General features: G+C 47.5%; 4 protein-coding genes across 5 annotated transcripts; all 4 read left to right on the top strand.

The window, feature by feature from the left end:
- The first annotated feature begins 916 nt into the window (after positions 1-916).
- Positions 917-3,399, top strand: LOC132778533 (zinc finger protein ZFP2-like). The gene has a single exon (XM_067464936.1). The coding sequence runs from the start codon at positions 1,217-1,219 to the stop codon at positions 2,360-2,362; it is 1,146 nt and encodes a 381-aa protein (XP_067321037.1). The 5' UTR covers positions 917-1,216; the 3' UTR covers positions 2,363-3,399.
- Positions 3,400-12,844: 9,445 nt separating this feature from the next.
- Positions 12,845-27,839, top strand: LOC132766383 (zinc finger protein ZFP2-like). The gene is made up of 3 exons (XM_067464944.1): positions 12,845-12,920; positions 17,090-17,292; positions 25,065-27,839. The coding sequence occupies exon 3, from the start codon at positions 25,355-25,357 to the stop codon at positions 26,414-26,416; it is 1,062 nt and encodes a 353-aa protein (XP_067321045.1). The 5' UTR covers positions 12,845-12,920; positions 17,090-17,292; positions 25,065-25,354; the 3' UTR covers positions 26,417-27,839.
- Positions 27,840-30,928: 3,089 nt separating this feature from the next.
- Positions 30,929-43,104, top strand: LOC137096233 (zinc finger protein ZFP2-like). 2 transcript variants are annotated; one of them, XM_067464969.1, is made up of 2 exons: positions 30,929-31,006; positions 37,658-43,104. In XM_067464969.1, exon 2 carries the CDS (start codon positions 37,947-37,949, stop codon positions 38,922-38,924), a length of 978 nt encoding a protein of 325 aa, XP_067321070.1. In that variant the 5' UTR covers positions 30,929-31,006; positions 37,658-37,946; the 3' UTR covers positions 38,925-43,104. The 2 variants fall into 2 exon arrangements, with proteins under 2 accessions (XP_067321070.1, XP_067321069.1); XM_067464968.1 differs by having other exon boundaries at positions 30,929-31,162.
- Positions 43,105-53,832: 10,728 nt separating this feature from the next.
- On the top strand, positions 53,833-68,073 carry LOC137096229 (zinc finger protein 665-like). The gene is made up of 2 exons (XM_067464934.1): positions 53,833-53,898; positions 61,400-68,073. The coding sequence occupies exon 2, from the start codon at positions 61,695-61,697 to the stop codon at positions 62,838-62,840; it is 1,146 nt and encodes a 381-aa protein (XP_067321035.1). The 5' UTR covers positions 53,833-53,898; positions 61,400-61,694; the 3' UTR covers positions 62,841-68,073.
- Positions 68,074-70,272: the final 2,199 nt, after the last annotated feature.

Here is a 70,272-nt window from a genome sequence, read left to right as displayed (position 1 = left end):
CACCCCCCTGGTGTGTCAGTTCCACTGGCTGCCGATCCAATTCCGAGCACAATTCAAAGTGTTGGTTTTGACCTCCAAAACCCTATACGGTTCCGGCCCAGTGTATCTGTCCGAACAGATCTCCCTTTACGTCCCACCTCGGAGTTTAAGATCCTCTGGGGAGGCCCTGCTCTCGACCCCGCCTTTATCACAAGTGAGACTGGCGGGGACGAGGAGCAGGGCCTTCTCGGTGGTGGCCCCCCGCCTATGGAACTCACTCCCCGGGGAGATTAGATCGGCGACTTCCCTCCTATCATTTAGGAAAAAAGTGAAGACCTGGATATGGGATCAGGCATTTGGACACTCTGGCAGCTAAAGGAAGGACCTGGAGGATGGACAAGAACTGACTGAATAGAACGGATCTACGGAATCTTGGAACGCTGAACTTGAGATTGTTTTCTGATGGTGCTATGTTTTGATGGCATTGATGTTTTTAATCGGTTTTTTAATCGGTTAACTGTTTAAATTTTGTTTTATTTCTTTGTATACTGATAAAGGCATCTAATTGTGCCTCCCTTGTAAGGCGCCTTGAGTCCCCCTCCGGGGGTGAGAAAGGCGGGGTAAAAGTAACGGAAAGAAATAAAATAAATAAATAGAGTTTGTAGTTGAGAGAGGCCCAGGACCCCCCTGGCTGAGAATGAGAAAGCCCCCCCCCCCCCCGAACACCTTGCAGTGTAAGAAATCGCACACGGAGAATCTTGGGGCCCCGTCCCCTTTGTACCTGAGGAAGGATTGTTCGTTGTTGGGCAAGTGTTAAAGTATTTGTCACCTGGCACTGGGCAGCTTCCCTCTTCCTCTTGGTTTGCTACAGCAATAGACTCTTTGTGTTCCATGAGATCTTTCTCTGTTCAATTCCTGAAGAGATTTCACTCTCATTTCTCTGGCAGGTAACTTCGGAACAAGTTCTGCAAAGAACGCCTTGTGAGATCTTTGCCTGAGGAGTGCTGTCAGTTCAAAGTGACTTCAAGATACACAGCAATGACAACAAGAAAAAATAAGTATTAGAAAAATATATTTGAAGCTACATTCCTGTGCAGTTAAGGGAGGAAATAAGATTTTGCTGTAAAAAGAGAGGCTTGGGAAACCAAGCAGAAGGCTACAGCAATACAAAAACTGCTGTTCAGGAGGTTATATCTGTGAACCCCTGGCATCATATTTGAATTATAAATGTGAAAGAATGGCAAGCACTCTACCTCCCTATCCTAGATCAGACACAGGGGAGAAGTTACATCAGTGTATGGAGTGTGGAAAACAATTTGATAGGAAAAGTAATCTTACTGTACATGAACGGACCCACACAGGGGAGAAGCCATATAAATGCATGGAATGTGTAAAATGCTTCAGTGAGAGTGGCAGTCTACGTTCCCATCAAAGGACCCACACAGGGGAGAAGCCATATCAATGTATGGAATGTGGAGAAAGCTTCAGTCAGAGTAGCCATCTATGTTCCCATCAAAGGATCCACACAGGGGAGAAGCCACATATATGCATGGAATGTGGAGAAAGCTTCAGTCAGAGTGGCCATCTACGTTCCCATCAAAGAATCCACACAGGGGAGAAGCCATATAAATGCATGGAATGTGGAGAAAGCTTCAGTCAGAGTGGCCATCTACAGTCCCATCAAAGGATCCACACAGGGGAGAAGCCATATCAATGCGTGGAATGTGGAAAGAGCTTCAGTGAGAGTGGCCATCTACGTTCCCATCAAAGGACACACACAGGGGAGAAGCCATATAAATGTATGGAATGTGGAAAGAGCTTCAGTGAGAGTAGCACTCTACGTTCCCATCAAAGGATCCACACAGGGAAGAAGCCATATAAATGTATGGAATGTGGAAAGAGCTTCAGTGACAGTAGCACTCTACGTTCCCATCAAAGGATCCACACAGGGGAGAAGCCATATAAATGTATAGAATGTGGAAAGAGCTTCAGTGACAGTAGCACTCTACGTTCCCATCAAAGGATCCACACAGGGGAGAAGCCATATAAATGTATAGAATGTGGAAAGAGCTTCAGTGACAGTAGCAATCTACGGTCCCATCAAAGGATCCACACAGGGGAGAAGCCACATATATGCATGGAATGTGGAGAAAGCTTCAGTCAGAGTGGCCATCTACGTTCCCATCAAAGGATCCACACAGGGGAGAAGCCATATAAATGTATAGAATGTGGAAAGAGCTTCAGTGACAGTAGCAATCCACGGTCCCATCAAAGGATCCACACAGGGGAGAAGCCATATAAATGTATGGAATGTGGAGAAAGCTTCAGTCAGAGTGGCAATCTACGTTCCCACCAAATGACTCACCCAGTACAGAAGCCATAGAAGTACATAGAATGTGGAGAAAGTTTCAGTCAGAGTAACTGTCTCGATTCCTTCCAAATCTATCTACATTGCTTTCAAAGGCGCCACATAGTAGAGAAGCCGTATAAATGCACGGGATGTGGGAAGAGCTTTAGAGGATGTTCAGCATACAATAAACATCCCAGAACTCATGCGCCGCTAGAGGAGACCTGCCTTTCAGTTTCTGAGCTCTCTTTCAAAAAATATTGGAAGGAAAGAGGAAGGCCGGCACCTGGCTCTCTCTCTCTCTTTCTCTCTCTCTCTCTCTCTACCATGGACTAGTTTGTGTGGCCTTGGTCGGGGGCTACTGGGAGCAGGTTTCACTCAGAAGGGGATTTTTCTCCGTATTGCAGCAAGCTCCGAAGGGGTTCCCCTCGCCTCCTCCATAAGAAACCCATCCCAGGCTTCTAGGATCATCTGTGAAGGTTTGCTGAAAGGAGCAGCAGCTGAGATCTCTGGAGAAAAGGGTTCTGAAAAAGAAGAGCTCTTTTGTAGCAGAGAAGCTCATCTCTTCATACCCTCGTCTCACGTCTTGGCTCTGTTGCCCCTCGGTTAGAATTTTGGGCTCCAGCCATGTACCTGTCACCCTTTTCTGGACTTCGTTGTATTCGGAATAGTTGATTATAGATTCTGGACTGTCTTCTGGTTGAGAACTCACAGCATGTTGCGAATGAGAACTTATTGCTTAATGTTTGTTATAGATGTTTTTCTTGATTGAATAATTGATGTTTATATAGATTTTGCCCATGGTGTTGAGACAATAATAATCTTATTGTATGTAATATATGCATTGTGTAATTCAGTGTTATAATTGATTGAGTGATTGAACAACTTAAGACATTGATCCATAGATACTGGTTGTTTTGTACTGTTTAATGGCCAAGGGTCCATGAGGAGACACAGCACATCTCCCTAACTGCAGAGAATGGAAGACAAAGAATGTAGGACTTTTAAATAAAAGTACCAAAATTATAATTTGTGTAAAGAACATTAAAGACCAAATTTGTAATTTGTATCAACATGCTTTGTTTTTGGTTTTTGTCTTTGGATAAAAATTGTCTTTTTTTAAAAAATAAGGTGTGCTACATCAGTTTAAAAAGCCAGTGTGATTTTAGGCTGTCCCAATGGGAGCGTGAGGGTTTTAGTGGACGTTTTCGTGGACTCTCTTCTAGACGTGGATCAGGCCTCCCCTGGAATCACCCTGCGTTCTGTTCTGGGCAGCACCATTCCAGCAAGATTTTGGGACGCTAGAATCTCTCCAGAGAAGGGCGATAGGGAATGGCTGAGGGAGCTGGGGATGTTTAGTTTGGAGGAGGAAAAAGGCCGAGAGGACAGGAGAGCCAATATTTGGAAGGATGTCCCATTGAGGAGAAAAGGGCCAGTTGTTCCTGCTGCTCTGGAGACTAAGATATGACACAACTGATTCACGTTGCAGGAAAGAACCTTCCACCTAAACTGTAGGAAGCATTTCCTGGTGGGAAGAGCTGTTCTGCCATGGAAGCATTGTCCCATCTCAGGAGCCCCCCTTCCCAAGGCCTGGCCTTCCACCTCCTGGGGACTCCGTGTCCCAAAATCCCTGATCTTGGACCAAGGCAGCTGAGGCTTTTGGGTGTTGGAGTCCAAGAAATCCTGAAGGAATCCAGTTTGGGAATCCCTGCTGAAGATTCAGAAAGAAACAAGGACAATGTGCATTGAATATCTGCCACCACTTTAAAATGTACTTGTCACTTCTGATCAGTTATATATTAACTAAGCATGTCTGTTTTCATTGGGATCTTTCAGATGCCGGAAGTAAATTCGGGTGTTTTTGACATCCAAACGGGTTCCAAGTGCTATAACTCCCATCATTCCCTAGTCCATGGCCAGTTGGCCAACTGTCAGAGGTTGTGGTGGTGCCCCCTTCTGCCAGGAAGAAGGAAGTTGGACCAGATGGTCCTTGGGGTTTTCCTCCAACTGTAGGAATCTATGAAAATGAGGAATTGGTTGACAATTGGTTTCTTCTTTTGGTTAATATGAGAGAAGAACGTTGCAAAATTACCATAAATGGGTAGATGTATGAATATGCCTGGAAGTTGGGGGGACGGATCCCGTTACCTTATGTCATTCCCTAAACAATTCAAGGAGGTTGCTCTTTTGTTTTTAATGTATTTCCTAAATTCTTTTTTTAAATTCCTAAAATTCAGCGTATCATCTAAACATTCTGAAATTTGGTATGCTAACAGCGGAGGATGTGTTGTGCCACTGTTTCATCAGGATAGCTCAAAAACGAGGGAGAGAGAAGCCCCTCAAGTTCCCCCCACATTCTGCCGTTTTCCCCCCTATTGCGCATGCACATCGGCCATTAACGAATCACTTCTGAAGGTTTGGAAAGTTTTGAATTTTTTTATGGAAACATTCGGAAGTGACTTTAGAATCGAAGCGCCAGGGCCCCCTACTTTCGAACATAGTTTAGACCCCCCCCCTTTTTTTTTTTGGATTGCACATGCATAACAGTGTCCAAAATGTAATAAAGATTCCCATGTTGTTACATTATTAGTCCAAAGTTATGTCTTTGGACTCCAGCTCCCATAACGTTTTCCCCACAGAAAGACCTAAGGCAGTGTTTCTGACCCTGGGGGTCGGGACCCCTGGAGAGGGTCGTGAGAGGGTTTCAGAGTGGCCACCAAAGACCATTAGAAAACACGTATTTCTGATGGTCTTTGGAATCCCTTTGGCATAGTTGTTTGGGTTCACAGTACTCTCTGGATCTAGGTGAACTACATCTCCCCTAAATCATGGTCAATTCATCCAAAATCCCTCCAGTCTCTGTGTGGCAAGTTTGGCACAATTCTATTATTGGTGGGGTTCACAATGCTCTTTGATTGTAGGTGAACTATAACTCCCAAATGTCAAGCCCTATTTTCCCCAAACTCCACCAGTGTTCACATTTAGGCATATGGCATATTTGTGCCAAAGTTGGTCCAGATCTATCATTGTTTGAGTCCACAGTGCTCTCTGGATGTAGGTGAACTACAACTCCCAAACTCAAGGTCAATGCCCACCAAACCCTTCCAGTATTTTCCGTTGTTCATGGGGGTTCTGTGTGCCAAGTTTGGTTCAATTCCATCATTAGTGAAGTTAAGGATGCTTTGATTGTACGTGAACTATAAATCCCAGCAACTACAACTCCCAAATGACAAAATCAGTCCACTCCCCTCCCCAAACCCCTCCATTTGGATGTATTGGGTGTTTGTGCCCCATTTGGTCCAATGAATGAAAATATATCCGCATATGAGATATTTACATGACGATTCATAACAGTAGCAAAATGACAGTTATGGAAGTAGCAACGAAAACAATGTGATGGTTGGGGGTCACCACCACATGAGGAACTGAATTAAGGGGTGGCGGGCGGCATTACGAAGGTTGAGAAACACCGACTTAAGAAGGGCTTTCTTTCTAGGCTAAAGCCAGCACTTTGAATTGTGCTCAGTCGCAGACTGGCAAGCAATCTCGCTGCCGCCCGTCGGACTCTTTGGAGCTTCTGAACAGTCTTCAAAGGCAGCCCAACATGGAGTGCATTGCAGGAATCTATTTGGGATGTGACAAGAGCGTGGAGGACTGTGGCCAAGTCCAACTTCCCAAGGTACAGGTGCAACTGGCACACAAGTTTTAATGGTGCAAAAGCTGCCCTGCCACAAAGTTGCACTTCCAGAGGGAGCGCAGCCCCGTCCCGCACAAGCTGTGACCCTGTGCCCTGCTTGGCCTTACGGCTGACCAGAAGGACCTCTGTCTTGTTTGGATCCAGTCTCAATTGGTTCGCCCTCATCCAGTCCGGCACAGCTGCCTCAGAGGGGTGAGGTCTAGGAGAAAGTAGGTAAGTGGGGCTGATATATATATCTGTGGGAAGCCGGGCAGGAAGCAGCCAGGCTTTGGACCTGCAAGGCCATTCCGTGCGAATGAAGGTGGTCAATGGAAACCTCCACGCTTGCCTCCAACAGGCAGGGAGTTCTTCCTCTCTCCCTCCACAGGGATGTATGTCTGTCGACCCCACTGGCCCAGTTTGCAAGAGGCCTCCCTCCCTCCCAACCCCTGAGGATGCCTTTGGGCAGAGAGAGGTGGAGGGGAAGTGTCAGGAGAGAGTGCTTCTGGAACCTGGCCAGGCAGCAGCCCGGAAAAACATTCACAGCAACAACCCAGGGAGTGATGCATGTTGTGCCTGTGTTTGTGTGTGTGAGAGAGAGAGAGAGAGAGGAGCAGACTTTCCCCAAGACAGCCTGCCCGGGCCCTGGCCCTCCCCTTGGTCCTCCTCCCCGGCTAGGCCCCCCAGCACGGTCCTCCCTCCCTCCCTCCCTGCCGGACTAAAGACTTGTAAGTAAATATGGTCTGGGCTTATCTTGTGTTTGTTTACTAAACTCAGGCTTTATACCGGGAGGGCTCTGGAACGCGAGACCATGAGTCTTGCTTTGTGTGTACTTATCGCTGCTTAGAGTGAACCCCTTTTCTGTATTTGAGGCTGTTTAATAATTTTAAACCCAAAAGTAATTTTCCCCCACAAACGGATAATATAACCATCAGGGCATTTGAAAAGGTGGTTGAAAGAGACATAGACAGATTGTCCTGGACCAAAATTTACACCCATTCCAACATGACATCCATCGAAATGAATACCATAAAAAGATTGGCCATCATGAAAGGATACATCTGGAAGAAGGCAGATAAAGGAGGAGCAATAGTTCCATTATACGAAACGGATTACGTAAAAGAGGTAGAGAGACACCCAGGAGACACTTCTTTCTATAAACCTTTACTTAAGGATCCACAGACAAAATATGTTTTTTTAGTCGCCCTTGAAGGGCTGAGAATTGCGGTATATAAGCGCAGTAAATAAAAATAAATAAATAAATAGAACAGTATGTACAGAAGGACTCACTTTAGGACACACCTCAAATCAGCAATTTGCATTTCTGTGTAAAACTGTAGGATCTGTATAGCAATATTACATAACCACTCACAAGTCGTTTTTGCTTTGAAATGGATATATTGCTTGTATCTCTGCAGCAAAGAAAGACACTACTGACTTTTCCCCACCACCCCTTCCTTTTATACACCTTTCCTGCCCATCTCCCCCCTCTTCTCAGTTTCCTTATTAGAACTTGTTGCTTCACAAGTTCCCATACAAGGTTTCCAGCGCCCTCTGCCGGCTTCAAATGTCACAGAGAGAGAATTGATTCAGTCAGGATGTCACGGAGGGAATTTGTGATGTCTTCATGCTGTCAGAAATTGACTCCTGACATGCAAAACAAGAATTCCAGTGTTTTATGTTCTACCTAAATACACCAAGGAGACATGCCTCCCCCAGGGAGACCAATTGTATCCGACTCTTCCTCCATCCTGGAACCCCTAGAGCAGTTTTTGGGTTATTATTTACAACCATTTGTACCCCTCGTGCAGTCTTATATTAAAGATACTAAACATTTCATAAAGATCATAGAGGACCTTACCATACCACCACAATCCATCTTAATGACTCTGGATATAACATCATTATATACCAACATACCATTAGATCGAACTAGAACAATAATTACTAAACATACGTGAGCCCCAAACACCAGCTTCTCATATTTTAATGGATTTGTTAGACATTGTCCTGGAATACAATTTTTTCAGATTTAAAACCCAATACTATCTACAGATTTTTGGTGCCGCAATGGGAAGTCCTTTGGCCGCTTCAGTAGGAATTTTTTTTATTTCAAATTTGGAAGAAACCCACATCCTAAATAACACAAAACCATTTTTTTACCAGATATTCTATACGATGGCAGGTTTATCGATGATATTTTTTTTAATTTGAAAATCAAAAGAATCTGCAATCTTCTTTAGTACTTGGCTTAACACAATACATGATAACATCAAATTCACTGCTAACCATAGCCATACAAATATAAACTTTCCAGATGTCATAGTATATAAGAAAGGCAATAAGAAGACCCACGGAGAAAATTCCATCATGCATTGCAACACCTACCACCATAATCCTGCAAGTTGCTTCTGGACGCTTTTGGAATGAGAGAATTAGCTGTCTACAAAGATGTTGCCCAGGGGACGCCCAGATGTCTTGCAATCCTGTGGGGAGCCTTCTCTCATGTCCCCCCAAGTGGCCAGCTACTGATCAAAGGACATTTAAGAGAATGCCAAGTTTGCAAACTTTGTGCTCGTGCTGGTTTGTGTACAGAGATGCGGTTCCTCAAACAGTCTGGGCTTGAACCATTTTGGGCTTTATAGGTAATCACCAGCACTTTGCATGTAATCCAGAAGCGGACCAGCAGCCAGTGGAGCTGCCGTAACATGGGAGGGATTCTCCCCCTTTACGGCGGTCCATTAATTATCTCTGAACCATCTAAAGCTTCCAAACTATCTTCAAAGGCAGCCCCACATAGAGAGAGTTGCAGTAGTCCAAGCAAGATGTGACTGGACTCATGAATCAGTCGAGATGGACACATTAAGTGAATGGATGAAGTATAGAACAGCATTGAAAGGAAACCGAATCAATAGAGAGGAAAATCATAGAGTGAGACTTTCATAGACTAGTGTTTGTTAGTTCTGTTCTTATTGTGCTAGGTGTGTGTCCGTGTTCGCTCTTTGTTAAGTAGTCCTTTAACAAAATACCAAAATTATAATTTGCGTAAAAGAAAAATGAAATACCAAAAATTGTCATTTGTATAAATATGCTTTGTTTTGTTTTTTGTCTATGAATAAACATTGCTTTTCTTATAAAGTGTGATGATACACCTGCTTAAAAAGCCTATGTGCTTCTAGGCTGTCCCAATGGGAGGGTGAGGTCTAGATTCGGGTAAGTTTCGCCCACTCTCTTCTATACTTGGATGAAACTTCTCCTGGAATGACCCTGCGTCCAGTTCCGGGCAGCACCATTCAAGCAAAGTTGAATTGAAGGTCAAGAGCTTGAACACTGTTACATTGATAGATAGAGATCTCTTGCTTTATATTTTATACTGTTTAATCCCCACCTTTGGCAAAGGGTCCATTAGGATACACAACACATCTCCCTCACGGCAGAGAATGGAAGACAAAGAATGGTGACAACGGTGATGAAGATTCACATCCATCAGTCGAGATGAACAAATTAACTAAATTGATGAAGTATTTAGAACAGCATTTAAAGGAAATAGAGATAAAAATCATATAGTGAGAGAGAGGCTTATAGACTAGAGTTTGTTGTCAGTTTTGTTCTTATTGTGCAAGGTGTATCTTTTTCTTCGCTTTATAGTTGTTAAGTAGTATCTTTAAAAATGTACCAAAATTATAATTTGTATAAACATACTCTGTTTTGTTTTTCTTTTTTGTCAATGAATAAATACTGTTTTTTTAAAGTGTGATACATAAGCTTTAAGAAGCCATTGTGATTCAAGGCTGTCCCAATGGGAGGGTGAGGTCTAGATCCGGGTAAGTTTGAGCCCACTCTCTTCTAGATTTGGATCAGACCTCCCCTGGAATCACCCTGTGTTCTGGTCTGGGCACACAATTCAAGCAAGATTTCAAGATGCTAGAATATCTCCAGAGAGCTGGGTATGTCCCAGTGGGAGCGTGAGGTCTAGATCCGGGTAAGTTTAGTCAGTTCTCATCTCCCCTGGAATGACCCTGCGTCCAGTTCCGGGCTGCACAACTCAAGCAAGATGTTGAGATGCTAGAATGTCTCCAGAGAAAGGCGATAGGGAATGGCTGAGGGAGCCGGGTATGTTTAGTTTGGGGGGGGGGGGGGAGGCCGAGGGAACAAGAGAGCCACTATTTGGAAGGATGTCCCATTGAGGAGAAAGGGGGAAGTTCTTCCTGCCTCTCTGGAGACTAAAATATAAAGCAACTGATTCACACTACAGGAAAGAAACTTCCACCTAAACATTAGGAAGCATTTCCTGGTGGGAAGAGCTGTTCAGCCCTGGAAGCATTGTCTCTTCTCAGGAGCCTCCCTTCCCAAGCCCTGGCCTTCCACTTCCTGGGGACTCCATGTCCCACAATCCCTCATCTTGGACCAGGGCAGCTGAAGTGTGTTGAAGTCCAAGAAATTTTGGAGGAATCGTTTGGGAATCTCTGCTCCAGAGAGTGGGAGGAATGGCTGTCTTGGACTACAACTCCCAATAAACGCTACAAAAAGTCCTGGAATGGGGGTTGGAGGACCCTGGGAGTTGTAGTCCAAGACAAAGAGGTCTCCCAAGTCCTTGCAATGAAAGGCTTTCTTCCTCATGGGATTGCATATGTTTGTGTTCATCCATGGAGACAAGGATTTAGAACGAAACAAGGAAAATGTGCATTGATTCTCTGCCACCGCTTCACCCTTTACTGGTCACTTCTGATGGCAGCAGTCGATCAAGTATATATTAACCCAATGTCTGAAATGTAATAAAGAGTCCTGTGTTTTTGCGTCATTAATCCAAAGTTACTTTTTTGGACTCCAGCTCCCATAATCCTTCCCCACAAGAAGACTTCAAAAGTCTTGGAGGGAGGCCAGGTAAAGGGAGATCCTGGTTGTTTATATATTTGGGGAATTTGGGTTCTTCTGGGTCTTGGGCCTCCTGAGGGGGGGGGGTGTCTTTTCCTGGGACCCCCACTTCCTCTCCTTTTGTATTGATTTCAGGAGAAACCACATATAGCCGATACGTAGTAATAACTAATTTGTTTGTACTCTGCCTCCATCTCCCTGAAGGGACTCGGGGTGGCTTACATATGGCACAATGTGCCTGGAACAACGCAAAGAATAAACATACAATGCAATGAAAGAGAAAACCACAAGCATATAAACAATTACTTATACTTAAAACAGCGCCTAATAACCTTAGGTACCTGGTGAGGTTCCACTAAATCAGATCGGCCAGGAAAGAGAACAAGTTATTCAGGTTTGAAGGCCAACAACAGAGGGTCATCACAATGTGGCCAAAATGGATACCACTCGAAGATGTACAAGCATAACTTCACAGAGAAAATCATGACTTTCAATACGCTTTCGCAGCTATTCAGACCTTCCATGCCTCCCTCCTGATGGGTTATGATATGAGCCAGCTAGGATGCGCGCCATGATTGGTGGAGGTTCCTTTGGCATCACAATGGGAAGGAGTGGTTCCCATGGCAGGAAGAACGGCCAAACAAGGGAAATGTGCATGGATTATCTGCCACCGCTTCAACATGTAGTGGTCACTTCTGATATCAGTGGTTGATCAGGTATATATTATCCTAATGTGCAAAGTGTAATAAAGTTTCCTGTGTTGTTACATTATTAGTCCAAAGTTCCTTATTTTGACTCCAGCTCCCATAATCCTTCCCCTCAGGAAGACCTCAGGAGTTTTGGAGGGAGGCCAGGTAAAGAGAGACCCCGGTTGTTTACAGATTTGAGGAATTTATGTTGTTTTGGGCCTCCTGAGGAGGGATGTCCATTTCCTGGGACTCCCACTTCCTCTCCTTTTGTATTGATTTCAGTAGAAACTACATATGGCCGGTACGTAGTAATAACTAATTTTTTGGTACTCTGCCTCCATCTCCCTGAAGGGAATTGGGGTGGCTTACGTACGGCACAATGTGCCTGGAACAACACAAAAAAAAAATAGACATACAAAACAATAAGAGAGAAAACCACAAACAAACAAAACCATTACTTATACTTAAAACAGCGCCCAATACTCTAAGGTACCTGGTGAGGTTCCACTAAGTCAGATCGGCCAGGACAGGGAACCAAGTTATTCGGGTTTGAAGGCCAACAACAGAGGTTCATCACAAACAACAGAGGTTCATCACAATGTGAAGAACTTCCTGACTGTGAGAGCCGTTCAGCAGCGGAACTCTCTGCCTTCCCCGGAGGGAGTGTGGTGGAGGCTCCTTCTTTGGAAGCTTTTAAGCAGAGGCTGGATGGCCATCTGTCAGGGGTGATTTGAATGCCATATTCCTGCTTCTTGGCAGAATGGGGTTGGGCTGGATGATGAGGGCCCAGGAGGTCTCTTCCAACTCTTTGATTCTATGATCCTATGATTTTGGCCAAAATGGAGGCCAGGCCCAAGCTACCACTCGAAGATGTCCAAGCGCACCTTCAGAGAGAAAAGCATGACCTTCAATACACTTTCACAGCTATTCAGACCTCCCACGCCTCTCTCCTGGCGGGTTATGATATGAGAGAGAGAGAGAGAGAGAGAGAGAGGAGGGCCCTCCTTCCCAGGGACCCCTCCCTCACTCCCTCCCCAGGCTGGGCCAGGAAGGAGAGGCCAGGCCCCTTCGGGAGGAGCTGCGGTCTAGATCTGCCTCCCAGCCTCCTTCCTTCCTGCAGCGCGGCTCCTTTAAGGCCAAGCCCCGCCCCTCTTTGGGCGCACGCCTCCTCCTCCCGCCATGACAGCGCCGGGCGGAAGTAGGGCTTCTGGGTGACGTCACGGCCAGGCCGTTGGAGACCGAGGGAAAAGGGGGGGGGAGGCCTCCGCGCGCGGGCGGAAGTGAGAGAGAGAGCGCGGCGCTTCTTCCGGTTGGGCCTAGCCAAGGAGGGAGAGGCAGCCACGTTTCTTCCCAGGTGGATGAGTGGGATCCTCCCGCGTGGGAGTGGAAGGGGAGGGGAGAAGGGCCTCCTCGGGAGTGTGGGAGGGAGGGAGGGAAGGAGGGAGGGAGGAGCAGGAGGCTCGAGGCCTGTGCTCAGGAGGAGGAGGAGGGTCCTGGTCCCGGTCCCTCGCCAGTGGGCTCTGGAAGAGGGAGCCGGTGGTCGGGAATAATCCCTCCTCGCCCACAAACACACCTCCAGGCAGGCAGGCAGGCAGGCAGGCGTGTGTCCGTCAAGGGAACTCCGGGCTGGGCACACACCCTCTGGAAAGAGGGCTCCTTCCCCTCCAGAGTCAGCTTGAGGGAAGGCAGAAGGGCCCTGCGAGGGAGGCTTGGGCTGGGAGTGTCATCATTCTCTCCCTCCCTCCCTCCCTTCCTTCTTCCCTTCCCTTTCTCTATTTCCTTCTTCCTCCCTCCCTTTCTTCTTTCTCTCCCTCCTTCCACACTTCATCCCTTCCTCCCTCCCTTTCTTTCCTTCTCCCCCCCCCGCCTCCTTTTCTTCTCTCCCTCCTTCCTTCCTTAATTCATCCCTTCCTCCTTCTCTTCCTTCCGCTCTTCCTTCCATGTTCCCTTCCTTCATCCCTTCTCTCCTTCCTTTCTCCCTTCCTTACTTCATCCATCCTTCATCCCTTCCTTCCTCTCTTCCTTCCGCTCTTCCTTCCTTGTTCCCTTCCTTCATCCCTTTCTTCCCTTCTCTCCCTCCCTTTCTTCCTTCTCTCCTTCCTTTCTCCCTTCCTTACTTCATCCATCCTTCCTCTCTTCCTTCCGCTCTTCCTTCCTTGTTCCCTTCCTTCATCCCTTTCTTCCCTTCTCTCCCTCCCTTTCTTCCTTCTCTCCTTCCTTTCTCCCTTCTTTACTTCATCCAACCTTCTTCCCTTCCTTCCTCTCTTCCTTCCTTGCTCCCTTCCTTCCTCTCTTTCTTCCCTTCTCTCCCTCCCTTTCTTCCTTCTCTCCTTCCTTTCTCCCTTCCTTACTTCATCCATTCTTGTTCCCTTCCTTCCTCTCTTCATTCCGCTCTTCCTTCCTTGTTCCCTTCCTTCCTTCCTCCCTTTCTTCCTTTCTTCCTTAATTACTTTTCCCTCCGGAGGGTGCTTTCGGGAAGCCAGGGGCCTGGGAGGGAGGGAGGCTGGCCCTGCTTGGGTCATTGGCAGCCTTGTCTCCCTCCCTTTTTCCCTTCTTTCCTTCCCACTTCCCTTTCTTTATCTCCTTCTTCCTCCCTTCCTTCTCTCCCTACTTCCTCCCTTCCTTCCTCTCTTCTTCCACTCTTCCTTCCTTGCTCCCTTCCTTCATCCCTTTCTTCCTTCTCTCCCTCCTTCCTTACTTCATTCCTCCCTTCATCCCTTCCTTCCTCTCTTCCTTCCTTGCTCCCTTCCTTCCTCTCTTTCTTCCCTTCTCTCCCTCCCTTTCTTCCTTCTCTCCTTCCTTTCTCCCTTCCTTACTTCATCCATCCTTCTTCCCTTCCTCCTTCTCTTCCTTCCGCTCTTCCTTCCTTGCTCCCTTCCTTCATCCCTTTCTTCCCTTCTCTCCCTCCCTTTCTTCCTTCTCTCCTTCCTTTCTCCCTTCCTTACTTCATCCATTCTTCTTCCCTTCCTTCCTCTCTTCATTCCGCTCTTCCTTCCTTGTTCCCTTCCTTCCTTCCTCCCTTTCTTCCTTTCTTCCTTAATTACTTTTCCCTCCGGAGGGTGCTTTCGGGAAGCCAGGGGCGAGGGAGGGATGGAGGGAGGGAGGCTGGCCCTGCTTGGGTCATTGGCAGCCTTGTCTCCCTCCCTTTCTCCCTTCTTTCCTTCCCCCTTCCCTTTCTTTATCTCCTTCTTCCTCCTTTCCTTCTCTCCCTCCTTCATCCCTTCATTCCTAGAATCATAGAACCAAAGAGTTGGAAGAGACCTCCTCGGCCATCCAGTCCAACCCCCTTCTGCCAAGAAGCAGGAATATTACATTCAAATCACCCCTGACAGATGGCCATCCAGCCTCTGCTTAAAAGCCTCCAAAGAAGGAGCCTCCACCACACTCCGGGGCAGAGAGTTCCACTGCTGAACGGCTCTCACAGTCAGGAAGTTCTTCCTCATGTTCAGATGGAATCTCCTCTCTTGTAGTTTGAAGCCATTGTTCCATTGCGTCCTAGTCTCCAAGGAAGCAGAAAACAAGCTTGCTCCCTCCTTCCTGTGGCTTCCTCTCACATATTTGTACATGGCCGTCATCATATCTCCTCTCAGCCTTCTCTTCTTCAGGCTAAACATGCCCAGCTCCTTAAGCCGCTCCTCATAGGGCTTGTTCTCCAGACCCTTGATCATTTGAGTCACCCTCTCTGGACACATTCCAGCTTGTCAATATCTCTCTTGAATTGTGGTGCCCAGAATTGGACACAATATTCCAGGTGTGGTCTAACCAAAGCGGAATAGCGCATGGGGAGCATGACTTCCCTAGATCTAGACACTAGGCTCCGATTGATGAAGGCCAAAATCCCATTGGCTTTTTTTGCCGGCGCATCACATTCCTGGCTCATGTTTAACTTGTTGTCCACGAGGACCCCAATATCATAGCTGGAAGGGAAATTTGCCAGCATTGGTTTTCATTTCCCCTGAATTTTGGCTTCTTGAGTCGTATAGTCATCATGGTTAGTAGCAAATGGTTAACAAGCCAGCTTCAGAAAACATGGTTTCTTCTGAAACTGATCAGAATTTGGGTTGTTGTAGGTTTTTTCAGGCTATATGGCCATGTTCGAGAGGCATTCTCTCCTGATGTTTCTCATGCATCTATGGCAAGCATCCTCAGAGGTAGTGAGGAGGCTCCCTGGATGTAGAGGAACTGTGGACTCAAACAACGATGGATCTGAACCAAACTTGGCACAAATACCCAATATGTCCAAATGTGAACACTGGTGCAGTTTGGGGAAAATAGAACTTGACATTTGAGAGTTGTAGTTGCTGGGATTTATAGTTCACCTACAATCAAAGAGCATTCTGAAGTCCACCAACGATGGAATTGAACTGAACTTGGCACACAGAACTCCCATGACCAACAGAGAACACTGGAAGGGTTTGGTGGGCATTGACCTTGAGTTTTGGAGTTGTAGTTCACCTACATCCAGGGAGCACTGTGGACTCAAACAATGATGGACCTGGACCAAACTTGGCACAAATACTCAATATGTCCAAATGTGAACACTGGTGGAGTTTGGGGAAAATAGAACTTGACATTTGGGAGTTGTAGTTGCTGGGATTTATAGTTCACCTACAATCAAAGATCATTCTGAAGTCCACCAACGATGGAATTGAACTGAACTTGGCACACAGAACTCCCATGACCAACAGAGAACACTGGAAGGGTTTGGTGGGCATTGACCTTGAGTTTTGGAGTTGTAGTTCACCTACATCCAGGGAACACTGTGGACTCAAACAATGATGGACCTGGACCAAACTTGGCACGAATACTCAATATGCCCAAATGTGAACACTGGTGGAGTTTGGGGAAAATAGAACTTGACATTTGGGAGTTGTAGTTGCTGGGATTTATAGTTCACCTACAATCAAAGATCATTCTGAAGTCCACCAACGATGGAATTGAACTGAACTTGGCACACAGAACTCCCATGGCCAACAGAGAACACTGGAAGGGTTTGGTGGGCATTGACCTTGAGTTTTGGAGTTGTAGTTCACCTACATCCAGGGAGCACTGTGGACTCAAACAATGATGGACCTGGACCAAACTTGGCACGAATACTCAATATGCCCAAATGTGAACACTGGTGGAGTTTGGGGAAAATAGAACTTGACATTTGGGAGTTGTAGTTGCTGGGATTTATAGTTCACCTACAATCAAAGAGCATTCTGAACCCCACCAACAATAGAATTGTGCCAAACTTCTACACAGACCCCCAATGACCAACAGAAAATACTGTATTTTCTGATGGTCTTTGGTGACCCCTCTAACTTCCCCTCACGACCCCCCCCCCAGGGGTCCCAACCCCTAGGTTGAGAAACCCTGGTATAAGGGATGCCAGGACAAATACCAGGTGATGGAGTGGTTTCTAGGGCATTGATATCTCCACCCCGGTTGCATCCCATTGCAATACGGTTGCAGTGTGTTTGGGATGGGAAGTTGACCAGCAGTACAACTTTAGGTGATGGGCTTCTGCTTCCTTGACAGTGAAACCAGTGCCCCCAAAGTGCCACGTGCCCCAATCTGTGCCTGTGGGCAAATCTGCCACCCTCCAGTGCCAGGAAAAGGAAGGCTTCCCAGAGCCGACATACAACTGGTACCGCAATGGCGAAGCTTTGCCGCTCGACTCTAAATCCAGCTCCAAATTCCAGAACTCCTCCTTCACAGTGAACACAAAGACAGGCACGTTGGTAAGTAGGCTGTGGCAGTCAAGGGTTTTTTTTACATATTCTGTCTTGAATTAATGCATACTTCGCATAGTCATAAAAAAGGGAGCGCTATATATAAGGGCATCCAAGAAGCATCCAGGTATATTGGCCACCCTTTGCGCCTGTGTTGAGAGCTGTTGCCTAGTGGTTTGAGTGTAAGACTGTGACTCTGGAGACCAGGGTTTAAATCCCCACTTTGCCATGGAAACCTATTGGATGAATTTGGGAGAGTCACACACTTTCAACCCCAGAAAACCCCTTCCACAAGTCAATATATGAACCTGCAAGGACTTTAAGATCATCTGGAGAGGCCCTGCTCTCGGTCCCGCCATCATCACAAGTACGGTTAGCAGGAACGAGAGACAGGGCCTTCTCGGTGGTGGCCCCTCGGCTATGGAATGCCCTTCCTAGGGAGATTAGATCGGCTTCCTCACTCCTATCATTTCGGAAGAATTTTAAGACATGGCTATTTGAGCGGGCATTTGAAAATATGGAGTAACTGATATAATAATGGAATAACTATATGGCTGAATTGGACATTGTTTTAATGATTATTGATTGAAGGACTCATACGTACTGCTCTCGAGCCAGGCATCCCCCATTCTGTATCTTTGCATTTCGTTTTTCCTGCCAAACTGGAGTATCTTGCATTTGTCCCTGTTGAACTTCATTTTGTTGGTTTTGGCCCATCTCTCTAACCTATCAAGATCGTTTTGAATCCTGCTCCTGTCCTCTGGAGTATTGGCTATCCCTCCCAATTTGGTGTCGTCTGCAAACTTGATGATCCTGCCTTCTAGCCCTTCATCTAAGTCATTAATAAAGATGTTGAACAGGACCGGGCCCAGGACGGAACCCTGCTGATGGCACTCCGCTCGTCACTTTTTTCCAGGATGAAGAGGAAGCATTGGTGAGCACTCTCTGGGTTCGTCCATTTAACCAATTACAGATCCACCTCACCGTAGTTTTGCCTAGCCCACATTGGACTAGTTTCCTTGCCAGAAGGTCATGGGGGACCTTGTCGAAGGCCTTCCTGAAATCCAGGTACGCCACATCCACGGCATTCCCCGCATCTACCCAGCTTGTAGCTCTATCGAAGAAAGAGATCAGATTAGTCTGGCATGACTTGTTTTTGATAAATCCATGTTGACTATTAGCGATGACCGCATTTGTTTCTAAGTGCTTGCAGACCACTTCCTTAGCTATCTTTTCCAGAATCTTGCCTGGTATCGACGTGAGGCTGACTGGACGGTAATTGTTTGGGTCATCCTTTTTTCCCTTCTTGAAGATTGGGACCACATTGGCCCTCCTCCAGTCTGCTGGAACTTCTCCCGTTCTCCAAGAATTCTCAAAGATGGTTGCCAATGGTTCCGAAATGACTTCCGCTAGTTCCTTCAGTACTCTGGGGTGTAGTTGATCTGGCCCTGGGGACTTGAACTCATTAAGAGCGGCCAGGTATTCCTGGACGACTTGTTTCCCAACTTGGGGTTGGATGTCCTCTAATCCCTCCCTCACCCACTCCATCTTGCTGAGGTTGAAGATGACTTTCTTTTTGTGAGAAGACCGAGGCAAAGAAGGCATTAAGTAGTTCTGCCTTTTCCCTATCCCCTGTCAGCATTGCCCCATCTTCTCCTCGAAGAGGCCCTATTGCCTCCTTGTTTTTCCTTTTTCTACTGACATAAGAATAGAAGCCCTTTTTATTGTTTTTAATGTCCCTGGCAAGTCTGAGCTCGTTTTTTGCTTTAGCCTTGCGGACCTTTTCCCTACAGGTGTTGGCTATTTGTTTGAATTCTTTGGTGATTTCTCCCTTTTTCCACTTCTTGTGCATGTCTCTTTTGTGGTTTAGTACAGTTAGAAGTTCTTTGGACATCCATTCTGGCTTCTTTGCACTTGTCCTATTTTTTCTCTTTGTTGGCACAGTTTGCAATTGTGCCTTGAGTATTTCACTCTTGAGAAATCCCCATCCATCCGTAACTCCCTTATCTTTTAGTATCTGTGTCCACGGAATGCTGCTCAGCGTTTCCTTCATTTTTTGGAAATCAGCTCTTCTAAAGTCCAAAATGCGGGTTTGACTTGTCTTAGTTTTGGCCTTCCTTTGTACCTCAAATTGCAGGAGCACATGGTCACTTGCCCCTAAGGATCTGACCACTTCAACCGCATCGATCAGGTCCTCCGCATTTGTTAGGATGAGATCAAGAGTAGCCAACCCCCTTGTTGCCTCTTTTACCTTCTGGACCATGAAATTGTCTGCAAGGCAAGCGAGGAATTTGTTGGACCTTGTACTCTTGGCCGAGTTTGTTTTCCAGCAAATATCGGGATAGTTGAAATCGCCCATGACTACTACATCTCTTCTCTGTGCCTGTTTGGTCAACTGTTGGCAGAAGACTTCATCTAGTTCTTCCTCCTGGCTTGGAGGTCTGTAGTAGACGCCTACAACAAGATCTTTTTGAGTCCCAGTTCCCTTGATTCTTATCCAGATGCTTTCAAGCTGGTTTCCCGGATTGCTGTCCTGCATCTCTTCTGCAGCATAAGAGTTTTTGACATATAAGGCTACTCCGCTTCCTCTCCCCTTTGTTCGGTTTCTGTGAAAGAGGTTATAGCCCTCGATGTCTACATTCCAGCGATAGGAGTCATCCCACCAGGTTTCAGTGATGCCTATGATATCATATTTGTGGTGGTGTGCTAAGAGTTGGGATTATAGTGCTTTTGGTACTTGGTCCTCGTTGTGTTTGTGCAGCCCTCCGTTTAGCCTTCTGGCGGTTCCCTGACATTATGGGTAAAGTAGTGCTCGCAAGGCTGTTGTCCCCCTCCCCCGATAGACCTAGTTTAAAGTGCGCCTAATGAGATTTGCGAGTCTGTGAGCAAAAAGGTGTTTTCCTACTTGTGTGAGATGCACCCCATCCCTTGCCAGTAGGCCATCCTCCTGGAATAGCAGGCCATGGTCGAGGAAGCCAAAGCGTTCCTCCTGACACCATTTTCTAAGCCAGTCATTGACCTGTACTATTTTTCTGGCTCTTGTGGGTCCGTGTCTTACAACAGGGAGGAGGGATGAAAAGACCACCTGTACATTACATTCTTTTAGCTTTGCTCCTAGAGCTCGAAAATCATTTGTGATCTTTTGAAACGTATGCCTTGCAGTATCATTGGTTCCTACATGAATCAACATGAGGGGAGGACGGTGATAGGGCTTGAGGAGCCTGGTGAGCCTCTGAGTGATATGGTGTATTTTTGCCTCCGGTAGGCAGCATATTTCTCGAGCCATCCCATCTGGTCTGGAAATGACAGCTTCCGTTCCTCTAAGGAGGGAGTCGCCTACTACCAAGACCTGTTTACTTTCGGGAATGACAGGGCCCCTTTTGTGCAATGTAGTGTGTAGGTCTCCAGAAAAGTGATCCTGTTTGTGTGAATTGTGTAGGTGAATAGTGTTGTCCTCCTCCTCGACATCCCCGGTGCATTCGTCAAGGACAATCCATTGAGATTCGTCCAAGAGCCTATGGTTCTCCTGTATGTGTTCCTGTTGCACCTGGTCTATGGTTGGGGATGGTACACCTGCACGATTGTGCAAGTGTGAATGTTGTGAAGTGTTGTCCCAGTCAGGGCTATCCCCTGCACACTGATCAAGGATGAGCCACTGATCAGTATCTAAGCCATTCTGGTCTTCCCCGATATGTTGTGTTTCTTGGTCAGGTGCTAGTTGTGTGAGAATTTGGAATCTATTGTGTAACTGCAGCTGAGCGGAAGTATTCTGAGGAGGCTTCCGGGTCCTATGTGTCCTTCTAAGGGTGACATTTCTCCAAGCCTGAGGGTTGTCCACATCTGAGGTGCTGTTCTGTTGAGCCTCCCCGTAATGTTGGTGTGATATGGGCTGCGTGTCTAGGACAGTGTGGTGCGTGGTGTCTAAGAACAGCTCAAGTTCCTGAATGTCCTTAAGGGTCTTAATACGGTCCTCGAGTTGTCGGATCCTGTGTTCCATGCGAGTGATCTGTTTACACTTGGGGCAGATGTAATTGAGTAATTGTAGTGTGAAAAGGTTGAACATGCCACAGCTTGTGCATGAGACGGGAAGTTTTTGTGTTTGTTCCATCTGGAGGTTGCTATTGACCTCCTCCTGGTGTGTGTTTGATGTTGTTGTCTGTATGCAGGGGTGAAAGTATATGTTACTGAGTATACATTACTCCCTTCATCCTTCCTTCCACTCATCCTTCCTTACTCCCTCCCTTTTCTTCCTTCTCTCCTTCCTTCCTTCATTCTTCCATTCATTTCATTCCTCCCTTCATCCCTTCCTTCCTCTCTTCCTTCCACTCTTCCTTCCTCCCTCCCTTTCTTCCCTTCTCCCCCTCCCTCCCTTTCTTTCTTCTCTCCCTCCTTCCTTACTTCATTCCTCCCATCATCCTTCCTTCCTTCCTACTACTCATCCTTCCTTACTCCCACCCTCCCTTTTCTTCCTTCCTTCATTCTTCCATTCATGCTTTTTTCATTCATCCCTTCCTTCCTCTCTTCCTTCCTTGCTCCCTTCCTTCATCCCTGTATTCCCTTCTCTCCCTCCCTCCATTTCGTCCTTCCTCGCCCCTTTCCTTACGTCATTCCTCCCTTCATCCCTTCCTTCCTCTCTTCCTTCTGCTCTTCCTTCCTTACTCCCTTCCCTCCTCCCCTTCTTTCCTCTCTCCTTCCTTACTTCATTCCTCCCTTCATCTGTCATGAATGACTTTTCAATGACTTCAAAGCATAGGTTCTTTTTATTGCAATTCCCAGTGTGAGAAGGTAGATCAGATTACAGACAAACATTGAGACATACAGATTCTGTGCAACTACATTGGACAATGCCTAAGAACACTGCCAAGGACCAGATCTCTGTTTTCCATACAGCAGAACCTGACTCCCTGCACTAAATCACAGACTCCAAAAGCGCCTTCCTTCTTCCTCTTGAGAAAGAAGCCCCAAAGTGTCCAGAATCATGCTTTCCCAGAGCATATCTGACACTCTCCGAATACACCACTTCTGTCCATCCATGGAGCAGAGCATGGCGGGTGGAACAGCCTCCTCGGTCTGTCACACTTTTGAGCATTATCTGGAGTTTCAGAGTGAGGTGTGATCTGTCAGTAAAATGTGAATGATGGGAAATTTAAATGGTATGTTTGGAGCCAGTAATGTGAACGTATGGAGGACTCTCCAGTGAGGATTGAGTTGAGACTACAGAAGAAGTGGCCAGTTTCCTAGAAGGGGCTTTGCAAGTGTTTCCTGCTTCCTCTGATGTGGACGGGCCTTGTGTCATCACTCAGGAATTTACTGGGCGTGCTTTACTGATAACAAGCGCCATTATTATGAAGAAGCCTGCGCAACGGAATGGACTTCAGTTTTGAACTGCTAGCTGAGGCTGCTGATTTACCGGAGCAGTGACAAGATCTATGGGCTTACTTTGTATATAGTGTAATTGTCTTTACGACTACAATGAAAGCTGTTTATTGCTGATTTTGGCTGCTGAGCTGTGAAATGCTTCCAGCGATTGATGGGTATTTTGTGTGGGACTGCAAGGTTTCAGTGATGCCTATGATATCATATTTGTGGTGTTGTGCTAAAAGTTGGAGTTTCTCTTGTTTATTTCCCATGCTCTGTCCATTAGTGTAGACATGTGAGTCCCTGAGATCTCCCCTCAGCTGTTTAATTGGGATAATTGTGCTTTTGGTACTTGGTCCTCGTTGTGTTTGTGCAGCCCTCCGTTTAGCCTTCTGGCGGTTGCCTGGCATTGTGGGTAAAGTAGTGTTCGCAAGGCTGTTGTCCCCCTCCCCCGGTGGACCTAGTTTAAAGTGCCCCTAATGAGTTTTGCGAGTCTGTGAGCAAAAAGGTGTTTTCCTACTTGTGTGAGATGCACCCCATCCCTTGCCAGTTGGCCATCCTCCTGGAAAAGCAGGCCATGGTCAAGGAAGCCAAAGCGTTCCTCCTGACACCATTTTCTAAGCCAGTTATTGACCTGTACTATTTTTCTGGCCCTTGTGGGTCCGTGTCTTACAACAGGGAGGAGGGATGATGAAAAGGCCACCTGTACATTACATTGTTTTAGCTTTGTTCCGAGAGCTTGAAAATCATTTATGATCTTTTGAAACGTATGCCTAGCAGTATCATTGGTTCCTACATGAATCAACATGAGGGGAGGACGGTGATGGGGCTTGAGGAGCCTGGTGAGCCTCTGAGTGATGTGGTGTATTTTTCCCCCTGGTAAGCAGCATATTTCTCGAGCCATCCCATCTGGTCTGGAAATGATGGCTTCCGTTCCTCTAAGGAGGGAGTCGCCTACTGCCAAGACCTGTTTACAAGACGCCTCCCTCCCTTTCTTCCTTCTCTCCCTCCTTCCTTACTTCATTCCCCCCTTCATCCCTTCCTTCCTCTCTTCCTTCCGCTCTTCCTTCCTTGCTCCCTTCCTTCCTCCCTTTCTTCCCTTCTCCCTCCTCCTCCCTTTCTTCCTTCTCTCCCTCCTTCCTTACTTCATTCCCCCCTTCATCCCTTCCTTCCTCTCTTCCTTCCGCTCTTCCTTCCTTGCTCCCTTCCTTCCTCCCTTTCTTCCCTTCTCCCCCTCCCTCCCTTTTTTCTTCTCTCCCTCCTTCCTTACTTCACTCCCCCCTTCATCCCTTCCTTCCGCTCTTCCTTCCTTCCTCCCTTTCTTCCCTTCTCCCCCTCCCTCCCTTTTTTCTCTCCCCCTGCTTCCTTACTTCATTCCTCCCTTTGTCCCTTCCTTCCTCACTTCCTTATTTATTTATTTGCTGTATTTATATACCGCGTTCATACAGAGAGGTCTAGAGGGTGAAGCGTATGATTTTAGCTTTCTTTGTGACAAGATTGGAAGAGACCGGAGGTCACCTAACTTCCCCCCTATTTTTCTTTTTCCCTCGCTCACTTTTTAAGAAAAGGATGTATAAAAAATGAGGGTGCAGCTAAAAGCAATGTTCCATGGACATGAAATCTGTATAAATATGAGCACCAGTGGAAGCCAGGAGGGCCTTCTCTTCTTCCCTCTCCCCATGATGGGATGCCCTCCTCTCCAAAGTCCACCTGGTGCAGAGGTTGATGCAATTCCAGTCTCCAGGTCTGCATTATCATGCCTTCCTTTTAAAATCAATTACAACTCATAAAATGAAAAATAGTAAAACCTAAACAATTGTGTTTCGGGAACGCATGCTCATGTTTTTAAGAAACACATTTTACAAAGCAGACACACAACACTGTGGAGCTGGAGGTAACACGTGAAGCCTGGGGTGGCGGCAACACATCCACCGCTACCCATTCATGAGCAAAGGAAGGGCGGGAAGGATGTCAGTGCCTTCGGGAGGCAGGAAGAGGAGGGTGGAGGGGCCTGCAAAGACAGGAGGGGAGGGTGGACTCAAAAGGAGAAGGCCCAAAAAACCACACGGAGGAAGAATCCCTGGCCTTCCAAGGAGGAGAAGAGCCTGCTTCCCCTTTGAAATCCTGTGTCTGTTTCCTGCAGGATTCTAGAGTTTGTAGTTAAGAGAAGCCAAGGACCTCCCTGGCTGAGAATTATAAAGGCCCCTCCTTGAACACCTGGCAGCGTAAGAAATCGCACACGGAGACTCTTGGGGCCCAGTCCCCTTTGTACCTGAGGAAGGATTGTTTGTAGTTGGGCAAGTGTCAAAGTATTTGTCACCTGGCACTGGGCACCTTCCCTCTTCCTCTTGGTTTGCTACAGCACTAGACTTCCTCTTCCCTATTTAACTCCTGAAGAGATTTCCCTCTCATTTCTCTGGCAGGTAACTTCGGAACAAGTTCTGCGAAGAACACCTTGTGAGAGCTTGGCCTGAGGAGTGCTGTCAGTTCAAAGGGACTTCAATATACACAGCAATGACAACAAGGAAAATAAGTACTAGAGAAATATTTTTGAGACTACATCCCTGTGCACTTAAAGGGGGGAAATAAGATTTTGCTGTAAAAAGAGAGGCTTGGGAAAGCAAGCAGAAGATTACAGCAGTACAAAAACTGCTGTTCAGGAGGTTATATCTGTGAACCCCTGGCATCATATTTGAATTGTAAATGTGAAAGAATGGCAAGCCCTCTACCTCCCTATCCTAGATCAGACACAGGGGAGAAGTTACATCAGTGTATGGAGTGTGGAAAACAATTTGAAAAGAATTGTTTCCTTACTGTACATGACCGGACCCACACAGGGGAGAAGCCATATCAATGCATGGAATGTGGAGAAAGCTTCAGTCGTGGAGATAGTCTGCGTTCCCATCAAAGGAAGCACACAGGGGAGAAGCCATATAAATGCATGGAATGTGGAGAAAGCTTCAGTCTGAGTGGCAATCTACGTCGCCATCAACGGATCCACACAGGGGAGAAGCCATATAAATGTATGGAATGTGGAGAAAGCTTCAGTCTGAGTGGCCATCTACGGTCCCATCAAAGGATCCACACAGGGGAGAAGCCATATCAATGTGTGGAATGTGGAGAAAGCTTCAGTCAGAGTGGCCATCTACGGTCCCATCAAAGGATCCACACAGGGGAGAAGCCATATAAATGTATGGAATGTGGAAAGAGCTTCAGTGAGAGTGGCACTCTACGTTCCCATCAAAGGATCCACACCGGGGCGAAGCCATATAAATGTAAGGAATGTGGAAAGAGCTTCAGTGAGAGTGGCACTCTACGTTCCCATCAAAGGATCCACACAGGGGAGAAGCCATATAAATGTAAGGAATGTGGAAAGAGCTTCAGTCGGAATGACACTCTACGGTCCCATCAAAGGATCCACACAGGGGAGAAGCCACATAAATGTATGGAATGTGGAGAAAGTTTCAGTTGCAGTGGCCATCTACGTTCCCATCAAAGGATCCACACAGGGGAGAAGCCATATAAATGTATGGAATGTGGAAAGAGCTTCAGTCACAGTTGCACTCTACGTTCCCATCAAAGGATCCACACAGGGGAGAAGCCATATAAATGTATGGAATGTGGAGAAAGCTTCAGTGAGAGTGGCCATCTACGGTCCCATCAAAGGAAGCACACAGGGGAGAAGCCATATAAATGTATGGAATGTGGAAAGAGCTTCACTCACAGTGGCAATCTTCGTTCCCACCAAATGACTCACACAGTACAGAAGCCATAGAAGTGCATAGAATGTGGAGAAAGTTTCAGGCAGAGTAACTATCTCGATTCCTTCCAAATCTATCTACATTGCTTTCAAAGGGGCCACATCATAGAGAAGCCATATAAATGCACGGAATGTGGGAAGAGCTTTAGAGGATGTTCAGCATACAATAAACATCACGGAACTCATGCGCCGCTAGAGGAGACCTGCCTTTCAGTTTCTGAGCTCTCTTTCAAAAAATATTGGAAGGAAAGAGGAAGGCCGGCACCTGGTTCTCCCTCTCTCTCTCTCTCTCTCTCTCTCTCTCTCTCTACCATGGACTAGTTTGTGTGGCCTTGGTCGACGGCTACTGGGAGCAAGTCTCACTCAGAAGGGGATTTTTCTCTGCATTGCAGCAAGCGCCGAAGGGGTTCCCCTCGCCTCCTCCATAAGAAAGCCATCACAAGCTTCTAGGGTGATCTGTGGAGGTTTGCTGAAAGGAGCAGCAGCTGAGATCTCTGGAGAAAAGGGTTCTGAACAAGAAGAGCTCTTTGGTAGCAGAGAAGGTCATCTCTTCATACCCTCGTCTCCCGTCTTGGCTCTGTTGCCCCTCGGTTAGAATTTGGGGCTCCAGCCATGTACCTGTCACCCTTTTCTGGACTTTGTTGTATCCTGAATAGTTGATTATAAATTCTGGACTGACTTCTGGTTGAGAACTCACAGCATGTTGCGAATGAGAACTTACTGCTTAATGTTTGTTATAGATGTTTTTCTTGATTGAACAATTGATGTTTAGATAGATTTTGCCCATGGTGTTGAGACAATAATAATCTTATTGTATGTAATGTATGCATTGTGTAATTCAGTGTTATAATTGATTGAGTTAGTGAACAACTTAACACATTGATACATAGACTGACAGGTCGCATGAGGAGCTGGAGCTGATAGAGGTAGCCCATCCGCCTCTTCCTGGATTCAAACCTGCGACCTGTCAGTCTTCAGTCCTGCTGGCACAGGGGTTTAACCCACTGCGCTACCAGGGGCTCCTTGTGTTCATTATTACTCCCACTGTGCTGATGCAATTGTATTATATTAGCCGGACTGGCGCAATGGGTTAAACCCTTGTGCCGGTTGAACTGCTGACCTGAAGGTTGGTGGTTCAAATCCACGAGACAGAGTGAGCTCCTATCCTGACAGACACCCTTGCTTCCCATGCGGAGGCGTGAGAGAAGCCTCCCAGCAGGATGGTAGCACATTCGGGCATCCCCTAGGCATCGTCTTTGCAGATGTCCACTTCTCTCACACCAGAAGTGACTTACAGTATGTTCTCATTTCTTTTCTGACACGATAAAAAGGTGGACTCAAGACTTTAATTTTCTTATAAGCAAATCTGGTCTTGGCTTACCTTGTGTTTGTTTAATAAACGTCAGGCTTTATACCAGGAGAACCCTGGAACACGGGACCATCCGCCTTGCTTTGTGTGTACCTATTTATTTACAGTATTTGTATTCCGCCCTTCTCACCCCGCAAGGGACTCAGGGCGGATTACAATGTACATATACATGGCAAACATTCAGTGCCATAGACACACAACATATATAGACAGACATATATCCCTGCTTAGAGTGAACTCCTTTCCATACTTGAGACGGTTGAATCCTCACCGTTGGCAAAGGGTCCATTCGGATACGCAGCACATCTCCCTCACGGCAGAGAACGGAAGACAAAGAATGGTGACAACGGCTGGTGAAGATTCACATCCATCAGTCGAGATGGACAAGTTAACTGAATTGATGAAGTATAGAACAGCATTTAAGGAAATAGAGATGAAAATCATATAGTGAGAGAGAGGCTTATAGACTAGAGTTTGTTGTCCGTTAGTTGTTGCCACCGTGGCAGGCACAGAAGACAAAAGGTGATCATGCCACAGATCCAGAGGGTCTCATTTATTCACCTTTGCTTAGCCTTTTCTTCTGTGGGAATCCTAGATCTCTGGACACAAAAGGTCAGGTAAATAGTGCAAAACATCCCTACTGATAAAGGGATTGTCTATCTGTCAATCACACACAAAAGCGATTCCATGTCTAGGCTGGGAGAGCGCTAGAGGGATATTTACTGATGGTCCTGGACTCTCCGTTCCCAGGGTTGGATGTACATAGAGGGTATGGGGACCTGGTGCCTTCACCATACATTGGAGACACTCTGAATACAGCAGGCCCCAAAATACCCTTCCATACAATGAATGCAAAGCTGGGGTGAAAATTGCTGGAAGAAACATTAACAACCTCAGATATGCAGATGACACCACTTTGATGGCCGAGAGCGAGGAGGAGCTGAGGAGCCTTCTCATCAAGGTGAAAGAAGAAAGCGCAAAAGCCGGGTTGCAGCTAAATGTCAAAAAAAAAAAAAAAAACCAAGATTATGGCAACAAGAATGATTGACAACTGGAAAATAGAGGGAGAAAACGTGGAGGCCGTGACAGACTTTGTATTTCTAGGTGCAAAGATGACTGCAGATGCAGACTGTGGCCAGGAAATCAGAAGATGCTTCCTCCTTGGGAGGAGAGCAATGTCCAGTCTCGATAAAATAGTAAAGAGCAGAGACATCAGACTGGCAACCAAGATCCATTGCCTAGTCCAAGCCATGGTCTTCCCTGGAGTCACCTACGGATGTGAGAGCTGGACCTTAGGGAAGGCTAAGCGAAGGAAGAGAGATGCTTTTGAGCTGTGGTGTTGGAGGAAAGTTCTGAGAGTGCCTTGGACTGCGAGAAGATCCAACCAGTCCATCCTCCAGGAAAGAAAGCCCAACTGCTCATTGGAGGGAAGGAGACTAGAGTTCAAGATGAAGTCCTTTGGCCACATCATGAGGAGACAGCAAAGCTTAGAGAAGGGAATGATGCTGGGGAAAGTGGAAGGCAAAAGGAAGAGGGGCCGACCAAGGGCAAGATGGATGGATGGCATCCTTGAAGTGACTGGACTGACCTTGAAGGAGACCCTGGGGGTGGTGACGGCCGACAGGGAGCTCTGGCATGGGCTGGTCCATGAGGTCAGGAGGAGTCGGAGACGACTGAACGAATGAACAACAACAACATTTCTGAAAGGTTTGGGGTTCCCTTGCCAGGTGGTCCTGAGGCTTTCAGGGACTTCCAAAGAGTGGAACTATGCGCCCTGGATCTCTCCCAGGATCCCCTTCCTCATCTCCTGAGGACTCAGGACCTGGTTGGACCACGAGAGAAAGGTCCTGATCCGTCTGGGTTGGAAAGGGAGAGGCCTCTTGTTATCCAGAGGAAATCAGTGTCCTGGCCACAGAGTCCCGGTTTTTGCATTCACCGAGTTTTCACATTATCAGCCACTGATTTTCTGCATTTTGCTGTCGAAGGCTTTCATGGCCGGAATCACTGGGTCGCTGTGCGTGGCCGTGTTCCAGAAGCATTCCCGCCCACACCTCTCTATGGCAGGCATCCTCGGAGGGGTGAGGTCTGTGGGAAAGCAGGCCAGTGGGGTTGACATATCTGTGGGAAGCCAGGCAGGAAGCAGCCAGGCTTTGGACCTGCAAGGCTATTCAATGCAAATGAATGTGATCAATAATAATAATTTAAAAAAAACTTTATTTATACCCCGCTACCATCTCCCCAAGGGAGTTGGTGCGGCTTACATGAGGTCGAGCCCAAAGTACATCAACAGTAAAAGCAATAAGAAAATAATACAACAGTTAAAGTCAATCTCATAAACAAAAGTAAACAACAGACAGTACAGTCACAGCCAGCATTTAAAACCTATGGAAACATCCAGGCTTGCCTCCAACAGACAGGAGTTCTTTCTTCCTCTCTCCCACCCTGGGCATCACTCCACAGGGATGTATGTCAGCCCCACTTGCCCAGCTTGCAAGAAGCCTCCCTCCCAACCTCTGGGGATGCCTTCAGCCAGAGAGAGATGGAGGGGGAATGTCAGGAGAGAGTGCTTCTGGAACCTGGCCAGGCAGCCCGGAAGACCATTCACGGCAACAACCCAGGGATGCATGCTGTGCCTGTGAGAGTCTCTTCATCACTGGCCCCCCAGAGAGAGAGAGAGAGAGAGAGGGCCGCCCTCCTTGCCAGAGAGAGATGGAGGGGAAATGTCAGGAGAGAGTGCTTCTGGAACCTGGCCAGGCAGCCTGGAAAACCATTCACAGCAACAACGCAGGGATGCATGCTGTGCCTGTGAGAGTCTCTTCATCATTGGCCCCCCAGAGAGAGAGAGAGGGGGGGGGGGCTCCCTCCTTGCCAGGCGTGTCCTCCCTCCCTCCCCAGGCTGGGCCAGGAAGGAGAGAGAGAGAGAGAGAGGCCAGGCCTCTTCGGGGGGAGGAGCTGCAGCCTAGCTCTGCCTCCCTCCCTCCTTCCTTCCTGCAGCCCGGCGGCTCCTTTAAGGCCAAGCCCCGCCCCTCTTTGGGCACGGACGTCTCCTCCTCCTCCTCCTCCCGCCATGACAGCGCCGGGCGGAAGTAGGGCTTCTGGGTGACGTCACGGCCAGGCCATTGGAGACCGAGGGGAGGGGGGAGGCCTCCACGCGCGGGCGGAAGTGAGAGCGGGCGGCGCTTCTTCCGGTTGGGCCTAGCCAAGGAGGGAGAGGCAGCCAGGCTTCTTCTTCCCAGGTGGATGAGTGGGATCCTCCCGCGTGGGAGTGGAACCGTGAGGGAAGAAGGCCTACTCGGGAGGGAGGGAGGGAGGAGCAGGAGACTCCTGGGCGGCCTGCTCGTGGCCTGGCCTCTTCCTCCTCCTGGGATTCCCTCAGAGAAGAAGAGGAAGAGGTAGGCCCAAGGGAGGGAGGGAGGCCCTAGGAGGCCTTTGCTGGGGAGTCGGGCTCAGCCTGGGAAGGAAGGAAGGAAGGGGGGGGCCCTCGGGAGGGAGGGAGGAGGAGCCTAGCGGGAATCCCTCGCCCACAAACACACCTCCAGGCAGGCAGAGAGAGAGAGAGAGAGACGGGCAGGCAGGGTGTGTGTGTGTGTCAAGGACACTCAGGGCTGGGCACACACTCCTTTGGAAGGGGCTCCTTTCCTTCCTTCCTTCCTTCCTTCCAGAGTGGCCTTTGGGGAAGGCAGAGGGGCCCTGCGAGGGAGGGTTGGGCTAGGAGAGGCATTGCCACCCTTCTCCCTCCCTTGTCTCTCCCCCCTTTCTTCCCTTCACCCTTCCCTTTCTTTTTCCCCTTCCTCCTTCCCTTCTTCCTCCTCTCCCTCCCTCCCTCCTTCCTTCCACTCTTCCTTCCCTGCCCCCTTCCTTCCCCCCTTTCTTCCTTCTCCCCCTCCTTCCTTACTTCATTCCACCCTTCATCCCTTCCTTCCACTCTTCCTTCCTTGCCCCCTTACTTCATCCCTTTCTTCCTTCTCTCACTCTTTCCTCACTTCATTCCCCCCTTCCTCCCTTTCTTCCTTCTCTCCCTCCTTCCTTACTTCATTCCACCCTTCATCCCTTCCTTCCACTCTTCCTTCCTTGCCCCCTTCCTTCATCCCTTTCTTCCTTCTCTCAGTCTTTCCTCACTTCATTCCCCCCTTCCTCCCTTCTCTCCCTCCTTCCTTACTTCATTCCACCCTTCATCCCTTCCTTCCACTCTTCCTTCCTTGCCCCTTCCTTCATCCCTTTCTTCCTTCTCTCACTCTTTCCTCACTTCATTCCCCCTTTCCTCCCTTTCTTCCTTCTCTCCCTCCTTCCTTACTTCATTCCACCCTTCATCCCTTCCTTCCACTCTTCCTTCCTTGCCCCCTTCCTTCATCCCTTTCTTCCTTCTCTCACTCTTTCCTCACTTCATTCCCCCTTTCCTCCCTTTCTTCCTTCTCTCCCTCCTTCCTTACTTCATTCCACCCTTCATCCCTTCCTTCCACTCTTCCTTCCTTGCCCCCTTCCTTCCCCCCTTTCTTCCTTCTCTCACTCTTTCCTCACTTCATTCCCCCCTTCCTCCCTTTCTTCCTCTCTTCCTTCCACTCTTCCTCCCTTGCCCCCTTCCTTCATCCCTTTCTTCCTTCTCTCCCTCCTTCCTTACTTCATTCCCCCCTTCCTCCCTTTCTTCCTTCTCCCCCTCCTTCCTTACTTCATTCCACCCTTCATCCCTTCCTTCCACTCTTCCTTCCTTGCCCCCTTCCTTCCCCCCTTTCTTCCTTCTCTCACTCTTTCCTCACTTCATTCCCCCCTTCCTCCCTTTCTTCCTCTCTTCCTTCCACTCTTCCTCCCTTGCCCCCTTCCTTCATCCCTTTCTTCCTTCTCTCACTCTTTCCTCACTTCATTCCCCCCTTCCTCCCTTTCTTCCTTCTCTCCCTCCTTCCTTACTTCATTCCACCCTTCATCCCTTCCTTCCACTCTTCCTTCCTTGCCCCCTTCCTTCATCCCTTTCTTCCTTCTCTCAGTCTTTCCTCACTTCATTCCCCCCTTCCTCCCTTCTCTCCCTCCTTCCTTACTTCATTCCACCCTTCATCCCTTCCTTCCACTCTTCCTTCCTTGCCCCTTCCTTCATCCCTTTCTTCCTTCTCTCACTCTTTCCTCACTTCATTCCCCTTTTCCTCCCTTTCTTCCTTCTCTCCCTCCTTCCTTACTTCATTCCACCCTTCATCCCTTCCTTCCACTCTTCCTTCCTTGCCCCCTTCCTTCATCCCTTTCTTCCTTCTCTCACTCTTTCCTCACTTCATTCCCCCTTTCCTCCCTTTCTTCCTTCTCTCCCTCCTTCCTTACTTCATTCCACCCTTCATCCCTTCCTTCCACTCTTCCTTCCTTGCCCCCTTCCTTCCCCCCTTTCTTCCTTCTCTCACTCTTTCCTCACTTCATTCCCCCCTTCCTCCCTTTCTTCCTCTCTTCCTTCCACTCTTCCTCCCTTGCCCCCTTCCTTCATCCCTTTCTTCCTTCTCTCACCCCTTCCTTACTTCATTCCCCCCTTCCTCCCTTTCTTCCTTCTCCCCCTCCTTCCTTACTTCATTCCTCCCTTCATCCCTTCCTCCCTCCCTTCCTTCCTCCCTTTCTTCCCTTCTCCCCATCCCTCCCTTTTTTCATTCTCTCCCTGCTTCCTTACTTCATTCCTCCCTTTGTCCCTTCCTTCCTCACTTCCTTATTTATTTATTTACTCTGGAAGAGGGAGCCGGTCGGGCATCCCTCGCCCACAAACACACCTCGAGGCAGACAGACAGACAGACAGAGATGGGCAGGCGGGCAGGCAGGCAGACGTGCGTGTCGAGGGAACTCCGGGCTGGCCACACACTCTTTGGAAAGGGGCTCCTTTCCTTCCTTCCTTCCAGAGTGGGATTTAGGGAAGGCAGAGGGGCCCTGCGAGGGAGGGTTGGGATAGGAGAGGCATTGCCACCTTTCTCCCTCCCTTGTCTCTCCCCCCCCCTTTCTTCCCTTCATCCTTCCCTTTCTTTTTTCCCTTCCTCCTTCCCTTCTTCCTCCTCTCCCTCCCTCCCTCCTTCCTTCCACTCTTCCTTCCCTGCCCCCTTCCTTCCCCCCTTTCTTCCTTCTCTCCCTCCTTCCTTACTTCATTCCACCCTTCATCCCTTCCTTCCACTCTTCCTTCCTTGCCCCCTTCCTTCATCCCTTTCTTCCTTCTCTCACTCTTTCCTCACTTCATTCCCCCCTTCCTCCCTTTCTTCCTTCTCCCCCTCCTTCCTTACTTCATTCCACCCTTCATCCCTTCCTTCCACTCTTCCTTCCTTGCCCCCTTCCTTCATCCCTTTCTTCCTTCCTTCTCTCACTCTTTCCTCACTTCATTCCCCCTTCCTCCCTTTCTTCCTTCTCCCCCTCCTTCCTTACTTCATTCCTCCCTTCATCCCTTCCTCCCTCCCTTCCTTCCTCCCTTTCTTCCCTTCTCCCCATCCCTCCCTTTTTTCCTTCTCTCCCTGCTTCCTTACTTCATTCCTCCCTTTGTCCCTTCCTTCCTCACTTCCTTATTTATTTATTTACTCTGGAAGAGGGAGCCGGTCGGGCATCCCTCGCCCACAAACACACATCGAAGCAGGCAGACAGAGATGGGCAGGCAGGCAGGCAGACGTGCGTGTCGAGGGAACTCAGGGCTGGCCACACACTCTTTGTGCTTTAGGGAAGGCAGGGGCCCTGCGAGGGAGGCTTGCCCTGCTTGAGTCATGGCCGTCTCCCTCCCTTGTCTCCCTCCCTTTCTTTCCTCAACCCTTCCCTTCCTTTTTTTCCTAATTCTTCCTTTCCTTACTCCTCTCCTTCCTTCCTTCATTCATCCCTTCCTTCCGCTCTTCCTTCCTTACCCACTTCCTTCATCCCTTTCTTCCTTCTCTCACCCCTTCCTTACTTCATTCCACGCTTCATCCCTTCCTTCCGCTCTTCCTTCCTTGCTCCCTTCCTTCCTTCTCTCACCCCTTCCTTACTTCATTCCCCCTTCCTCTCTTCCTTCCTCTCTTCCTTCCCCCCTCCCTCCCTCTCTTCTCTCCATCCTTCCTTACTTCATTCCTCCCTCCATCCCTTCCTCCCTCTCTTCCTACTGATCTTCCTTCCTTGCTCCCGACCTTCATCCCTTTCTTCCGTTCTCTCCCTCCCTCTCTTTTTTCCCTTGAGAAAGAACCCCCAAAGTGACCAGAATCATGCTGCCACTCTCCGAATACACCACCTCTGTCCTTCCCATGGAGCAGAGCATGGCGGGTGAACAGTGTCTCTGTCTGTCACACTTTGAGCATTATTAGGCTGAGTCTTTTATAGGCATATTCTGTTGATGTCGTCCCAAAGTTGTAAATTAATGATAGACGTCTTCCATCCTGGCTTCCATCTCAGTGTTGATCTTCTTGATTGGTGTTGGTTGACAAAGACAAGGCTTGTGTTGACTTCCTTCTCAACATAAGGAAGGTTGCAAACATTTCCTTTATCCCTCTCCCAGTTCTTATCAGGGTTTCTCATTGGCAAGTCCAGCAAGCAGGAAGTTAGTGATTGCAGGCCTTCATATTATACTGATGTCTCCAAAATCATTAACTCCATTCATACATCCTTCCATTCATTTCCACACATCATATTAAATTCACATTTATCAAATTTGCACATTCAATTTCTTATTACACTTTGACATCCAAAGACAGCTGGAATGTGTCCAGAGGAGGGCGACTAAAATGAGCAAGGGTCTGGAGAACAAGCCCTATGAGGAGTGGCTTAAGGAGCTGGGCATGTTTAGCCTGAAGAAGAGAAGGCTGAGAGGAGATATGATAGCCATGTATACATATGTGAGAGGAAGCCACAGAGAGGAGGGAGCAAGCTTGTTTTCTGCTTCCCTGGAGACTAGGACGCAATAGAACAATGGCTTCAAACTACAAGAGAGGAGATTCCATTTGAACATGAGGAAGAACTTCCTGACTGTGAGAGCTGTTCAGCAGTGGAACTCTCTGCCCCGGAGTGTGGTGGAGGCTCCTTCTTTGGAGGCTTTTAAACAGAGGCTGGATGGCCATCTGTCAGGGGAGATTTGAATGCAATATTCCTGCTTCTTGGCAGAATGGGGTTGGACTGGATGAGGTCCCAGGAGGTCTCTTCCCACTCTTTGATTCTATGATTCTATGACAGTCAGCCTTGTTTGCGCTTCGCTCTGGGAACGATCCCTTTCCTTGAGTTCCTGAAAATTGTCCCCCATTTTGAGCCCCTTGAAGAGGGATTGAGCCAGGTTCAACCGATTCGTTTTTAAGAATTCTGTATTTAATTCAGTTTAGTATCTAGACCTTGTGGATTTGACTTGCTAGGCTCTGAATGCCACACGCACTTGACTCTTCTCTTCATCTGCTTCATGGCTGCCAAGGAGCAGGTTTGGCTCGGCTACTTGAGAGGGGACGCTCCAGAGCCATCGTGTCTGTTGCCCTAGGTAGTTAATGATTTTGGTGTCTTCAAAATTATTCACTCTCATTCATTCTTTCTTTCATTCAGTTTCATTCAAACCATATATCATATCAAATCTGCACGTTATATTTCTTGTGACAATCAGATGGTGAATCCTGGGTGGCATATGTTGTTCTGTGTCAGAAAGTAGAGCTGAGGTGTTCTCTCCAGTGCAGTTTTCTGAATCAGCACCCCAAATAACCAAACCAAATCTAATGTTGACCAAAAACTGATTCGTAACCCTTTGGGTCCTAATGTTGGAGAGGGGTCCCTGGCCAAAGTGGCCCCTGGTCCCAAAAAAGGTTGGGAGCCACGGCACTAGACAGACGGCACAAGGGATTGCAAAGGGAAGCCTAGGCAAGCCATGGGAAATTCAAACAGGGACCCCGCAGGGATGCCCGCTCTCGCCTCTTCTATTCATAAAACTTCCTACAATACTGTTAAGGGACATCAGAGGTGAGGAAATGGTTTCTGGAAAAAGGATTGAACAGGAAAATATAATTTTAATATGAGAAAAGAGTAAATATAGAGAGGTGTAGAAGGTGAAGCGTATGATTATAGCTTTCTTTGTGACGAGATTGGAAGAGACCAGAGGTCACTTATCTTCCCCCCTTTTTTCTCCCCCCCCCCCCCTTTTAAGTAAAGGATGTATGAAATATGAGGGTGCAGATAGAAGCAGTGTTACATGGACATGAAGTCTGTATAAATATGAGCACCCATGGAAACCAGGAGGGCCTTCTCTTCTGCGGTCTCCCCATGATGGGATGCCCTCCTCTCCAAAGCCCACCTGGTGCAGAGGTTGGTGCAACTCCAGTCTCCAGGTCTACATTCTCATCCCTTTCCTTTAAAATGAATTACAACTCATACACCATTAATAAGAAATGTTTAAAACAGTAATACCTAAACAATTGTGTTACGGGAACACAAGCTCAAGTTTTAAAGAAACACATTTTTCAAAGCAGACTCACCACACTGCAGAGCTGGGGGTAATCCACTGCTCCCCATTCAGAGAGGCAAGCAAAGAAAGGGGAGGGTGGACTCAAAAGGAGAAGGCCCAAAAGCCACGCAGAGGAGGAATCCCTGCAGCCTCAGAAAAGTTATGAGTCTGGCCTTCCAAGGAGGAGAAGAGCGTGCTTCCCCTTTAAAATCCTGTGTCAGTTTCCTGCAGGACTCTAGAGTTTGTAGTTGAGAGAGGCCCAGGACCCCCCTGGCTGAGGATTCGAAAGGCCCCTCCCTGAACACCTGGCAGTGTAAGAAATCGCACACAGAGAATCTTTGTGCCTGTCCCCTTTGTACCTGAGGAAGGATTGTTCGTAGTTGGGCAAGTGTCACCTGGCAATGGGCAGCTTCCCTCTTCCTCTGGGTTTGCTACAGCACTAGACTTCCTCTTCGTGTTCCATGAGATCTTTCTCTGTTCAACTCCTGAAGAGATTTTCCTCTCATTTCTCTGGCAGGTAACTTCGGAACAAGTTCTGCGAAGAACGCCTTGTGAGAGCTTTGCCTGAGGAGTGCTAAAGTCTAAGGTGACTTCAAGATACACAGCAATGACAACAAGAAAAAATAAGTACTAGAGAAATATATTTCAAGCTACATTCCTGTGCAGTTAAGGGAGGAAATAAGATTTTGCTGTAGAAAGAGAGGCTTGGGAAACCAAGCAGAAGGCTACAGCAATACAAAAACTGCTGTTCAGGAGGTTATATCTGTGAACCCCTGGCATCATATTAGAATTATAAATGTGAAAGAATGGCAAGCACTCTGCCTCCCTATCCTAGATCAGACACAGGAGAGAAGTTACATCAGTGTATGGAGTGTGGAAAACAATTTGCTAGGGAAAGTTCTCTTACTGTACATGAACGGACCCACACAGGGGAGAAGCCATATAAATGCATGGAATGTGGAGAAAGCTTCAGTCAGAGTGGCACTCTACGGTCCCATCAAAGGAAGCACACAGGAGAGAAGCCATATAAATGTATGGAATGTGGAAAGAGCTTCAGTCACAGTGGCCATCTACGGTCCCATCAAAGGATCCACACAGGGGAGAAGCCATATAAATGTATGGAATGTGGAAAGAGCTTCAGTGAGAGTGGCACTCTACGTTCCCATCAAAGGAAGCACACAGGAGAGAAGCCACATAAATGCGTGGAATGTGGAGAAAGCTTCAGTCGTAGAGATAGTCTGCGTTCCCATCAAAGGATCCACACAGGGGAGAAGCCATATAAATGTATGGAATGTGGAAAGAGCTTCAGTCAGAGTGGCCATCTACGTCGCCATCAAAGGATCCACACAGGGGAGAAGCCACATAAGTGTATGGAATGTGGAGAAAGCTTCAGTCTGAGTGGCACTCTACGGTCCCATCAAAGGATCCACACAGGGGAGAAGCCACATAAGTGTATGGAATGTGGAGAAAGCTTCAGTCTGAGTGGCGCTCTACGGTCCCATCAAAGGATCCACACAGGGGAGAAGCCACATCAATGCGTGGAATGTGGAAAGAGCTTCAGTCAGAGTGGCACTCTACGGTCCCATCAAAGGAAGCACACAGGAGAAAAGCCATATAAATGCGTGCAATGTGGAAAGAGCTTCAGTCAGAGTGGCACTCTACGTTCCCATCAAAGGATCCACACAGGGGCGAAGCCATATAAGTCTATGGAATGTGGAAAGAGCTTCAGTCAGAGTGGCAATCTACGTTCCCACCAAATGACTCGCCCAGTAGAGAAGCCATAGAAGTGCATAGAACGTGAAGAAAGTTTCAGTCAGAGTAACTATCTCGATTGCTTCCAAATCTATCTACATTGCTTTCAAAGGAGCCACATAGTAGAGAAGCCGTATAAATGCACGGAATGTGGGAAGAGCTTTAGAGGATGTTCAGCATACAATAAACATCACGGAACTCATGCGCCGCTAGAGGAGACCTGCCTTTCAGTTTCTGAGCTCTCTTTCAAAAAATATTGGAAGGAAAGAGGAAGGCCGGCACCTGACTCACTCTCTCTCTCTCTCTCTCTCTCTCTCTCTCTCTCTACTATGGACTAGTTTGTGTGGCCTTTGTTGGGGGCTACTGGGAGCAGGTCTCACTCAGAAGGGGATTTTTCTCCGCATTGCAGCAAGCTCCGAAGGGGTTCCCCTCGCCTCCTCCATAAGAAACCCATCCCAGGCTTCTAGGGTGATCTGTGGAGGTTTGCTGAAAGGAGCAGCAGCTGAAATCTCTGGAGAAAAGGGTTCTGAACAAGAAGAGCTCTTTGGTAGCAGAGAAGGTCATCTCTTCATAGCCTTGTCTCACGTCTTGGCTCTGTTGCCCCTCGGTTAGAATTTTGGCCTCTAGCCATGTACCTGTCACCCTTTTCTGGACTTTGTTGTATCCTGAATAGTTGATTATACATTCTGGACTGACTTCTGGTTTCATTTATGAACCAGGACTTTGTTTGTATCCCTGACTTTCTGGCTTGACTTTGGGACTCTGAATTCGGTTTGGACTCTTGATTTCCCGCTTGTTATTTCATCAGCTCTGTTGAATGAACTCCTGGCATGTGACTCTGGGACTGTAACCTTTCTTCTTGCTCCTGACCGGGATCTGCAGTGCTCTACAATTGGACTCCTGACCTTAACTTGGGTTCATTGTTACTCCAATTGTGTTGCTGCAATTGTATTATTTTAGCAGGACTGGTGCAATGGGTTAAACCCTTGTGCTGGCTGAACTGCTGACTTGAAGTTTGGAGGTTTGAATCCACGAGACAGAGAGAGCTCACATCTGTCAGCCCTAGCTTCCCCGTGCGGTGACACGAGAGAAGCCTCCCAGCAGGATGGGAACACATTTGGGCATTCCCTGGGCAATGTCTTTGTAGACGTCCAGTTCTCTCACACCAGAAGCGACTTGCAGTATGTTCTCTATTTGTTTCCGACACTGTAAAAAAGCCGGACTGAAGACTTGTAAGTAAATATGGTCTGGGCTTATCTTGTGTTTGTTTACTAAACCTCGGGCTTTATACCGGGAGAGCTCTGGAACGCGAGACCATGAGTCTTGCTTTGTGTGTACTTATCGCTGCTTAGAGTGAACCCCTTTTCTGTATTTGAGACTATTTAATGATTTTAAACCCAAAAGTAATTTTTCCCCACACACGGATAGTATAACCATCAGGGCATTTGAAAAGGTGGTTGAAAGAGACATAGACAGATTGTCCCGGACCAAAATTTACACCCATTCCAACATGACATCCATCGAAATGAATACCATAAAAAGATTGGCCAACATGAAAGGATACATCTGGAAGAAGGCAGATAAAGGAGGAGCAATAGTTCCATTAAACGAAACAGATTACGTAAAAGAGGTAGAGAGACACCCAGGAGACACTTCTTTCTATAAACCTATCCCTAAGGATCCTACAGAAAAAATACGTTTTTTCATCTGAACAGTATGTGAGGAAGGACTCACTTGAGGATGCATCTCAGATCAGCAATTTGGATTTCTGCCAAACAAGAATCCCAGAATTCCAGTGTTCTATGTTCCACCTAAAATACACCAAGGAAACATGCCTCCCCCAGGGAGACCAATTGTATCCGACTCTTCCTCCATCCTGGAACCCCTAGAGCAGTTTTTGAGTTATTATTTACAACCATTTGTACCCCTCGTGTAGTCTTATATTAAAGATACTAAACATTTCATAAAGATCATAGAAGACCTTACCATACCACCACAATCCATCTTAATGACTCTGGATATAACATCATTATATACTAACATACCATTAGATCAAACTAGAACAATAATTGCTAAACATATGTGAGCCCCAAACACCAGCTTCTCATATTTTAATGGATTTGTTAGACATTGTCCTGGAATATAATTTTTTTCAGATTTAAAACTCAATACTATCTACAGATTTTTGGTGTCGCAATGGGAAGTCCTTTGGCCGCTTCAGTGGGAAATCTTTTTATTTCAAATTTGGAAGAAACCCACATCCTAAATGACACAAAAAACCATTTTTTACCAGATATTCTATACGATGGCAGGTTTATCGATTTTTTTTGTCATGTCAGGAGCAACTTGAGAAACTGCAAGTCACTTCTGGTGTGAGAGAATTGGCTGCCTGCAAGGACGTTGCCCAGGGGACGCCTGGATGATTTAATGTTTTTATCATCCTTGTGGGAGGCTTCTCTCATGTCCCCACAAGAGGAGCTGGAGCTGATAGAGGGAGCTCATCCGCCTCTCCCCGGATTCGAACCTGCGACCTGTCGGTCTTAAGTCCTGTCGGCACTGGGGTTTAACCCACTGCGCCACTGGGGGCTCCATAGGGTTTATTGATGATGCTTTTTTAATTTGAAAATCAGAAGAATCTGCAACCTTCTTTAGTACTTGGCTTAACACAATACATGATAACATCAAATTCACTGCTAACCATAGCCATACAAATATAAACTTTCCAGATGTCATGGTATATAAGAAAGGCAATAAGAAAACCCACGGATAAAATTCCATCATGCATTGCAACACCTACCACCATAATGCTGCAAGTTGCTTCTGGACGCTTCTGGAATGAGAGAATTAGCCGTCTGCAAAGATGTTGCCCAGGGGACGCCCAGATGTCTTGCAATCCTGTGGGGAGCCTTCCCTCATGTCCCCCCAAGTGGCCAGCTACTGATCAAAGGACATTTAATAGAATGCCAAGTTTGCAAACTTTGTGCTTTGTTTGTTTTTTCTTTGCTTGATTGTTTTTTTTTAATGCAACACAACTGTTTGGTTCGCTCCTGCACAATAAATAAATGCCACCATCATAGTTTAAACACCAGCTTACCCTATGCCACACTTATGAGATTAAGACGAAAACACCACTGCCCCCGAGGAGGTCACACCAGAGGTCATTACTTTTGAGAAACAATTCAAAGAAAAAGGACACCCCACAAGTATCATCAATACTGCTATTAGAAAAGTTAAGTCCACAGATAGAAATGATTTACTTAGCGATATGGTGAGGAAACCTAATGACCGTATTATATGGCCACTTAGGTTAACCCCATATTTTCCATACATCAGGAAAATAATTAGAAAGCACTGGCACTTGGTCAGTGGCACTCCAGGATGCAAGAATGTACTAATGATAGCCAACATACGAACCCAGAATCTTAGGGATATGATGATCAGATCTGACTTCACAACCCCCTATACCAGTGGTTCTCAACCTGCGGTCCCTAGATATTTTTGGCCTTCAACTCCCAGAAATCCTAACAGCTGGTAAACTGGCAGGGATTTCTGGGAGTTGTAGGCCAAAAACATCTGGGGACCCCAGGTTGAGAACCACTGCCCTATACGATCAGCAAATCTAATCTTTGGGGCCACATGAGTTGCGGGCACTGTGCATATTGCAGTCAATCTCTTAAAGTAAAACAGTTCTCACACCACACAATGCAACTCAACATACAACTTTGTAGTTTCACCAACTGCAATACAGTGATGTATGTCATACAAGGTCCATGTTCACTGCTATATGTAGGCATGACCTCCAGACCTTTAAAAATTAGAATTCTTGAACATAATCTTGCATTAGAAATAAAGCCATTGAGACTACTCTTTATTCCCATTTCAGTGAAAAATCCCACACACACACTAGCTTCAGATTCTGTGCTTTTTAAAAAGGGTAACCACACAACCCCATCAAGACTTTAAAAGCATTTTACTTCAGAGAGAGGCCTTTTGGATATTCAGGTTGTATACCATTTCCCCAGGTGGGTTAAACGATTAGATCTCTCTTGTTTTCTGTAATTGACCTGTATCTCTCTAAGGGGAGACTTCTCCGTGGGTTTTTGCTCGCACTTGAAAATGTTTATTATGGATGTTTTTCTTGATTGAATAATTGATGTTTCTATAGATTTTGCCCATGGTACTGATACAATAATACTCTTACTGTGTATGATATCAGTGTTATAATTGGTTTAGTTATTGAACAGCTTAACACTTATACATTGATACATAGATGTCTGTTGCTTTATATTTTATACTGTTTAATCCCCACCTTTGGCAAAGGGTCCATTAGGATGCACAGCACATCTCCCTCACTGCAGAGAATGGAAGACACAGAATGATGACAACGGCTTATGAAGTTTCATGAATTAGTCAAGATGGACAAATTAACTAAATGGGTGAAGTATAGAACAGCATTTAAAGGAACAGAGATAAAAATCATATAGTGAGTGAGAGGCTTATAGACTAGTGTTTGTTGTCTGTTAGTTTTGCTCTTATTGTGCAAGGTGTGTGTCCTTCACTTTACATTTGTTAAGTAGTACTTTTTTTTAAGTACCAAAATTATAATTTGTGTAAAAAAATTAAATTCCAAAATTGTAATTTGTGTAATTTGTGGGGACAATTCCCCACTCGGAAACTGAAGAAGGCCACGCCTTCTCAAAGTTTCCGCCCAAGCATTGTACCCGACCAATGGCAGCAAGAGCATCTGGCGAGATGGATTTGAACGTTCCCTTTTTTGACAAATTTTGAACAGAGAGGGAATGTGAGACCAACAGCAGCTCAAAACAAGGAGGAGGATTATGAGACCTAGGAAAACTAGAAAGCCCTTTTTGAGCCAGTCTAAAGAAGGAAGCCAGTCTGTCAAAAAACTGAGGTCAAAGTCAATGGTTTCCTTGATCCCGGCTGCCAAATCATTCATTCCCTCTATGGCTTTGTTAACTACAGGGGTCTGGTCAGTCAAGTTGAAACAACACATGTGGCGCACACTCTCACAGCCATAATGATTATTCAACAGCAAGAAATCAATGGCAGCACGATTGTCCAGCACAGCTTCTCTCAGCTCATGCATCTCTGTGGCTATGGAAGCCAGGGCCTGTGAGGTGAAATTAATGTTTTTGACCAGAGCACAGGCCAGATGTTTAATGGCCCTGTAGTTCAAGCCAGCTGCCACAGAGTGACCACAGCATACCCGGCTCTCCTCTCCCCCTGGTGGCAACTGCTACTGCCGTCGTTGAAGAACTCAAGCTTGGCATCTGGAAGGGGCTGGTCCTTGAGGTCTGGGCGGCTGGAGTAGACTTCTTTGATGGTGGCGATGCAGTTGTGGGGTTCCTGGTCATCTCCATCTGCGATCTCGATGGGCATCAAGGTGGCTGGGTTGAGGCAGTTGGTGGTGGCCAAGGTGAGGTCTCCCTGGTCGATGAGGAGGGCCTGGTAGCGAGTGAGCCTGCCACCAGAAAGCCAATTGGTCCCCTTGGCATCCAAGACAGCCAGGACGCTATGGGGCACATAGACAGTTGTTGGCTGGCCCAACGTCAACTTCCTGGCCTCTTCAGCTACCATGGCAGTGGCAGCCACAGCTCTCAAGCAGGCAGGCCACCCAAGGCTGGTGTGGTCTAGATGCTTGGAAAGGTAAGCAACTGGCCTCTTGGTGCTGCCCAGTGGTTGGGTCAGCACCCCCGCAACCACCCCCTGGCGTTCGTGGACATAAAGGAAGAAGGGTTTGGTCATGTCAGGGAGTCCCAAGGCTGGAGCAGATATGAGGGCCTTCTTGATGGCTTCAAAGGCAGTCCTTCATTCAGCAGACCAAACAAGGAATGTCTCTGGCCCTGAAGTTGCCTCATACAGGGGCTTGGCAAGTAGTTCAATGTTTGGCAACCAAATCCGACAGAAGCTAGCCATCCCCAAAAAACCTCTCAGTTGTTTTTTTGTCCTGGGCTCCCTGACCTTGCAGATAGCTTCCTTCCTCTCTGGCCCCAACGCCCTTTGTCCTTGGCTGACATCAAACCCCAGGTCCTTACAGTGTCCTTGCAGATCTGGGCCTTTTTGGATACCTTGAAGCCAGCTTCACCCAGGAAGTTGAGGAGGCTGATGGTGAGATGTTCACAGGTGTCCTTGTCTCCACAACAGAGGAGTAGGTCATCAATATACTGCAGCAGGACCCCCTGGTCACAATCTGGCCACTTCTCCAACTCTGAGGCGAGGCTTTGGCTGAAGATGGTAGGTGAACAGGTGAAGCCCTGGGGCAAAACCTGCCAGCAAAGCTGCACCCACCTGGCAGTGCCCACATGCTCCCACTCAAAGGCAAAGATCTCCTGGCTATCTCTATGAACAGGGATGGAAAAGAAAGCATCTTTCAACTCAAGTACAGTAAAGCATGAGGAGGAGGGAGGAATAGTAGAAAGAAGAGTGTAAGGATTTGGCACCACGGGATGTATGTCCACTACTATGGCATTGATGGCTCTGAGATCCTGCACAAAACGGAATTCACCAGGTGCTCTGGGCTTACAAACAGGAAGAACAGGAGTGTTGTAAGGTGAGGCACACTCCCTCAATAAGGAGTGTTGCAGAAAGTTATCAATGATGGGCTGGAGTCCCTTGCGGGCTTCCATGGAGATCCTATACTGGGGGATTCTAGGAGGTGTTGTGTCTGGCTTGAGAGAAATGGAGACAGGTGCAATGTTCTTGGCCTTCCCTGGGACCCCATCTGCCCACACAATGGGGTCAACCTGCTGGAGGATGGCTAAGGGAATCAGGTCAGCCTCTGGGCTGGGTTGGTGGAGCAAGAAGGCCTGTGCCCTCCACCCTTCCTCTTCTGGCACAGCTAGGATGATTTTCTCTGGCCCAAAAGCAACTTGGGCCCTGATCTTGCAAAGGATGTCCCTGCCCAGAAGGGGAACAGGACACTCAGGCATGTACAGGAACTCAGGAGACAATGTCTTCCCTCCCACCTCACATTCCATGGGCTTCAGGAAGGAACGCTCTGCCTCTTTCCCTGAGACCCCTACTACCTGAGCTTTCCTGCTTCCCAGTTCCGTCCCCCTGAACCCCTCTGTGAGCACTGAGTGGGTGGCCCCACAGTCCAGGAGAAAGTCAATTGTCCTCCCAAATTTCAGTGGCACAATGGGGTCAGAGGGGGCCAGGGCAATCTTTTTCCCTAGTCATAAAACCCTCTCATGGGCTCCCCTTTCCCTCAGCTCTGGGCAATCCTCCTGAAATGTCCCATCCTCTTGCACTGGTAGCATAGCATCTCCCTCTGCCCTCCCTGCCTCCCTTGGCCCTGTTTCTTCCAGACTGGTCTGTCCCTATGATCCCTGTGACCCCTGTCCCTGTCCCTTTCGGCCAAAGCAGCCACCAGGCTGGTGGCCTGAACCTCTGCCTGAGCCTTCCGATCATCTTCTCCCTTCTGGACCGCAGCATCCTCCTGGTTGTGGAAAACTTTGAAGGCAAGGTTGATTAATTGGGAGATGGGCATCCCTTCCCCACCCTCCACCTTCTGGAGTTTGAGTCTAATGTCCCTGGTGAACTTCCCAATGAAGAGAGTTTGCAGCAGGCGTTGACTCTGGGGGTTGGTGGGGTCAACATTGGTCCAAGTTTTGGCCATCCGGCAGATCCGGTCATAGAAGTCAGAAGGGTTCTCATCTGGCTCTTGCTTGATGTCAAGAAACTTTAAGAGGTTCATTGGGTGAGGGTACACCAAGGGCATGGCAGCTAAAATGGCACGGTGGAAGCCTTTTAGAGCCAGCCAGCCTGCATCAGTGTTGTAGTTCCACCCTGGGTCCTCTTTGGTGGGGAAAACTATCTCGCTATCTTCCCCATCATCCACATCTGCCTTCATGACTTCTGCCTGAGCGGCTGCCAGTAGACAGCGCTTCTCTTCCTGGGTGAGAAGGGAGCCCAGCAGAGTCATAACATCCCCCCAAGTGGGGCGATGTGTGAGAAAGATGGTCCTGAACAATTCAGACATTTCTGTGGGATCCTAGGACAAAGGGGCAGTGTTCCTTTTCCAATTTATGAGGTCAGAGGTAGAGAAGGGGACATGCACAAGGACAGGAGTGCCCCCTGCCCCTACCATCTCCCTCAGGGGCGCCTGGATGTTTGTAGGATGGCTGCGCAGGCTGCCCTTGGTGATGAGGGGTTCAAAAGGGTCATTTGGGTCAGTGGGAGTGTTGTGAGAGGCTGGTGGTGGGGCTGGAGAGGGAATCAAAGGCTGCTGGGGTGGAGGAGGGGTCCCTGTGGGGGACACTGGGGTGTCCTTGTGGCAGCAGGGGGAGTGGGAATGTGTATGTGTGGATGTGGAAGGTGCTGGAGCACAAATGGCGGGGAGTTTTGGCTGAGGAATGTATGAAGGGGCAAGGGGATCAAGGCCATGCAGAGAAAAGGGCTCCGGCCAGGGGCTGGAGGGTTTCTGGAGGGTCTGGACTGGATGATGAAGGAGGTCAAGGGGGCTGCTGTGCATGGAGAGGACAAATAAAGAAGAAATTGAGGAGAGTGGACAGCTGAGACCCAGGGAAGGAGTCCTGGATGAGCTAGAAACAGAGCATGAAGTGGGGCTGTGGCTGTGGAGTGGAAGGTAGTGGGGAGTGGAGGCATTCTGGATGGAGGCCCCTGAACGCTGAGAGGAGGAACTCTCTGCCTCAGGAGGCTTGGGCCGGCTTGGAGGCTGGGCTGGGGAAGCCTGGAGAGCAGGAATCCCTGGGAGAAGGGGTTGGGTAGGAGGGGTCTGTGAGGGGGCCGTTGGAGGGGTCATGGGGAGGTTGGGGCGGTAAGGAGGGGGGCAAGCAAATGTTTCAAGGGGATCCTCCTCAGGAGGACATAAAGGGTCTGGAGGGGAGCTTTTGGGAGGATAGGGTTTTGTGTCCTTCTCTTTGCATGGTAAGAGCTGGGCACAACTTTCTCCCTCTGGCGCCCTCTGGTACATGGCAAAAAAACATGAAGCATAGGCGAGTTCCGTCCACTTGGCTCTATCATAGCAGTCCGACTGGAGCTTCAGAATGAGGTCCGGATCGGAGCTGCCATGAGGAGGCCAAGAGACTCCACCCTCCAAAGACCTTTTGGGCCATTTCTGCATGCTATATTTTACCATACTGGCTTGCGTCAATGATCGTGACGCCACCCTATCCCACTCTGCCAGTATCTTTCCTAAAGGTGACTCTGGTGGAACAGGACGTTTGATCCCGGATTGGCAGGCGCCCATTTCTCCAGTCAGCCCCACAGACTAGTGGTTAATCAGGGGTAGGCCTGGGTAACAACGCAAAAATTTGGTTTTGTAATCGTTTTGTAATTGGGGTGTTTTTTTGTTTCGTTATTTAAAATAATTACAAAATTTTCCCCCAAAAAAGTTCGGTATTTACGAAATTTCGTAAATATTTACAAAACATTTTGTAAAGATGGCGCCCTTTTTTTTCAATATTTTTAAAATATTTTTTAAATTTAATTATTAATTTAGTAGAATAGGGAGGAGAAATTAAAATTATTATTATTAAATTTAAATTATTATTAAGGAGGGAAGGCAGGCACTCACTCTGGCGGGCCCTCTCGCTCGCTCGCTGCTCGCTCGCCCCTCTCGCTTGCCGCTTCTGGGGTTCAGAACGCTCTTTGATTGCAGGTGAACCATAAATCCCCGTAACTAAAACTCCCAAATGTCAAGGTCTATTTCCCGCAAACTCCATCTGTGTCCATATTTGGGTGTATATTGAGTGCTTTTGCCAAGTGTGGTCCAGATCCATCATTGTTTGAGTCCCTCTCGCTCTCCGCTCGCCCGCCCCTCTCGCTCTCCGCTCGCCCGCCCCTCTCGCTCTCCGCTCTCTCGCCCCTCTCGCTCGCCGCTCTCTCGCCCCTCTCGCTCTCCGCTCACTCGCCCCTCTCGCTCTCCGCTCACTCGCCCCTCTCCCTCTCCGCTCACTCGCCCCTCTCCCTCTCCGCTCACTCGCCCCTCTCGCTCTCCGCTCACTCGCCCCTCTCGCTCTCCGCTCACTCGCCCCTCTCGCTCTCCGCTCACTCGCCCCTCTCGCTCTCCGCTCACTCGCCCCTCTCGCTCTCCGCTCACTCGCCCCTCTCGCTCTCCGCTCACTCGCCCCTCTCGCTCTCCGCTCACTCGCCCCTCTCGCTCTCCGCTCACTCGCCCCTCTCGCTCTCCGCTCACTCGCCCCTCTCGCTCGCCGCTCACTCGCCCCTCTCGCTCTCCGCTCTCTCGCCCCTCTCGCTCGCCGCTCTCTCGCCCCTCTCGCTCTCCGCTCTCTCGCCCCTCTCGCTCGGCTCGCCGCTCGCTCGCCCCTCTCGCTCTCCGCTCGCTCAACCCTCTCGCTGGCCAAGTGTGGTCCAGATCCATCATTGTTTGAGTCTGTAGTGGTCTCTGGATGTAGGTGAACTACAACTCCAAAACTGAAGGTCAATGGCCCACCAAGCCCTTCCCTGACAGATGGCCATCCAGCCTCTGTTTCAAAGAGTCTCCACCGCACTCCCTCTGGGGCAGAGAGTTTCACAGCTGAATGGCTCTCACCGTCGCCGCTCACTCGCCCCTCTCGCTCGCCCTCTCCCTCGCTTGCTCAGCCGGCAGAGCTCCCAGCAAGCATCGGCAGGCGGCCATCTTACGTATTTCCGAAATGGACGGAAATACAAAATTTTTTGGCGCCTGCCGTTTCGATATTTAAAAACACTTCCAGGTTAAAAAAAAGTTTTGTTATCGTTTCGTAATTCAAAAAATAACGAATTTTTAACAAATTAACGAAACGAATAGCCCAGCCCTAATCAGGGGCCGGTTCTGCCAACCGCAACACGAACCTCCCGCTGAATGGTCCCTGACGGGACAACTCCGAGCGATTCAGCACCTGAATGGACTTGTAGACAAAGGGAGAAACTCCCTTTCTTACACAGCCCTCTCAGGTCCGCAATAAGCGAGCTGAATTGCAAAATCTGGACCTCAAACGCCTAGATGACCGCCACCTCTCAACCAGGATTTGTTACCGAGCCCCAGAATGTCAGAATAGTTATAGTTATTTCATATGTATGTTTTTCTATGTGTTTGTATTAGCATTATAATGTATTACAATGTATTAGTATTGTATTTCGAAGATGGATTCAGCTGTGTGTTAGAATTGTTATTAAGAGGCAGAGAGAGAAAGAACCTTGAGACAGAGATAACAGAAATTCCTTTGCCCAGAGAAGAAAAAGGGAGTTACCCAGCTTGAAGAACAGGATGTTTATTTTTGCCTGTATGTCTTGTACTGTGTGTCCATCGCCATCTTTTTAGTTCCATGATGTAGTCTCTGTGTGTATAGACGCTTTAAATAAAGCTACCTTAGAAGAATGCTGCCTGCGTTTGTTTATTTTGAAACCACACGCTTGCTGTGCCAGACTGGAGAGTCTGACTGCTAAAACAGAATTCCCCTTCCCAGTGGACCGACTCCGAAGGCTGGAGAGAGAAACCCAAAACCCCTCCACCTGGCAATTCTTGAGGCAGCAACACGGTTGCTTTGTCTTCCCCTTTCATGTTGGTGGCTCTTCTTCCAGGAAGTCTTTGGATCAAGGCTTCCCTGGTGCTCCTTTGTGCCGAAAATCCGGGTCAGAACTGGGAGGAAATGGCTGTAGGAGAATTTGTAATTTGGTCAGAAAGAAAGTCTGAATTGAGAGAGGCGCCTATATTCCCAAGCCGTTCCTCCTGGTAATCTGGCCCGAAGATTCAGGACCAAGGCGCCTGCTTGGAAATTTAGGCTATAATTTTATCTGGACCTCCAAGCAGGGTCCCTTCGTGGTATAAGCCAAATGATATCGAGCTGCTTTTAGGAGGGTCTCCCCAGCCGAGGGGATCCCTGAGGACCGCACCAAAGAGAGTCCTGGAGCCTTGGTGAGGCCAGCGAAACCAATTTCAGCGATAAAAAATATTTAAAATAATAAATCCTCACCAAAGCGGAAGAAGTTCAGTGACCGAGGTGTTTTATTTGGGTTCAGCTGCAATCGGATGCAAAAGTAGGGATAATTCCTTTACAAACATACCGCTAAAGAATATACAAGCATATTTATAGGGAAAACACAGCAAAACCTTTTGAATTTCCCGCCCGCCCCTCTCCGCCCGGCTTTGCGCTGATTGGTTGACCGCCCGAACAGCTGGGAGGAGGCTTGGCGGCCCGCCCCGCTCTGGGCCAATCAGAGAGTTCCTCCGCCTCTGGAGGGCCAATCGGCGTGCTTCTCTCGCTTCCGAGGATGGACGAATCAGAAGAGAGAAGGCGGGACGACCGTGAACAATGGGGGGAAATGATGGGATTACAGATAGCCAGCCAGCTGGAATGTGAGGCTTTGTTTTGGCTGGCAAGGTGCGGTCGTCACAAACAAAGGCTTTCCTGTCCTGGATGGGTTTTGGTGAGGGAAACAAACAGGATCAGGGCAGGGGACCTCAGGGGGATCAACCCTGCCCTTTGTAAATCAATCATAATGTCCGTATCCAAATAGACTTCCTTATCTCGCCAGACCGACTCAGAAAACGAATCAATCAAAAGGAAGTTTTGAGGGAGGCAGGGATTCTCCCTCGAGCATTGCAACAGTCCTTGGTCACTTCTTTATGGGGCAGAAGTCAAAGGGAAAGGCGGGAAACGGAAAATAATTTCATGCATTATTTTCTTATACAAAGTTCATAAAGGAAAACCCCATTCCCACCCCACATCTTAATCAAATTTTATTAAAATCGTTGATTTTTATTAAAAGGACTCAAAATCCCACGTTCCTGGAGAAAGCTCGCTGAGACGGAGGTGGCTTGCAGTCCAAATCAAGCCGCAGAGAGTCGTTTCTCCCGATAAAAGTCAGCAGATGGGCGCTGGGTAGATTAACAACAAGATCCATCATTCGGTCCTTGGGGAACCATAACTCCCTCCCAAGGACTGGGTCTGCTGCCCGGCCCCCTTCCCAAGGTCTCCTGGGGGCATCCACAGCAAGTCCCCGGCTGCGGAACTAGGCAGGAACGAACGGCAATGAAGAGAAATGGACTGCTTGTGCAGAGCCGGCAGAGTTTGGCAATCAGCTGATTTCTGTCAAAATTTATTCTTTAAAACAAAACAATTATTTCCCAGGCGTGGGTATCCAAAGTGAGAAAAGCAAGATAGCAGTTTAGTTAGGAATCGGGTATAGAAAAATATGGAATTGAAATGGGGCCGATCCGCCATTTTGAGATTTTAGCGGATACGGGGGTCCGATAGGAAGGTTTCCGTATCCGCAGTTTTAACTGACGCGGATTCAGCCTCCCCGGGACGCCCAGAAGGCATCTCAGGCGGGCCCGCGGTTCCACGGAGCCCGGAAAGAAGTTTATTTCATGTTTGGGTTAGTCTGAGGCAGGGAAGGATACAAAGTATCAAGTGGAAAAAGTAAAAAGTTGCAAAATTCAAGTACCTCTATTTAGGATTGGTTGCAAAGTCACAGCTAGAGGGAAAGCAACAGAGGCTGAGTGCAGTCCTAGTTTTGAGCTGCCTGCTGGGGCACATTTTATCAGTTGGTCCCAAACTTGGCTCCTAGGAACTGCGGAACTCTCAGCTGCGGTTCATACCAACTTGAAGGTGGGGCTCTCCGCCTCTCTCGGGGACAGCTGGGCTCAGGGTGCATTGCAGCAGGTGGTCAGTGGTTTGCTCTTCTCCACACTCGCATGTCGTGGATTCTACTTTGTGGCCCCATTTCTGAAGGTTGGCTCTGCATCTCGTGGTGCCAGAGCACAGTCTGTTCAGTGCCTTTCAAGTCGCCCAGTCTTCTGCGTGCCCAGGGGGGAGTCTCTCATTTGGTATCAGCCATGGATTGAGGTACTGGGTTTGGGCCTGCCTCTTTTGGACTTTCACTTGCTGAGGTGTTACAGCGAGTGTCTCTGTAGATCGTAGAAAACTGTCTTGATTTAAGTCGTTGACGTGCTGGCTGATACCCAAACAATGGATGGGCTGGAGATGTCTCTGCCTTGGTCCTTTCAGTATTGGCTGCCACTTCCCGGCGGATGTCAGGTGGTGCAATACCGGCTAAGCAGTGTAATTTCTCCAGTGGTGTAGGGTGCAGACACCCCGTGATAATGTGGCATGCCTCATTAAGAGCCACATCCACTGTTTTAGCGTGGTGAGATGTGTTCCACAGTGGGCATGCGTACTCAGCAGCAGAGTAGCATAGCGCAAGGGCAGACGTCTTCACTGTCTGGTTGTGATCCCCAGGTTGTGCCAGTCAGCTTTCGTATGATGTTGTTTCTAGCGCCCACTTTTTGCTTGATGTGGGAAAGTAGGCAAGTGGGGTTTGTATATCTGTTGGAAGCCAGGCAGGAAGCAGCCAGGCTTTGGACCTGCAAGGCCATTCAGTGCGAATGAAGGTGGTGAATGGAAACATCCATGCTTGCCTCCAACAGTCAGGAGTTCTTTCTCTCTCCCACCCTGGGCATCACTCCACAGGGATGTATGTGAACTCTATTCGCCCAGTTTGCAAGAGGCCTCCCTCCCAACCTCAGAGGATGCCTTCAGCCAGAGATAGATGGAAGGGGAATGTCAGGAGAGAGTGCTTCTGGAACCTGGCCAGTCAGCCCAGTAAACCATTCACAGCAACAACCCAGGGATGCATGTTGTGTCTGTGAGAGAGAGAGAGAGAGAGAGGAGCCTCCCTCCCTTGCCAGCCCCCCTCCCCCCCTCTCCCTCTGCAGGGACCCCTCCCCAGGCTGGACCCAGGAAGGAGAGACCAGGCCCCTTTGGGAGGAACTGCAGCCTAGGTCTGCCTCCCCGCCGCCTTCCTGCAGCCCGGCTCCTTTAAGGCCAAGCCCCGCCCCTCTTTGGGCACACGCCTCCTCCTCTCGCCATGATAGCGCCGGGCGGAAGTAGGCCTCCGGGGTGACGTCACGGGCAGGCCATTGGAGACCGAGGGAACGGGGGGGGGGGGAGGCCTCCGCGGGCGGAAGTGGGAGCGGCGCTTCCGGTGGGGCCTAGCTGAGGGAGAGGCAGCCAGGCTTCTTCTCGGGATCAGTGGAAGGTGAGGGAGGAAAGGGCGAGGGAATGGGGGAGGGGAGGGGATGGGCAGGAGACTCTTCGGAGACTACGAGGCGGCCTTCCTTTAGGCGGGCCTCCTTCCGAGCGGCCTGGCAGGCTCCTCCTGGGATTCCCTCAGAGAAGAGGGGGAGGGGGGGAGGCCCAAGGAGGGAGGGGGGCCTGAGGCCTGTGCTGGGGACCCCCTGGGCGCAGGACCCCTCCCTCGGGACCCTCTCCCACCCCCACCTGGGCGCAAAGGGGGTCCTGAAGGAGCGGGGGATGGGGGGGGTCCTGGTCCCTCGCCAGTGGGGTCTCTTGCCGTGGGCTCTGGAAGAGGGAGCCAGTCGGGCATCCCTCGCCCACAAACACACCTCGAGGCAGGCAGGCAGACAGGGAGAGAGAGATGGGCAGGTGCAGGTGTGTGTGTGTGTCTCAAGGGAACTCAGGGCTGGCCACACACTCCTTGGGAAGGGGCTCCTTTCCTTCCTTCCTTCCTTCCTTCCTTCCTTCCTTCCTTCCTTCCTTCCTTCCTTCCTTCCTTCCTTCCTTCCAGAGTGGGCTTTGGGGAAGGCAGAAGGGCCCTGCGAGGGAGGGTTGGGCTGCTTGTGCCATTGACGTCTCCCTCCCTTTCTTCCCTTCACCCTTCCCTTTCTTTTTTCCCCTTCTTCCTTCCCTTCTTCCTCCTTTCCTTCTCTTCCTCCTCTCCCTCCCTCCCTCCCTCCCTCCTTCCTTCCACTCTTTCTTCCTTCTCTCCATCCTTCCTTACTTCATTCATCCCTTCCTTCCTTTCTCCCTTCCGCTCTTCCTTCCTTGCCCCCTTCCTTCATCCCTTTCTTCCTTCTCCCCCTCCCTCCCTATCTTCCTTCTCTCCATCCTTCCTTACTTCATTCCTCCCTCCATCCCTTCCTTCGGCTCTTCCTTCCTTGCCCCCTTCCTTCCTCCCTTTCTTCCTTCTCTCCCTCCTTCCTTACTTCATTCCACGCTTCCTCCCTTCCTTCCTCTCTTCCTTCCGCTCTTCCTTCCTTGCTCCCTACCTTCCTCCCTTTCTTTCCTTAACCCTTCCCTTTTTCCTTCTTCCTTGCCTTCTTCCTCCTTTTCTCCTCTTCCTCTCTTTCTTCCTCCTCTCCCTCCTTCCTTCCTTCATCCCTTTCTTCCGCTCTTCCTTCCTTGCCCCCTTCCTTCATCCCTTTCTTCCTTCTCTCACCCTTTCCTTACTTCATTCCACGCTTCATCCCTTCCTTCCTCCCTCCCTTCCTCTCTTTCTTTCCTTCTCCCCCTCCTTCCTTACTTCATTCTGCCCTTCATACCTTTCTTCCTCCTCTCCCTCCCTCCTTCCTTCCTTCCTTCCTTCCTTCATCCCTTCCTTCCGCTCCTCCTTCCTTGCCCCCTTTCTTATTTATTTATTTATTTATTTATTTACTGCACTTGTAGACCGCCGTTCTCAGCCCTAGGGCGACTCACGGCGGTGTACAACATATAAAAACAATTTACAATAAAGGCAATATCACAACAACAATAACAACATCACTCTCAATAATACAATTACACAAATACAAATACAATTCTTCATCCCTTTCTTCCTTCTCTCACTCCTTCCTTACTTCATTCCCTTCCTCTCTTCCTTCCTCACTTTCTTCCCTTCTCTCCCTCCCTCCCTTTCTCCCTTCTCTCCCTGCTTCCTTACTTCATTCCTTCCTTCATCCCTTCCTTCCTCTCTTCCTTCCGCTCTTCCTTCCTTCCTCCCATTCTTCCCTCCCTCCTCCCTCCCTCGCTTCATACAATCATATAGATGGATGGATGGATCAATGTCTGTGTGTCTGGGCACTTGAATGGGGCTGGTCACATGCTTTGTTCTGAAATGTGCTTCTTTCCTTCCAAAGTGTGCCTTAGGGATGCCAGCTCCTCTGGGAGTGAGGCTTGCGCTGTTCGTGTCATTGGCCCCTTCCTCCCTTTCTTCCCTTCTCCCCCTCTCTCCCTTTCTTCCTTCTCTACATCCTTCCTTACTTCATTCCTCCCTCCATCCATCCCTTCCTTCTTCTCTTCCTTCCGCTCTCCCTTCCTTGCTCCCTACCCTCATCCCTTTCTTCCCTTCTCTCCCTCTCTTTTTTCCTTCTCTCCTTGCTTCCTTGCATCATTCCTCCCTTCATCCCTTCCTTTTCTTCCTTCCACTCTCCCTTCCTTCCTTCCTTCCTCCCTTCCTTCCCTTCTCTCCCTCCTTCCTTACTTCATTCCTCCCTTTATCCCTACCTTCCTCTCTTCTCTCCCTCCTTCCTCTATCCCTGCCTGCCTTCCACATTTCTGATCCTCCTCCCTCCCAGTCTTCCTTCTGGCTTCAAACTACAAGAGAGGAGATTCCATCTGCACATGAGGAAGAACTTCCTGGCTGTGAGAGCCGTTCAGCAGTGGAACTCTCTGTGGTGGAGGCTCCTTCTTTGGAAGCTTTTAAACAGAGGCTGGATGGCCATCTGTCAGGGGTGATTTGAATGCAATATTCCTGCTTCTTGGCAGAATGGGGTTGGACTGGATGGCCCAGGAGGTCTCTTCCAACTCTTTGATTCTATGATTCCTCCCTCCCTTCAAAGAAACATATGTTATGCAGCTAGTGTTTGATTCCAGCATGCTAATGCCCAAAAACCCAGATGCAAAATATTCTCAGAGCAATAGCCAAGATAAACAGAAAATCTTTACTCTCTCAGGTTTGCAGAGATGAAACAAAACTGGCAACGCAGCACACAGAAACAGCAGTGCCACATATTTACACAGTCTTTCTAATATGCATAAATCAAAGCATCTTCTAAGCAGCAAATGGGAAATCAAAACAACCTGAAGGAAATCGCTATTTCACCCTCAGCATCTCCTGCTGTAACTCCACACTGGTGAAACACAACTCCAGCAGCAGCCCACCAGAACGCCAACACCCACCACAATGTATTCAAAAACCCAGCAGAAGTATAACACCCACCACAATGTATTCCAAAAACACAAACAGTTTTAGCTCCTTGGGCATGGCACAAGATTCCTGCTTGACCTACTTAGTCACTGAACAAGATAATTACAAACAATAAGGTTTGTCTTCACACACATACTTGTGTCCTGCAAGGATTTACCAGAACAACATGTTCATAGATAGATAGGTGTGTGTGTGTGTGTCAAGGAAAATCAGGGCACTTGCATGGCGCCGGTTGCACGCTATGTTTTGATATGTGTTGAAATGTGCTCGTTTCCGTCCAATGTGTGCTTTAGGGATGCCAGGCGCCCTGGGAGTGAGGCTGGCAGAGTTTGGAGGAGGTTTGCGCTGTCAAATTGCTTGAACAACATGCAGAATAATTTTTTGGATGCTTTTGTCATGAATGACTTTTCAATAACTTTGAAGCATAGGTTCTTTGTGTTGCAATTTCCAGTGTGAGAAGGTATATCAGATTACAGAAAACATTTGGGCAAAGAATGACATTGGACAGACAGACATACAGATTCTATGCAACTACATTGGATTCACAATTACATTGGTTAACAAACAAACAAAGGGGAATTGCATTTTCATTCAACACTCACACCCAAATGTACACGCATTCATCCACATGCATCCAAATATTACCATATCCTTTTCTCCCTCCTTGGAGAAGCACCTCTTAGGCCAGACCCTGATTTCCTGCAGCCTGCCAACGCATAGTTCCATGGCTTCCATAACGCCATAACTTCAAAATGCTGAAATGCCAAAGCTTCTTCCCTAAGAACAATGCCAAGGACCAGATCTCTGTTTTCCATACAACAGGACCTGACTCCCTGCACAAAATCTAAGACTCCAAAAGCGCCTTCCTTCTTCCTCTTCCCTTGAAAAAGAAGCCCCAAAGTGACCAGAATCATGCTTTCCCATAGCAGATCTGCCACTCTCTGAATACACCACCTCTGTCCTTCCCATGGAGCAGAGCATGGCGGGTGAACAGTGTCTCTGTCTGTCACACTTTGAGCATTATTAGGCTGAGTCTTTTATAGGCATATTCTGTTGATGTCGTCCCAAAGTTGTAAATTAATGATAGACATCTTCCGTCCTGGCTTCCATCTCAGTGTTGATCTTCTTGATTGGTGTTGACAAACACAAGGCTTGTGTTGACTTCCTTCTTAACATAAGGAAGGTTGCAAACATTTCCTTTATCACTGTCCCACTTCCGTGGCCAGTCTGACTTGGCCACGGTAGTCCACGTTTAGACTACTGCAACGCTGTCTACGTGGGGTTGCCTTTGAAGACGGCTCGGAAGCTTCAACTAGTCCAACGCTGGGCAGCCATGATTCTAACAGGAGCGGAGCGCAGGGAGCATACAACCCCCCTGCTGAGCCAACTCCACTGGCTACCGATTTGCTACCGGGCTCAATTCAAAGTGCTGGCGTTGGCCGTTAAAGCCCTAAACGGTTCCGGCCCAAGCAACCTATCCGACCGCATCTCTGCCTATGAACCCACCAGGACTTTGAGATCTTCCGGGGAGGCCCTGCTCTCGATCCCGCCTGCCTCACAGGCACGGCTGGCGGGAACGAGAGATAGGGCCTTCTCGGTAGCGGCCGCGCGGCTGTGGAACGCCCTTCCCACGGACATTAGACTAGCTCCATCATTAATGGTATTCCGCAAAAAAGTGAAAACCTGGTTGTTTGAACAGGCGTTCAAATAGTTAGTGCAGTGAATGTAATGAACATAGGAATGGAACAATGGATGACGGATCTGGATCATGTTTTTAGTGATGAGATGCTAGCGAATGGCTATTGGTGTTAATTGTATATTGTTGTTAATTATATACTTTTCTATAATATGTTATGGTGCCAATCTGTTTTTTATACTGTGTTATGATAGCATGGAATTTCTGCTGTTCTTGTTGTGAACCGCTGTGAGTCGCCTAAGGGCTGAGAACAGCGGTATACAAATAAAGTAAATAATAAAAAATAAAATAAATGAATAATTATCAGGGTTTCTCCTTAGCAAGCCCAGCAAGCAGGTAGTTAGTGATTGTAAGCCATAATATTATACTGATGGTTCCAAAATCATTAACTCCATTCATACATCCTTCCATTCATTCCCACACATCATATTAAATTCACATTTATCAAATTTGCACATTCAATTTCTTATCACACTTTGACATCCAAAGACAGTCAGCCTTTTTTGCGCTTCGCTCTGGGAACCATCCCTTTCCTTTAGTTCCTGAAATTTGTCCCCCATTTTGAGCCCCTTGAAGAGGGATTGAGCCAGGTTCAACCGATCCGTTTTTAAGAATTCTGTATTTAATTCACTTTAGTATCTAGACCTTGTGGATTTGACTTGCTAGGCTCTGAATGCCACACGCACTTGAGTCTTCTCTTCATCTGCTTCATGGCTGCCAAGGAGCAGGTTTGGCTCGGCTACTTGAGAGGGGACGTTCCAGAGCCATCGTGTCTGTTGCCCTAGGTAGTTAATGATTTTGGTGTCTTCAAAATTATTCACTCTCGTTCATTCATTCTTTCATTCAGTTTCATTCAAACCATATATCATATCAAATCTGCACATTATATTTCTTGTGACAAGCAGATGGTGAATCCTGGGTGGCATATGTTGTTCTGTGTCAGAAAGTAGAGCTGAGGTGTTCTCTCCAGTGCAGTTTTCTGAATCAGCACCCCAAATAACCAAACCAAATCTAATGTTGACCAAAAACTGATTCGTAACCCTTTGGGTACTAATGTTGGAGAGGGGTCCCTGGCCAAAGTGGCCCCTGGTCCCAAAAAAGGTTGGGAGCCACGGCACTAGACAGACGGCACAAGGGATTGCAAAGGGAAGCCTAGGCAAGCCATGGGAAAGTCAAACAGGGACCCCGCAGGGATGCCCGCTCTCGCCTCTTCTATTCATAAAACTTCTTACAATACTGTTAAGGGACATCAGAGGTGAGGAAATGGTTTCTGGAAAAAGGATTGAACAGGAAAATATAATTTTAATATGAGAAAAGAGTAAATATAGAGAGGTCTAGAAGGTTAAGCGTATGATTATAGCTTTCTTTGAGACTAGATTGGGAGAGACCAGAGGTCACCTATCTTCCCCCCTTTTTTCTCTCCCCCCCCCCCCTTTTAAGTAAAGGATGTATAAAAAATGAGGGTGCAGATAAAAGCAGTATTACATGGACATGAAGTCTGTATAAATATGAGAACCCATGGAAACCAGGAGGGCCTTCTCTTCTGCGGTCTCCCCATGATGGGATGCCCTCCTCTTCAGAGCCCACCTGGTGCAGAGGTTGGTGCAACTCCAGTCTCCAGGTCTACATTCTCATCCCTTTCCTTTCAAATGAAGTACAACTCATAAACCATTAATAAGAAATGTTTAAAACAGTAATACCTAAACAATTGTGTTACCCGAACACAAGCTCATGTTTTAAAGAAACACATTTTTCAAAACAGACTCACCACACTGCGGAGCTGGAGGTAATCCGTGAAGCCTGGGGTGGCTGCAACACATCCACCGCTCCCCATTCATTTAGCCTGAAGAAGAGAAGGCTGAGAGTGAGACATGATAGCCATGTATAAATATGTGAGAGGAAACCACAGGGAGGAGGGAGCAGATCAAAGGTCTGGAGAACAAGCCCTATGAGGAGCGGCTTAAGGAGCTGGGCATTTTTAGCCTGAAGAAGAGAAGACTGAGAGGAGATATGATAGCCATGTATAAATATGTGAGAGGAAGCCACAGGGAGGAGGAGGGAGCAAGCTTGTTTTCTGCTTCCCTGGAGACTAGGACGCGGAACAATGGCTTCAAACTACAAGAGAGGAGATTCCATCTGAACATGAGGAAGAACTTCCTGACTGTGAGAGCCGTTCAGCAGTGGAACTCTCTGCCCCAGAGTGTGGTGGAGGCTCCTTCTTTGGAGGCTTTTAAACAGGGGCTGGATGGCCATCTGTCAGGGGTGATTTGAGTGCAATGTTCCTGCTTCTTAGCAGAATGGGGTTGGACTGGATGGCCCATGAGGTCTCTTCCAACTCTTTGATTCTATGATTCTATGAAAGGAAGGGCAGGAAGGATGTCAATGCCTTCTGGAAGCAGAAAGAGGAGGGCAGAGAGGCAAGCAAAGAAAGGGGAGGGTGGACTCAAAAGGAGAAGGCCCAAAAGCCACGCGGAGGAAGAATCCCTCCCAGCCTCAGAAAAGTTATGAGTCTGGCCTTCCAAGGAGGAGAAGAGCGTGCTTCCCCTTTGAAGTCCTGTGTCTCTTTCCTGCAGGACTCTAGAGTTTGTGGTTGAGAGAGGCCCAGGACCCCCCTGGCTGAGGATTCAAAAGGCCCCTCCCTGAACACCTGGCAGTGTAAGAAATCGCACACAGAGAATCTTTGTGCCTGTCCCCTTTGTACCTGAGGAAGGATTGTTCGTAGTTTGCCAAGTGTCACCAGGCAATGGGCAGCTTCCCTCTTCCTCTGGGTTTGCTACAGCACTAGACTTCCTCTTCGTGTTCCATGAGATCTTTCTCTGTTCAACTGCTGAAGAGATTTTCCTCTCATTTCTCTGGCAGGTAACTTCGGAACAAGTTCTGCGAAGAACGCCTTGTGAGAGCTTTGACTGAGGAGTGCTATAAGTCCAAAGTGACCTAAAGATACACAACAATGACAACAAGAAAAAAATAATTAGTATAAAAATATATTTCAAGCTACATACCTGTTCTGTTAAGGAGAGGAAATGAGAACGTTCTGAAAAAAGAGAGGCTTGGGAAAGCAAGCAGAAGGCTAAAGCAATACAAAACCTGTGCTGTTCAGGAGGTTTAAATCTGTGAACCCCTGGCATCATATTTGAATTATAAATGTAAAAGAATGGCAAGTCCCCTACCTCCCTATCTTAGAGCAGACACAGGGGAGAAGTTACATCAGTGTATGGAGTGTGGAAAACAATTTCAAAGCAAAAGTCATCTTACTGTACATGAACGGATCCACACAGGGGAGAAGCCCTATAAATGCATGGAATGTGGAGAAAGCTTCAGTCAGAGTGGAAATCTACGTTCCCATCAAAGGATCCACACAGGGGCGAAGCCATATAAATGTATGGAATGTGGAAAGAGCTTCAGTCAGAGTGGCCATCTACGGTCCCATCAAAGTATTCACACAGGGGAGAAGCCACATAAATGCGTGGAATGTGGAGAAAGCTTCAGTCGCAGTGACAGTCTATGGTCCCATCAAAGGATCCACACAGGGGAGAAGCCATATCAATGCATGAAATGTGGAAAATGCTTCAGTCGGAGTGACCATCTACGGTCCCATCAAAGGACGCACACAGGGGAGAAGCCACATAAATGCATGGAATGTGGAAAGAGCTTCAGTGAGAGTGGCACTCTACGTTCCCATCAAAGGACGCACACAGGAGAGAAGCCACATAAATGCGTGGAATGTGGAGAAAGTTTCAGTCTGAGTGGCACTCTACGGTCCCATGAAAGGACGCACACAGGGGAGAAGCCACATAAATGCAGCGAATGTGGAAAGAGCTTCAGTGAGAGTGGCCATCTACGGTCCCATCAAAGGATCCACACAGGGGAGAAGCCATATAAATGTATGGAATGTGGAGAAAGCTTCAGTCGGAGTGGCCATCTACGTTCCCATCAAAGGATCCACACAGGGGAGAAGCCATATAAATGTATGGAATGTGGAAAGAGCTTCAGTCAGAGTGGCCATCTACGGTCCCATCAAAGGATTCACACAGGGGAGAAGCCATATAAATGTATGGAATGTGGAAAGAGCTTCAGTGAGAGTGGCAATCTACGGTCCCATCAAAGGATCCACACAGGGGCGAAGCCGTATAAATGTATGGAATGTGGAAAGAGCTTCAGTGAGAGTGGCCATCTACGGTCCCATCAAAGGATCCACCCAGGGGAGAAGCCATATAAATGTATGGAATGTGGAAAGACCTTCAGGCACAATGGCAATCTACATTCCCACCAAATGACTCACTCAGTACAGAAGCCATAGAAGTGCATAGAATGTGGAGAAAGTTTCAGTCAGAGCAACTGTCTCGATTCCTTCCAAATCTATCTACATTGCTTTCAAAGGAGCCACATAGTAGAGAAGCCACATAAATGCACGGAATGTGGGAAGAGCTTTAGAGGATGTTCAGCATACAGTAAACATCACGGAACTCATGCGCCGCTAGAGGAGACCTGCCTTTCAGTTTCTGAGCTCACTTTCAAAAAATATTGGAATGAAAGAGGAAGGCCGGCACCTGGCTCTCTCTCTTTCTCTCTCTCTTTCTCTACCATGGACTAGTTTGTGTGGCCTTGGTCGACGGCTACTGGGAGCAGGTCTCACTCAGAAGGGGATTTTTCTCCGTATTGCAGCAAGCTCCGAAGGGGTTCCCCTCGCCTCCTCCATAAGAAACCCGTCACAGGCTTCTAGGGTGATCTGTGGAGGTTTGCTGAAAGGAGCAGCAGCTGAGATCTCTGGAGAAAAGGGTTCTGAAAAAGAAGAGCTCTTTGGTAGCCGAGAAGGTCATCTCTTCATACCCTCGTCTCCCGTCTTGGCTCTCTTGCCCCTCGGTTAGAATTTTGGCCTCTAGCCATGTACCTGTCACCCTTTTCTGGACTTTGTTGTATCCTGAATAGTTCTGGACTGACTTCTGGTTTCATTTATGAACCAGGACGTTGTTTGTATCCCTGACTTTCTGGCTTGACTTTGGGACTCTGAATTCGGTTTGTACTCTTGTTATTTTATCAGCTCTGTTGAATGAACTCCTGGCATGTGACTCCTGGACAGTTAACCTTTCTTCTTGCTCCTGACCTGGATCTGCAGTGCTCTACAATTGGACTCCTGACCTTAATCAACTTGTCTTCATTGTTACTCCGACTGTATTGCTGCAATTGTACTATTTTAGCAGGACTGGTGCAATGGGTTAAACCCTTGTGCTGGCCGAACTGCTGACTTTGTTGCGGAATATACGTTACCCGAGATTCATTAGAGTGCTTTTGGAGAAGGAAGAAGATGGAGAGACAGCATGTCTGATTTCCAGGCGTTTATTCCTATCTCTGCAGAGTATAGGGTTTACAGCAAAGAAGGGGCTGACACCTTGGAGGTCTGAATCGCTTCAGTATTTATAGCATAATATCAACCTTTCCACACATGCGCAGAAAGAGTCTGACATTTACACAATACAATCAGTAATAGGCGTTTCCATATATAGTTGCCAAAAACATCTTTATCAGGTCTTGGCAGCCACGTTGTGAACCCAAACATCTGCTTGATTATGTAACTTATCCCAACCTTCACCCGTTACCCTAAGATGACACTTATAAGTGTAATGCCTTAAATCTCTAATTGACTTATAACTTTTATATGCTTATAACATAAGATTTGATCAAGGCAATCTCCTTTAGTTAATTCAGCCTTATAACTTCATTATAACGTATTTCTTAATATGAAGATCATGAAGGAAATTACCTAGGATAAAGCTTTTCTGAAATTGCCTGCTATTTACGTTAAGTGGTCAGAGGATGGCGCTCTCTCACCATTTGACCTTAGATGTTCCAAGTCTTGGCTCGATACTGTTGATCTCTTTGTCCTGCCAAACTTCTCTTCTTGACTTCATATCTAAGTAAACATCGGCTACAGGAAACACTTCTGACTGACCAAGGTCCAGTGACGATCAATAACATCTGTAGGTTTCTCAGGCATGAGGAAGTTCCCTCTTTAGAAATGGTCTTTTCCTTTCAAAGGATCTGGTGAGAACTTAAATCTTCTATTTTATTCTAAATTATTGTGATTTCCCTTTATTATTATTTTATTTTCTGCTAATGGCTGCCACAACTTGAAGTTTGGTGGTTTGAATCCACGAGACAGAGAGAGCTCCCATCTGTCAGCCCTAGCTTCCCCGTGCGGTGACACAAGAGAAGCCTCCCAGCAGGATGGGAACACATTTGGGCATTCCCTGGGCAATGTCTTTGTAGACGTCCAGTTCTCTCACACCAGAAGCGACTTGCAGTATGTTCTCTATTTGTTTCTGACGCTGTAAAAAAAGCCGGACTGAAGACTTGCAAGTAAATATGGTCTGGGCTTATCTTGTGTTTATTTACAAAACCTCAGGAGGGCTCTGGAACGCGAGACCATGAGTCTTGCTTTGTGTGTACTTATCGCTGCTTAGAGTGAACCCCTTTTCTGTATTTGAGACTATTTAATGATTTTAAATCCAAAACTAGTTTTCCCCCACACACGGATAATATAACCATCAGGGCATTTGAAAAGGTGGTTGAAAGAGACATAGACAGATTGTCCCGGAACAAAATTTACACCCATTCCAACATGACATCCATCGAAATGAATACCATAAAAAGATTGGCCAACATGAAAGGATACATCTGGAAGAAGGCAGATAAAGGAGGAGCAATAGTTCCATTAAGCGAAACGGATTACGTAAAAGAGGTAGAGAGACACCCAGGAGACACTTCTTCCTCTAAACCTATCCCTAAGGATCCTACAGACAAAATACGTTTTTTAATCTGAACAGTATGTACAGAAGGACTCACTTTAGGATGCATCTCAGATCAGCAATTTGGATTTCTGCCAAACAAGAATCCCAGAATTCCAGTGTTCTATGTTCCACCTAAAATACAACAAGGAAACATGCCTCCCCCAGGGAGACCAATTGTATCCGACTCTTCCTCTATCCTGGAACCCCTAGAGCAGTTTTTGGATTATTATTTACAACCATTTGTACTCCTCATGCAGTCTTATATGAAAGATACTAAACATTTCATAAAGATCATAGAGGACCTTACCATACCACCACAATCCATCTTAATGACACTGGACATAACATCATTATATACCAACATACCATTAGATCGAACTAGAACAATAATTTTGGAATTACTAAACATACGTGAGCCCCAAACACCAGCTTCTCATATTTTAATGGATTTGTTAGACATTGTCCTGCAATATAATTTTTTCAGATCTAAAACCCAATACTATCTACAGATTTTTGGTGTCGCAATGGGAAGTCCTTTGGCCGCTTCAGTGGGAAATCTTTTGATTTCAAATTTGGAAGAAACCCACATCCTACATGACACCAAAAACAGGGTTTGTTTTTTTTTGCCAGATATTCTATATGATGGCAGGTGTACTGATGATATGTTTTTAATTTGAAAATCAAAAGAATCTGCAATTTCCTTTAAGTACTTGGCTTAACACAATACATGATAACATCAAATTCACTATAACCATAGCCATACAAATATAAACTTTCTAGATGTCATGGTATATAAGAAAGGCAATAAGGAAACCCATGGATAAAATTCCATCATGCATTGCAACACCTGCCACCATAATGCTGCAAGTTGCTTCTGGACACTTCTGGAATGAGAGAATTAGCCGTCTGCAAAGATGTTGCCCAGGGGACGCCCAGATGTCTTGCAATTTTGTGGGGAGCCTTCTCTCATGTTCCCCCAAGTGGCCAGCTACTGATCAAAGGACATTTAATAGAATGTCAAGTTTGCAAACTTTGTGCTTTCTTTGTTTTTTCTTTGCTTGATTGTTTTTTTAATGCAATACAACTGTTTTGTTCACTCCTGCACGATAAATAAATGCCACCATCATAGTTTACACACCAGCTTACCCTATGCCACACTTATGAGATTAAAACGAAAACACCACTGCCCCCGAGGAGGTCACACCAGAGGTCATTACTTTTGAGAAACAATTCAAAGAAAAAAGGCACCCCACAAGTATCATCAATACTGCTATTAGAAAAGTTAAGTTCACAGATAGAAATGATTTACTGAGCGATATGGTGAGGATACCTAATGACCGTATTATATGGCCACTTAGGTTAACCACATATTCTCCACACATCAGGAACGCTGTTGTCTGAGATTGGCTATTGATTGTGTGATATATTGGTTTTTTTAAGTGTTTTAATTGTTTACCATTTAATTGCTGGTTTTATATGTTATTGTAATTGTGTAGGCACCAAGATGTGCCTTTTGTAAGCCGCCCTGAGTCCCCCCTCGGGGGTTGAGAAGGGCGGGGTATAAGTACATGAAATAATAAATAAATAAATAAATAAAATAATTAGAAAGCACTGACACTTGGTCAGTGACACTCCAGGATGCAAGAATGTACCAATGATAGCCAACAAACGAACCCAGAATCTTAGGGCTATGATGATCAGATCTGACTTCACAACCCCTTTATTTACTATCAGCAAATCTAATCTTAGGGGCCACACAAGTTGTGGGCATTGGGCATATTGCATTCAATCTTTTAAAGTAAAACAGTTCTCACACCCCACAATGCAACTCAACATACAACTTTGTAGTTTCACCAACTGCAATACAGAGAAAGTGGTGTATGTCATACAATGTCCATGTTCACTGCTATATGTAGGCATGACCTCCAGACCTTTAAAAATTAGAATTCTTGAACATAATTCTGCATTAAAAATAAAGCCATTGGCTCTACTCTTTATTCCCATTTCAGTGAAAAATCCCACACACACACACACTAGCTTCAGATTTTGCGCTTTTAAAAAAAGGTAACCACACAACCCCATCAAGACTTTAAAAGAATTTCCTTCAGAGAGAGGCCTTTTGGATATGCAGGTTATATACCATTTCCATTCTGTAATTGACCTGTATCTCTCTAAGGGGAGACTTCTCCGCGGGTTTTTGCTCGCACTTGAAAATGTTTGTTATGGATGTTTTTCTTGATTGAATAACTGATGCTTCTATAGATTTTGCCCATGGTACTGATACAATAATACTCTTACTGTGTATGATATCAGTGTTATAATTGGTTTAGTTATTGAACAGCTACATTGATACATAGATGTCTGTTGCTTTATATTTTATACTCTTTCATCACCACCTTTGGCAAAAGGTCCATTAGGATGCACAGCGCATCTCCCTCACTGCAGAGAATGGAAGGCAAAGAATGATGACAACGGCTTATGAAGATTCATGAATTAGTCGAGATGGACAAATTAACTAAATGGATGAAGTATAGAACAGCATTTAAAGGAACAGATAAAAATCATATAGTGAGCGAGAGGTTTATAGACTAGTGTTGTCTGTTAGTTTTGCTCTTATTGTGCAAGGTGTGTGTCCTTCACTTTACATTTGTTAAGTAGTACTTTTTTTAAGTACCAAAATTATAATTTGTGTAAAAAAAAAAAACCAAAACTGTAATTTGTGTAAACATGCTTTGTTTTGTTTTTTTGTCTTTGGATAAAAATCTGTTTTTTAAAAAATAAAGTATGCTACATCACCTCACTACCTCTGACGATGCTTGCCATAGATGCAGGCGAAACGTCAGGAGAAAATATGCCTCTAGAACATGGCCATATAGCCCGGAAAAACCTATAACAACCCTATGCTACATCTGTTTAGGAAGCTGCATACATACAGGAAAGAGTAAGCAACAGGATCACAGATAAACATTACTAGAGAAGGCTTGAAGAGCCTCCCATCTTGTGACCCCCCTTTTGGCTTTGATGATGGGAAGAGGGGTCTCACCTCTATCAGTCATCTCCCCCTCCCCTCTTTCATTCTTATTTTGATCTTAACAGGGAATTGACATGATCCATCCTCCCGCCCCTCTCTGCCATTCTCCCTTCGGCCTGCCTTTCCTTCCAGGCCACAGATCTCTCCTCTCTCTGGGCTCTCAAGGCGAACACGAGCCAAGCGTGTGATGCAGCAGCTGAAAAAGCCAATGGGATTCTGGGCTGCATCCAACGGAGTCTAGTGTTCGGATGGAGGGAAGCCATGGTGCCTCTCTGTCCTGCCTTGGTTAGAGCTCACCTGGAATGACCCTGGGTCCAATTCTGGAAGAAGCAAAGGCCACCCACCAGCACGTGTGTCCTCTCTGCCAAAGACCATGTGGATCCAGAACACTTCTCTACAATCCAGCAGCAGCAATAAGGGTTGTGGGCATTGGCTCTCTTGGGTCCCATTCCCAACAGGGTCAAAATATCCTCGACCAAGAGCTCCCAGCATCCCCAGCCCTGGTGCCAGGCCTTTCTGCAGGGACGGTGGGAGTTTTAGTCCAAGGGGGGCATTCCCTCCACTCTCTGCAGCAGGGATTCCCAGGCCCCAGCCCTCCCCCTTGCTCACTTCAACTCCCAGAAGCCTCAGCTGCCTTGAGCCAAGGTCGGGAATTCTGGGTGATGGAGTCCCAGGAGGGGGGAGGGAAGGGGGAAGAGGACTAAAGGAAGGAAGGAACGAAGGAAGGAAAAAAGAGGAAGGATGGGAAAAGGAAAGGAAAAAAGGGAGGAAGGAAGAGAAAAGGAAAGAAGGAAAAAGGAAGGAAGGAAAAAAGGGAGGATGGAGGGGAAAAGGAAGAAAGGAAGGAAAAAGGGAGGGAGGGAGGGAAAAGGAAAGAAGGAAAAAAGGGAGGAAGGAAGGAAGGAAAAAAGGGAGGAAGGGAAAACAAAGAAGGAAAAAGGGAGGGAGGGAGGGAAAAGGAAAGAAGGAAAAAGGGAGGAAGGAAAGGAAAAGGAAAGAAGGAAAAAAAGGAGGAAGGAAGGAAAATAGGGAGGAAGGGAAAACAAAGAAGGAAAAACGGAGGAAGGAAAAAAGGGAGGGAGGAAGGGAAAAGGAAAGAAGGGAAAAAGGGAGGAAGGAAGAAGCAAAAAAGGGAGGGAAGGAGGAAGGGAGAAGGAAAAAAGGGAGGAAGGAAGGGAAAAGGAAAGAAGGAAAAAGGGAGGAAGGAAGAAGGAAAAAGGAAGGGAAAAGGCAGGAAAATGGAGGAAGGAAGGGAAAAGGAAAGAAGGAAAAAGGAGGAAGGAAGGAAAAAGGGAGGAAGGAAGGGAAAAGGAAGAAAGGAAGGGAAAAAGGGAGGAAGGGGAAAACAAAGAAGAAAAAAGGGAGGAAGGAAGGGAAAAGGAAAGAAGGGAAAAAGGAAGGAAGGCCTGGCCTAACTCTTCCATCACAGGGATTCCCAGGCTGTGTCTCTCTCTCTGTCTCCTTCCTGCAGTCCTGCTCCTGACATCTCCAGCTCATCCCCTGTTTGGGTATCAGCCAGCATGTCAACGACAAGTCAAGAAATAGTTTTCTAAGATCTACAGACACTCACTGGAACACCTCAGCAAGCGAGGCAGTGGTTTGCGGTATCATAAGCCGCTGACAGGTCTATGAAGACGGCTCCTGTGATCTCCTGCCTTTCAAAGCCATCTTCCATGTGCTGAGTCAGGTTCAGCACTTGCGATGTGCAGCTTTTGCCTTTCCCAAAGCCAGCTTGCTGTGGGATCAGACAGGGGTCTATTTTTCCGTAATTCTACACGAAATAAGTCTCCCCAGAACTTTGTAGAGGTGGCACAACAGGGAGATTGGTCTGTAGCTTTTTGGATCATTGCGGTCTTTGCCTGGCTTCAAGATGCCAATGACTCTTGCTTTCCTCCAGATTTTGGGGATCTGAC

The sequence above is a fragment of the Anolis sagrei genome, chromosome 2 (assembly GCF_037176765.1).
Source record: "Anolis sagrei isolate rAnoSag1 chromosome 2, rAnoSag1.mat, whole genome shotgun sequence".
Lineage (NCBI taxonomy): Eukaryota > Metazoa > Chordata > Lepidosauria > Squamata > Dactyloidae > Anolis > Anolis sagrei.
Note: the sequence above shows the minus strand (reverse complement) of the source record. Positions and strands in the feature narration are given on the sequence as shown.

Excerpts from the sequence above, each read along its gene's own strand:
- LOC137096233 (XM_067464969.1), top strand. The coding sequence starts at position 37,947 with ATGGCAAGCACTCTGCCTCCCTATCCTAGATCAGACACAGGAGAGAAG.
- LOC132766383 (XM_067464944.1), top strand. The coding sequence starts at position 25,355 with ATGGCAAGCCCTCTACCTCCCTATCCTAGATCAGACACAGGGGAGAAG.
- LOC137096229 (XM_067464934.1), top strand. The coding sequence starts at position 61,695 with ATGGCAAGTCCCCTACCTCCCTATCTTAGAGCAGACACAGGGGAGAAG.
- LOC132778533 (XM_067464936.1), top strand. The coding sequence starts at position 1,217 with ATGGCAAGCACTCTACCTCCCTATCCTAGATCAGACACAGGGGAGAAG.